At 37.5% G+C, this 55058-nt stretch overlaps 1 protein-coding gene across 5 annotated transcripts; it reads left to right on the top strand.

The window, feature by feature from the left end:
* The first annotated feature begins 4357 nt into the window (after positions 1–4357).
* Positions 4358–49560, top strand: SREK1 (splicing regulatory glutamic acid and lysine rich protein 1). 5 transcript variants are annotated; one of them, XM_055331175.1, is made up of 13 exons: positions 4358–4695; positions 10370–10432; positions 13547–13680; positions 19375–19490; positions 25060–25224; positions 25366–25544; positions 26739–26869; positions 27748–27862; positions 32554–32673; positions 33043–33411; positions 37019–37114; positions 43723–43867; positions 44973–49560. In XM_055331175.1, exons 1-13 carry the CDS (start codon positions 4535–4537, stop codon positions 45120–45122), a joined length of 1944 nt encoding a protein of 647 aa, XP_055187150.1. In that variant the 5' UTR covers positions 4358–4534; the 3' UTR covers positions 45123–49560. The 5 variants fall into 5 exon arrangements, with proteins under 5 accessions (XP_055187150.1, XP_055187151.1, XP_055187153.1 ...); XM_055331176.1 differs by lacking the exon at positions 10370–10432 and having other exon boundaries at positions 4359–4695; XM_055331178.1 differs by lacking the exons at positions 4358–4695; positions 10370–10432 and adding an exon at positions 16189–19088.
* The last annotated feature ends 5498 nt before the right edge of the window (positions 49561–55058 follow it).

Here is a 55058-nt window from a genome sequence, read left to right as displayed (position 1 = left end):
AGAAGGTAGACATTCACGATTATGAATATTACGTAACTACATTTATATATAATTTCCCCAAAACCCAATTGTACAGAAACAGAAAGCAGATTGGCGATTGCCAAGAACTGGGGAATCACTGGCGTTGACTTACCTTTTTGGCAACACTCTCTCTCTCTCTCTTTTTTTTTTTGGCAACACTCTTTCTAAAAAAATATTTATCTAAGAGAGAGAGAGTGTGTGTGTGCAGCGGGAAGGGCAGACAAGTGACTTCCTGGTTCAGTGGGGAGCCAGACTCAGGGCTGGAGATCCCAGGACCCTGAGATCAGGACCTGAGCCAAAACCAAGAGTCAGACACTTAACCGATGGAGCCACCCAGGTGCCCTTTGGCAACACTTTTGAGAAGGTCTATGAAAGTCTCCTGCTGATGTTCCCAGAACTACCCTGGTCAATTCCCTTCCTAAGATTTCCCTGTGCAATTCTTCCCCAAATTCCATTAAATATCTCAGTGGTCTTCTTACATATTTTCGGATTTATTTAAAGGAGCCAGAGTCTGTAAACATGTCCTGGTCGTACTTCTTCCAAAGATTTGGTTGTGCAATGATTTCTTCCACTTCGTGAACTAAGCTTGCCATCATTGCCTGTACTTTCCCTTCTGTGTAAGTGATCTAGTGATTTCTTTAGTAATCACAAATATGTATGCCAACTGACAGTTTTCAGAATCAGCCCACTAGAGACATCATGAGCTCATGGAGAGCTCTGGATTCTGAAAGAAGAGGGTGATGTGGGTAAGCACAGGCAGGAGAAAGAGTTTCTGCTTCCTTTCTGGAAGAGTCCTACCTCAAAACAGTGTACACACGAACACATGTACACACACAGAGGGCGTGCACACATGGAAAGCTCTCACTCCACTTCTGATCCCTTCCAGTTTTTCACTTTCCTTCCAGTGCTTCCTTGCTGTGCTCAATCCACCGCCGGCACTCCTCCTTCAAAGATGGGGTACCTACAGATCTTTCCTTCCTTGAAATTACTTCTGAATTATTCTCTGTCAAAATTTCCTTGAAAATTCCACAGAGTAGACTCATTGAAGATTTCATTCGTTCAAATCCTAAAAGCCCTCTCTCCAGAGCCCAACTCCAGGTTCTTTTTTTTTTTTTTTAATATTTTTTTTCTTTATTTATTTATGATAGTCACAGAGAGAGAGAGAGAGAGAGAGAGAGAGAGGCAGAGACACAGGCAGAGGGAGAAGCAGGCTCCATGCAGGGAGCCTGACGTGGGATTCGATCCCGGGTCTCCAGGATCGCGCCCTGGGCCAAAGGCAGGCGCCAAACCGCTGCGCCACCCAGGGATCCCCCAACTCCAGGTTCTAAATCCAAGAAATGCATCCAATTTTAATGTGTATCTTCTTCTCTTGTTGTTAATTATTTACTGGAGTTTATCTTTCTTACTTTTGGCTTCAGGTTTATTGCTCCGGTCCTGAATCTAAGTGCGAGGAGCCCTCTCTGCACCGAAACCTTGTCACTGCTTGCCTTACTGATTTAGAAGGTGTCGGCAGGCAGAGGAAACCAAGAGGCCTAAGTGACCAAGAAATATCTGCAATTGGGAGCCCAGACAATGATTACAGAGGTTGGAGACAGAACGTGGTATAAAGGTTAAAATTCCAAAGCATATGTCCCCAAATGCTTCCAGGGTGGAGCAGATTGGCATTGGCCAAAGTGGCAGGGCTAGGAGAGGCCCCGGGTTGGGAAGTTTTGCTGGAAGATTCACAGAGGAATCAAGAGAAGTGATGCTGTGGACTTTGCTTCTCTAAACTGGCTCCTAAAGCTTTGGTCTCAGCGGTTACATTCTATCTACCAACGAACTGGGCACATGATACTTTTCAGCATTCTTTCCTCCTCATTCCTCACTTTTTCCTTATTAGGCTTTTTTTTTTTCCTCCCTTAACTTTGGTGACTAACATGGCCCACCGCCCCAACCCACCTCCCATTCCGCCTGGTTTTTCTCCTCCCTTGATTTCGTTCTTTTTTGGCTGTTTGTTGTTTTATCCCTTTAATGCTACCCACTGGGCTTCCTCTAAATCACATTCTAGATATTTTCTCTAAGTTTCACTTCAGAAACTTGTCCATAATGGACCTCAACATTTTTTGCTTATTCCTCACAACCCTGCCTTTCCTTCCTATTTTTGGTACTAAATTATGGCACTATTACACAATCCCCAGGTCAGAAACAGATTCTTCCCTCTGCTTTACTATCAACTGTCGATTAGTAAATGTACTAAGTACTGCTTTTATGACCTTCTAAACCAAGGGTTGTGAAAGTGGTGTTTTCAGATCACCAGCAGCAGCACCACCACCACCACTTGGGAACTTGTCAGAAATTTAAATTTTCAGACTCAAAAAACTTATTATTCTAAAACTTATTTGTGTTTGTGTAAATGATGTATCTTTATGATAAAATGATACTCTCCAAAGAGGAATTTGAGAAGTGTGGCATTGTTTTACATTTTTCAAACCTCTTTAATGTCTGGCTTAATACAAGACAGCTGGATTCTTCTATCTGTTGTGATATATTTTGGTTGAAACATATGAAGAAAATCTGGTCTCACACGGATAAGGAGTGGGAAAAGGGAAAACTATTTTCATAGCCTTTCTAGATAATTCTGGATATTCTTTGATACCACACCAAACCTGACATATGGTAGTTTCTTAGAGTACAGTTGCAATGTGGACTGAATCTGAAACTGTATCAATTACCTTTTTCATTCCGCTACATTAAAATCCATGAGTCTACCTACCACTCTGATGACTCATTTTGGTTTTGTAATAGGGCGAGCGCACTGGCTATTTTGAAAACAGTCGTTGGTTGAGTTAATAGGGATCTTCCAAATGTTCACATCTTTCATCATATCATGTCAAAATACGTGTTAATATTACTGGTATTTTTGTAGCAAAAAAGTCTTTAAATACTGTAAAGCTGCAGCTTAAAGGGGGGGGGGGGAGAGTAGGTGTTTACAAGTTTTACAAGATTTGCATTTTTTGCATGTGAACACTCAACCCCACAAGTGCTTTTTCTGGAGACAACCAACCGTCTTATACTTCAGCATGCCTGTTAACTTCTTGCCATTTCTTCAAACATATCTAAAAGACGTGTATGCATGCCAGGGCGAACATCAAATGACATCAATAATTTTTGCCCCTTGGTCATGGGCACCCTCAAATTAGCTTATTGAAACGACCTTTTAAGTTTTGCATGCCATGATAGCAAGCAGGTGAGCAACACACAACACCACGATTTAGCGCAGTTTGGCACCACGGCCTTGGTTTCCTTCCGAGGCGCAGCAGGTTAACCTGGGGTCGCTTTTACACCGTGGGTGCAAATGTCAGCGAGGTGGAAAAGGTCAGCAGAGTCCTGGCATCATATCGAAAATCGTTCTGGGACGTCTGGGTGGGTGGCTCAGCAGTTGAGCATCTGCCTCCGGCCCAGGGCGTGACCCCGGGGTCCTGGGATCGAGTCCCGCGTGGGGCTCCCTGCGTGGAGCCTCCTTCTCCCTCTGCCTGGGTCTCTGCCTCTCTCTCGCTCTCTCTCTCATTAATGAATAAATATAAATAAATAAATAAATAAATAAATCTTTAGGAAAGGAAGGAAGGAAGGAAGGAAGGAAGGAAGGAAGGAAGAAAGAAAGAAAGAAAGAAAGAAAGAAAGAAAGAAAGAAAAAGAAAGAAAGAAAGAAAGAAAGAAAGAAAGAAAGAAAGAAAGAAAGAAAGAAAGAAAAGAAGAGAATCGTTCCGGCCCTACGGACCCATTGAGAGCACCTGCAGCATCCTCGGGGGCCGGGGGTGAGGGCATCCTGGGCCGCCTGCCGCGCAAGGAGCGACTGCCTAAGTCGTGGCGGCCGCCTGGCCTTCGTCTTCCTACCTCCTTAACTCAGCCTCAGCCGAGCATCCCGCATCCCGAACGTTTTTGCAACCTGTGTGCGTGTGTTTCACGTGGGGCCGCGGGCGGGGCGGCCTGCGCGGGAGCACGGCGCGCTCGCCCGGGCCAAGTGCACGCGGGGGAGGCCGCCGGGACCCCCCCCCAGGTCTCCCCTCGCCGGGACCCCCCCCCCAGGTCCCGGCCCCGCCCAGCAGGCCAGGCCTCGCGCTTCCCCGGGTCTACGGGGGCGCGACGCGGAGGCAGCGGCGTGCCCTGCGCTTCCAGGGCCGAAACCCGGTCCCTCTGCAGCGGGAGCAAGCCTGGTGTGAGCCCTGGCGGGGCGAGCCCCCCTCTGGCCGCCCTCCTTCCCCCGCTCCGGTCCCCCGCCCCCTCCCCCCGAGGGCCGCAGCCGCCGCGACCCACCCGTTGCCGGGGCGACGCTTCCGGCCGGCGCGCGCAGCCCGGGGAGCAGGGGAGTCGCGGGCCGGGCGGCTAGACCTGCCCGCCGCCGAGCCTTCGCCCGCGGGAGCGCGCTCGCGGCCCTCCCGGTTCCGCCGCTGACGCGTCGCGGACGTTGGGCAGCGGGAGGCGGCGGCGGCGGCGGCGGCGGTGGTGGCGGCGGCAGCAGCAGCAGCGGGCCGGGATGAACAGCGGCGGCGGCTTCGGGCTGGCGCTGGGCTTCGGCCTCACCCCTACGGCGGTGATCCAGGTGACCAACCTGTCGTCGGCGGTGACCAGCGAGCAGATGCGGACGCTTTTTTCCTTCCTAGGAGAAATCGAGGAGCTGCGGCTTTACCCCCCGGAGTAAGTGCTGGAGCTCGGTGGGGGAGGGGCGCGGGCGCCATAGAGACCTCGGGCGCCCAGCCCAGGCCGGTCGGGGTGGGGGGGGGCAGAGCGCGGGCGGGGGCGCGTCACGTGACCGCCGCGCTCACCTCGGCGTCCATGTTTGATGCGGGCAGCCGGGCGCGGGGCCCCGAGGCCCTTTCTCCGGGTCAGTGTGTGTGCTCGGGGCGCGGGGGTGGGAGGTGAATCTCTGCACTGAGCCACTACAGAGAATTTAGAGAAGCTGCTTTTTTTTTTTTTTTGATTTCCGTGCATCCCCGGTTTGTTGTCTCTGTCCCGGCCTCGTAGTCCCTGCTTCCCCTTCCTCCCGCGCCTTCCCGTCTTTCTTCCCAAAGTTAAGATGGCCGCAGGTGGGCCCGGAACGGTCCTCACGGCAAACGCCTGTTGGCGTCCTTGCGGCGGCGGAGTCCCGGAGCCCGCGGCGCCGCCCGCCTGCTGCGGCCTCGGGGTGCTGGCCGTGCCGCGGGTGCTCGGCTCCGCCCCCGGGGCCGTCCTGGCGGATTTAGCGTCCTGTTGGCTAAGCCGACCGAGCCCGTCCATCCGTGTTGGTGAAGATCGCGTCCCTTCGTCTCCCCCCCCCACCTTTTTTTTTTTTTTTTTTTTTTGGCAGCGGATTAAAATTTCCGCCCTGAAGGTCACGCTGTCCTAAGCGTTCGCTAAAAAGTATTAGGGGCGGCGGGGCGGCGGGTTATCCCTGCGGCGCGGCCTCCGCCCTGCCGGGGCCCCCGTGGCCGCGTCCCGGCTCGTGTTAGGGCAGCGGGGTGGACCCGGGCGAGCCGCGGCCGCTCCCAGCGCCGACCCCGCAGGGCCTGCGGGTGGGCCCTGCAGCCCTCGCACCGAATTTCCTTTTTTTTTTTTTTTTTTTAGATCTGTGTTCTTAAGGTAGAGCTTAGCACCTCAGAGGCCTCCGTGTTTTGCTCATTGTTTCAAATCCCTCTGGAGGAACGGCTTAGGAGTCGCCCAGGATTTCTTTCTTTCCAAAACAACAACAACAACAACAAAAAACAACAACAAAAAAACCCACAACTTTTTTTTTTTTTTTTTGGTCTTTGACCTTTTTTTTGGTGTGTTTGATGATGATGCCCGTAGACCTATTTTTCTTTCGGGTTCCGCCCGTTAGGGACCCCGCGCTGCCGCGGCGTGGAGACGGGGGAGAGTTGGCATCGGGGTTTTGCAGAGGTCGCTTTTCGGAGTGTTTTCCTCCCTTTTTTTTTTTTTTTTGTCGCGAAGTCCTCAGCGCGGGTGAAGTTGGGGAGAGGAGCAGCCACGTTTCTCTCGCCGGTTTTTTCCCTCCTCCGCCTCCGCCTCCCGCTGCCTACGCCCCCTGCGCCCAACCGCCCCGTTTTGCTGCCCGTCCTTTCCGAGCAGACGCCGTGCCTGGCCAGCCCTCGGCGCCGAAGTGTGTCTTTTTGGGGCAGGTGCATCCTCCTCCGTTACCACGATTCCAGAGCCCGTTTAACGAATTGAACATTGATACTGCATACGAAGTAGTTTACGTTTTCCCAGTTACAGTCACGTGTCCGTCCGTCCGTCCGTCCTTCTCTCACTCCCTTTTCCTTTTCCTTTTTTTTTTTTTGTCTAGAATATAATCAGGAACCACCCGTTGCATTTGATTGTTACCTCTTTTAATCCAGAACAGACCCCTGTCACCTTCTTAAAAATCTTTCATGGCGTTGTCATTTTGTCTTGTACTTTGTTTTGCAAAATGATTTTTTTTTTTTTAAGATTTTTATTTATTTATTCATGAGAGACAGAGAGAGGCAGAGACCCAGGCAGAGGGAGAAGCAGGCTCCAGGGAGCCCGATGCGGGACTCGATCCCGGGACCCCAGGGTCACGCCCTGGGCCCAAGGCAGGCGCTAAACTGCTGAGCCCCTGCAGAGTGATCTCCTGCAGAGTGATTCTTAATCTGGGTTTGTGTACATTGTTTTTGCATGATTAGATTCAGATAATACATTTTTGTCAAGAATACTTCATAAGTGCATGAGTATACTATTTATTGGCTAGCCACGGCTATATAGCTTGACGATCTTATTTAACTTTTGAAAATGTTTTCTGCTGTCTCTTGGTTTAAGCATTCAGAACTTTTTTTTTTTTTTTTTTTAATGATGGAGAAGTGTTTGGAGGAGTGCTGTATGCTTAACTGGAAACAAGCAGTAAAATATTTTGTACAAGAGCTTTTGTAAACTAACCTTCCTTTCAAGGTTGTGGTAATAAGGTGTCTTATAGGTAGAAGAAACATATCACAGAATATTATTCAGTGCCAACGTAATAGCCACTTTCGTTGTTAAAACCAGGTATGGGTGGCAGTATGCTGCCGGTTACTATCTGATACTTAGTAATGAGCTGTTTTTTTGAAATTAGATGTTAATTTCTTTGAAAGTCAGAATAAACACTGTTTACTTAAACTTGGTAGAGTTACTGTGTCACAAACTAATACGTTTTGCAAAATTGTAACACAAACAGCACATGTATTCCTAATCAGTTTTTCCTTCAGTGTAATTCCTCATTCCTGTCTTTCAGAAATATCCTTGCTTTACTAATAGGGTGTTTTCTGCTCTATAATGAAGTGGTCATAACCTGGTCTTTATATTAAAGATGTTATTTGCAAATTTGAGCTGAAATGGATAACAGTACAATAGTAGTAGTTGTATTGAAGACAGATGAATGTTTTGCAGTGTCTCAGAAACAGTACCTTCTGGAAGCTGAGTAGAATTTCATTTGTTTAAAATTTGGAAATATATTCTTTTTTTTTTTCAGGTGGAAATATATTTCTTTAATAGAATGCGGAAACAGTTTCTCATTAACATTTTAAGCATTCACCTGTTAATATGAAAATTCATGTTTTAAATTGAATTCTTTTGGAATGAGGCTGTGATTCAGTTTTTTAGCTTTTAAACATTGGTAATTAAACATTATTTATATATATATGTTAATTCTTAATTGTGCTCTTTTTTATGCTGCTGGATGATAAATACCCAGAATTTTTTTTTTAAGATTTTATTTATTCATGAGAGACACACACACACACAGAGGCAGAGACACAGGCAGAGGGAGAAGCAGGCTCCATGCAGGGAGCCCGACGTGGGACTGGATCCGGGGTCTCCAGGATCAGGCCCTGGATTGAAGGTGGCGCTCAACCACTGAGCCACCCGGGCTGCCCAATACCCAGAATTTTTTGTTTTCACTTGTTGCACAACAGAGGAGTACCATGTCATGGAAACTTTTTACTGCAGTAAGAAACTTTTGTAGTTTTTTAGTCCCCCTCCCCCCCCCTTTTTTAGGTGTCCTGTATATGCAGAAAAATGCATGGATAAAAGTACAGCTTGATGGATTTCCACAAAGTGAGCACACCTATGTAATCACCACCTACATCAGGCTTGTCTGCGCCCTAGCAGTTTCCCAGTGTCTCCCTTCAAATGACTAACCTTGGAGGGTAATCCTATCCTGATTTCTAACACCGTTTTTCATATTAACACTTGTGTTGATTTCTTTTTGCTTACTGGTTTTCTTCACCTCTCTGGTCTACAGAAGTATTAATAAGTAAGGAAAAAATGTGTCACCTTTTACTTATTTAGTTAAAAATATTAATAGAACCAGTATAGTCATTTTATGAGAGAGAAAAAGAAAACTCTGCTTACGATCCTATTGAAACCTCTATTTCCATATATTTGCCTGCAGTCCTTATGATATGTGCTTATTTTAATGTAGCAGAGTCAAAGGATTTATACATTGATGGTAAACTTTTTTCATTCAACATATAATCATTTTTTCATATTTTTGTGTCTTATTTATAGTAATAACATTTCAATTCTGTCATTGGCTATATTGAGTCCTTTGGTTTGGTGTTTTAAGTAAGTGGATTTTAGCTGGAAACATTTGAAAATGTGTCCTTTTGATTGTCAGGCATTGATGGGAATGCCTTCTGGCATTTGGTTGGCAAGTGTCAGTAATTTGTAAGAAGATCTTAACAAAAGGAAAAATTGTGCCCTCCAAAGTACCACTGGAGTCCTCCTCAGAAACCCTATTAAAAGTTATGTGTCAGTTAATATTTTACACATACTTTTGTGTAATTTGTCCTTGCTTTGAATTATATCCTTTTTGATAGATCTTCCAATAAATTACTGGAAAAATTAGTACCACATTCACTTTTTCAAAAATGTTGTACAATGCCATCACCATGTTTAATGAAAAACAAAATAACCAGTTAGGGCCTAGGAAATATAACTGATGCTCAAAAAGTTGGCTCTGTAATTTCTACATTAAACTGTTAGAAATTTTTTGAAAAAAAAAAAAAAAGACTGTATAAAGTTTTATATTTGAAAAAAGAGGCAAAATTTGATTCAACAAATCAGGCAGACGTAAAATTTGCTGTATTTGGCTGCTGCTACTTTCTTCTGAAGCATACATTTAGACCAAGTGGAACATGTAACAAACACCCTTTAAAAAGTTAAAACTCTAGGTCAAAAATAGACTTAAAAATGATAATTCTATTTAATTAAAAAAAAAAGTAAGTTTGTTTAAAAGTTTAGGTTTATGAGAACAAAAGCTGTAAATATAAAATTTGGAAACAATGATTTATAAATAAATACACACTTGTTGAGCATCTTCTGTATTTAGGCTTGCCACTGTATTGTAATTTAGATTATAATGTTCAAAATAAGATAGTGTTAAATATATGTTGATCTCTTTTCTGTATTTTAAGAAAGGAGATGAAAATGACGGTGGTGTAGCTATGTCTAGTGTCTGCATTCTTATGATCATGCTTGATGCGCGCAGATCAGCCTTTCTTAACCAGTTCTGGGCTTCTCAAATCTTGGTAGCCTATCATAACATGAAATTGCTTTCCCACCCAGTCTCATATTTCCTTTCCCCTGGATGTTTTAAATTTGAAATGATATGGGTTTTAAGTAGGGGTATTGGGAATTGTGTTTTTAGTTTTCAATAGTGATTATTTAGGTTTCCATTCTTTCACAAAAGGATCTGACCGTTTAGGGAAAGTAGTTTCAATGGCGATTTGTTAGGCTCTTGAAGAATGCTAAAAGAGAGTGTACTTGTAATTGCTAGAGCTTTAGTAGCTCATTGTAATTACAGTTTTTTTTTTAGGGGGAAGGGTTGTTGAAAAAGAAACAGTGCCACTTGGTCTAGTTTGAGAAGAAATAAAATTGTTTCTCTAAATTGAAATAAAGACTGTAGTACAAGTAGGCCTCATGGAAACTGGGACTGGGAACCAGAAAGATTTCAGCATCCAAGGTGACTATCTGCCTCTTCTCAGAAGCTTTATTGTCCACTCAGTTTCATTCCATGTATCTGCTCTATTTTCTTTGCAGACTTATTTTGTACTCAGTATTTTGGCATCTGGCCCAAGCCCTGATTCTCAGTGACTTTTCAGACCAAGAGAGAGAATCTGATTGTTTAAGTTCATTTGATCAAGCCACCCAAATTATAGGTGGTTGGTTAGCCGGTGAAATGGGCCCTTGGGTCATGTGGCAAATCAGTTGTGGCTAGCAGCTTCTAAAATCTGTTGGGGAATTCACCTATGAAAACTCTTAAATAAGTCTGTGCTGAAAGTGTATATAGAATGTCTTGGAAGCACATAGAGGAGGGGTACCTAACCACTTTGATATCTTAAAATAGCTTTCCAGAAGACTTGGAAACTCAAGCCTTGAAGAAAAGTGGAATTACCCCTCAAAAAGGAAGGTAGGATATCATAGGCAAATGGAACAGTATATGCAAAGATGGCCCAGATATTCAGAATGTGTTGTGGAAACCACAAGTACTTCTAATGCCTAGATTTTTTGGGTGCAATGTAGAGGATGAAGCACGAACAGAAGGGTGTCTGTAAAATTTAAGTAAATTTAAGCAGTGGAATGACATAAAATATAGGGTTTAGAGGGATTACTCTGGCAGCTGTTGTGAAAGACCATTATTAAGGAGTTGGGATTGGAATCACTGTGATGGGTTAGGAGCCATAGTAATAATCCTTGTGAGATGATGGGGGCTTGAGTTAAGGCCCTGATCATGAGAATGATGAAAGAACTCCTGTGACAAATATTTGGGATGCAGTCTTCACAGGATTTAACGATCAACTGGATGAAGAAGGAGGAAGGAAGGGTCAAGGATGGAAACAACCCCTGAATCTCAATAGTTTGTAGAAATGAATTACTTCTTATGCTAAGTTTGTGGGGTAGGGAACTCTACTCATTGTGATCACTCACTCTGGGATGAAGCTGATGTAGCAGTCAGCCACCCATTTCTCAAATGAGGCTGGTCATTGTGGCGGAGCAAAAGAGCCAAGTAATGTCCCTTAAAGCTCCTGAATGTCGGTCCTGCTCACATTGGCCAAAACAAGTTAACATGGGCACACCTAACTTTAAGGAACAAAGAAGTGGAATTTAACCATGTAGCCAGAAGAGATTTAGAAGCATTTAGTGAAAGGTACTAATGACAGTTACATTTAGTGACTCCTAGATTTATGATTTGAGTAATATGGTGGTATTTTTAACTGAGAGATGATGTATAGGACAAACAACAGGATTGTTGAGGAAGAAGGGTGATGAACTTATTTCAGACTCAGTAACTTTTGGGGGATGGGCCTTGTGACCATCAAGGTGTGATATCCCAGCAGGCACTTGGATCTGGGAGTCTAAAGCTCAAAGAGAGGTCCAAATTGGAGATGTGGGTAATGTAAAGGTGAGTTAAGTGTGGACACCATTGTTTTTACCTCAGTGACAAATTCATGAAGTACTTAGATGCTTGTATAGAGTGAGTGGGGAGTAGGCATTGTTGTAGTGAGCCTGTTGAAGCCTGAATTGGATAGCCTTAGGCAGGAGTGAATTGAGTTGGGTTGGGTGAGAAAGAGATAGTTTCTTTTTGCCAACTTTTATTAGCCTATTTACATTAATAATATAAGTTCAAGTTCTACATGCTAATATGTTTCATTATCAGAGTGTTTTGGTAATAGCATGAATATGTATAATCATTATCAAGATGGATTTGTTACTTTATGTGAAAATTTCTAATTTTAAAAATGTCTAATATTTGGAATTGATAGTACATTAAAATGCTTCTAAATTTTTTTTTATTTTAATAGAGAGTGTGAAGGATAGAAGGATAGGGAGAGAGAGAATCTCAAGCAGGCATAGCCTGATGTGGGGCTCCATCTCACAACCCAGAGATCATGACCTGAGCACAAATCAAGAATCAGACACTTAACTACCTGAGCCACCCAGGCACCCCTAAAATGTTTTTAAAATTCTTGATTAGTTGAATGATTAAGGTTGCATTAGATTTGGCTTTAGATCGTTAGACTTCAAGTCCCACCTTTGCCATTTACTAGAGCTAGGATTATGGTCAACTTTCTTGACCTGTTTTGTAACATAAATTACTGCACAAGGCAAAGATATTTTTCAATGATCTCACTTATTTCATAGTGTAAGAAATGTTAATGCTTTAAAGGAGTGTATATGTTCTATATTAGGTATGTATTTGGGTTTTTTTTTCTTGCTAAAGAAAATTTTAGACTTTAATTAAAAATAGTCTTGGACAGATAGACAAAATGATAATCATTGAATATAGTATATTTTGCAGTCTGACAAGATGAATTATATTATGGGAAAACTGCTTTCATCTGTGCTCTGCTCTGTGGTTTTTTACTGTAGACCTACCTAGATTAAACTGAATCTGGTAGGATTTAGAAGAATATGTCTTTTGCATATAAAATAATTAAAATTTTGTTTGTAAAATCTTTGGTCTGGAAATCAAAATGCTGCCTAGCTAGCCTAAAGCAGTCTAGTACATGCAAAAGATCTTAATATTAATTCTTTGTTGTCTATTTGCAAGACCCTGGTGAAGTTTTTAGTGATCTAATTAGGAAAGGTTGGAAGTGGTTACAAAATTTGAAGGATTGGGACTTTTTATAAAGTGATTTTGCCCATTGATATAATATGCTGGTTGAACATTTTTGGGTTAAATCTGCTGTTTTCATGTTTTGCTTGGGTTAACTCATAAATTTCAAGTTTTTAGAGTAAGACAATAGGACTTCCTAGATTTCTGTCAACTTTTGTAGACAAATCACGGTGAAAGACCTAAGATTTGCCTTAAGTACAGCCACTTTGGAAAACATGGAGGTTTCTCAAAAAGTTAAAAATAGAACTACCCTTTGACCTAGCAATTGCATTACTAGGTATTTACCCAAGAATACAAAAGCACTAATTCAAAGGGATACATGCACCCCAATGTTTATAGCCAAAATGTAGAAACAGAAGGTGTGTATATACACAATGGAATATTATTCAGCTGTAAAAAAATGTCATCCTGCCGTTTGCAATGGCATGGATGGAGTTAGTATTCTACTCAGAGTAAATCGGAGAAAGACAAATACCATATGATTTCGCTCATGTGTAGATTTAACACAACAAATGAGCAAAGGCGGGGGGAATGGGAGGCAAACCAAGAAACAGACTCTTAACTATAGAGAACAAACTAATGGTTACCATAAGGCAGAGGGGTGGGGGGATAGGTAAAATAGGTGATAGGGATTAAGGAGTGCGCTTGCTGTGGTGAGCATCGGAATGTTGTATGGAAGTGTTGAATCACTATATTGTATGCCTGAAACTAATATTATACTGTATATTAACTACCTGGAATTTAGATAAAAATTTAAAAATACAAAACTTTTTTTGTCTTAATAATCTTTAGCAGTAAAAATTCTTGATTAAGATTATGCAGAGATCTAAGAAAGATGTTTCAAGTGAAAATGACAAAACAAACCAAATGTTTATTAGTCCAATTGTTTTTCTTTTTATCTTGCAGCAACGCACCTCTTGCTTTTTCTTCCAAAGTATGTTATGTTAAGTTTCGTGACCCATCAAGTGTTGGCGTGGCCCAGCATCTAACTAACACGGTTTTTATTGACAGAGCTCTGATAGTTGTACCTTGTGCAGAAGGTTGGTATCTGACATGTTTTTCCATTATTTTAATCTCTGTCCTGTGTGTTACTACCTTTGGCTTTCCTAGAAATTGGTAGGTAGATAGTATATTGCTGTGTGTTTGTGTGTGTGTTTGTGTGTGTGTGTCTGTGTGTGTGTGTGTAGGAATGAAATTTGGAGAAGGAAAGAATTTTTACCTAATAAATACATTAAATGGCTATTTATTACATACTTGTGCTTGAGATTTTGTAGCCAAACATTTAAAAAAATTCATGAATTACTTCTCTGGTTTCTTTTGTTTGGCTTTCTGTAGTCAATTTGCAAGTTGTAAACAAAGGTTTCTGAAATTAAAATACTACATTGGTAAGGGAAATTATTTTAAATGTATGTATAAGGGAGCATTTGCCCCTGTGTATACAGTATTAATGACATCATAAATAAAAATTGTTCATTTTCCCAAATTGAGGTTAAGTAGTATTTATAAGAAAGATATTTATAATTTAATCTCTAAAGTATCCTCTTAAGGTAATTCACCTTGTCATTGAGCCATTATTGCATATTCAGTGTGATTGCTATGCAACTGGAATTTACTTTTTTCTTTTAATGGCTGGCTTCTCTTGGGGGGTAGGATGGGCAATTCAAGAAAAATCATGGAAAGCCCAAAGCCTCCATCAAGGAAATAGTTGTTGAACATGGGAACAAGGCCAAAAGCCTCGTTAAATTTAAGACTTAACCTGCTTTAAGAGCTAATGATTACTAATACTTATTTTGTAGTAATTTCTGTTTACAGAGCCATTCACATATAATAGGCTGTGCTGAATTTGACAGTTCTGGTGTGTAATCAATTTTTATTTCGAGTACACATTATGGCATGTGTACTCTTTGGGTTTCGAATAGTTCATTATAAATGTCTTTAAAGTATGTTTTCCCTGTGGATGGTGGTAACTGTTTTACAACATAAAAAATTTACCTGGAACAATTTAAGGAGTTTTCATATGGAATGTTTTAAAACCTCTTTTAGAAACAAGGCTAATATTAAAATAACTTGACATATGGTACACAGTGTTGCACTTTTGAAATTTGATGCTTATTTCAGAATGTCTATTCTGGGATGTCAAAAACATTACAGTTAGATACAGTGAGTACCATTCTTTTGGTTTTGAAGTCTCAGAATAGGACATTCTGGATGTTTTTCCAGAGAAATTTGAAAGTATTTTCCCCCATGCCTGGAGATTAGAATAGACTAGTACAATAAAAATGGATTAAAGCTAATTATTTGCTGAATCTATCCTTATCTATTGATCTGTAAGGGGACAGTGAGCCCAGAATTGGAGAAAGCAAGGTGAGAACAGAGCTGGTAATGGTTTAGTTCTGCATACCAAGTTCATACCAGTTTCACATCAGGTAAACTGCATGGGAAAAAGTCAGATGGCAGGTTTATTAAATGGGAATCTTAATCCTATCAGAAAACTATGCTACCAACAGTGCAGGATCTTATGTTGGCTCATTACTGAATTGGAAGGAAGAATTTTTATCAGTGTTGCTTTGTTGGAACCTTGCTATATTCCCTTAGAATTTTTCATGTATTTGAGAAGCCCAAACCATGATTTGTCATAAATGTTCAAGGTTATGGGCATATAGAGGTTTTCTTCTTTGTTGTACTTAATAGAGCTTAATAAATACACACTACAATAGGTCTTGAATATTTTTAATACTACCATTTTGAGACAGTTTCTCTGGTTTTGAACATGAAAGTTTAAGCACATTTTTATTGCAATTTAGGTGTATTTTAGAACACTGATAAAATAATTGGTATTAGAGAAACCTTGAGATACACATTTTTCATTTAGTATAACTAAATATCACCAATTTAACCTTACAGAATCTGAAGAATGTTACAGTGAGCCATGAAAGATCTGATTATGCACTGCAAGCAGAGTAATAATGTGTTATGTACTGAAAAAGATAGCAAAGTGAGTTTGAAATAAATCAAAGGAAAGAGTTCCAGTGGAGTAAGTTCTGTTAGAGGAGATAGGGTGCTGTGAGCATTCTTCTATTGACTTCACTGATTGCATTCTTTCTTTGATGTTATAGAAACAGCATTATGAAAGAAATGAGACAGCCATAGCAAGCAACAGTTTTAAGAAAAGTTTTTTCAGTTTCTTTCAATTTGCTGTTTTTCTAATGCAGACAGATTTGTAACAAGGTCCTAAGCTGTATAAGTAATGTTTGATGTGTAATAGTTTCATACATATTAAGCATTAGCTATTGTTAATAAAACCTGCCATTTCAAAATAAAATATGCTTTCATTATACTTGTCCAGATATGACCTCTTTTTGTTGTTGCGTGCATCTCAGATTTCTTTTTTATAAATGTTAACACTTAGAAAAAGATAAGGTCAAACATAACAAGGGTGTCAGCCTAATCATCAGTCGTAACTTTATGTCCACATTTTCTGGTAGATGGATTTTGACTATTAATTTGGTTTTGTATGTTTTCTCTATGTGATATTTGTGCATTATTAGATGACTAGACTGGCCAAGGCAGACCTGTTACACTTGCCTGAGTTAGGCATTGTTTGCCATGCCACTAAACCTGCCGTCAAGTGAAACCTTCATTGGGGAAATGAGATCGGAGTCTGAACCGCAGAAGATGGACGCCCTGTCTCTGTTTTTTATTGTTTTACTTTAATTTCATTTCTTTTTATTTTGTCCCTTTTTTTGTTTTTGTTTTTGTTTTTGTTTTTGTTTTGTTAAATCTCTTTCACTTTAACTTGTGAGCTGGGTTTCCAGTTCTTTGTAAATGGTATTCCATTAAGGGTTCATAACATTGCTTTGCAGATTATATTGGGAGATGAATAGCAGAGCTCAATCTTACAGTGAAATAAATTTTCATAGTAAACTAGGGTACAGTGTTGTGAAGCTCAGTGTGAGTCTTAATTGGTGTTTATAGACTGCACAGTACATTTTGTTCTCAAAACACTAAAACACTGATAGAATTCTTAGGAACATTTTCTGACCTCATTACAACATTTTTGCAATTTTTCTCCCAAATCTACATCTTTCATAAAAACCAACTGATAGCTAATAATTTTCATCCTATCCCCTAGAAATTTAAGCATACAAAATCCTCAAGGAAAGTAAGTAAATTTCTTAGTCTAATTTAGGGGTAGAGGACAAGCAGAGACATTCGCTTTTTTGAGTTATTTTATTATAGAAAAGAACTTACTTCCTTGACTTACAAAGACTTTTTACTTGCCTATATGGGGAATGGGTATTTGAGAAAGTTTGTTGAAAACTTGGTGTGTGTTTCTCTGCTTGAATTTTTTGCAAAATTTTCAGATGTCACTAGCTTCTAAATGGATTCCAAGATTAGGACTAGCACTTTAATTTTCTCTGAGAGATGTTTTTCCTCTCAGCTGAGTTTGAGGAGTATAGTTTGGGGAAAATGCTGAATGCTTGTTTGTTTTATACTTTTATATACTCTGATAGTATTTGGAGGGTAAATTTGATAGAATTCTATCTTGGGAGTTAAGCAATGGGACTTTTTTCTTAAAGTATCTTTAATGGTAATTAGAATAAGGAAAAAATGTGATTACAGTTAGACTTACCATTTATAATATTTTTTTATTACTGTGAAAGGCAGTGAGAAGCAGATAACCTACTGAAAATTTTTTTAAGCCAAAAGTGGAAGTCTTCATAATATCAAGTGTTCATCTTTTGGCCTGTGTTGAATACTTTTTGTTTGTGTAATCTTCCTACACTGTCTTTTATGGATACTTTTGCTTATTTAATTACAAGTAATCTTAAATTGGGGACATTAATAATCGAAATTCTTAGCTTATATTTTGGGTATGTAAATTAGGGTGGCAAAGCATAAGATTTACACAGACACAGGACCTCAGTTGATTTATCAAGATGTGTTCAGGTTTTAAAGCATTTAAAAAATAATACCTATTTATAACATAAAACGGGCCTGGTAGCAATATAAATAGCTTAGTATATATAGGTGGGTATACAGATAATGTGTATTAATACCAGTAACTAATAAATATAAAATAAATTACTGTTATTTGATGTCTTCAGTAAGGCCTACCTACCTTTTATTTATGCATGTTAAAAAATCTGTGCTTGTGCAGAATTTACACTGAAATAATAAAATAACTGTTTTTGAAATTAGTAAATTAATGTAGACTTAGATGTAAAATTTAGGAAAAAGTAGGATTTGTTAAAGCTAATTGAATGTAATTTTTCTGTTCCTATAAATAAGGTGTAACCATTATTTAAATCAAATTTTAAAAGCTGTCTTGAATTCCATCCATGTTTACAGGTATATTCAGATAATATTGTTTAGAGATTATCCCTCCACGTCTGGTTGTCTTAAGTAGAAATTTCAGTTCTAAATTCAGCACGGTGCTTTTGAAAACTTAATCCATATGCTATTTTCAATTTAGTGTGATTTTGTACACTGTTTTATTTTTTGAGGACTCCATAATGGAAATGTGTAGACAACTACCACGTAATTATAAGTAGCTTTTCTAAAATAAATATATGCAGTCAACTTTTTAAGTAATACTTTAGCAGGAGCAGTAGAGAAAGAGGACAGAAAGGGAAAATGTGCGGAAGTTGCAGTTCATATCAAAATTAATTGATTAAAGTTTAGTGTTTAAATACAGCAATTGATGAACTTATTTTAGAGTAAGTTTTTCATTTTTTAGTTCTAGGGATTTTTTTCTTTTTAGTGTCTAAGATTGTTTTAGTGTTACACTACTTTTATTAGGCAGTCAAGGTGTTTATAAGCAAGACATTAGGCATTTAACCACTCCTCTTCAGATAAGTATACATAAATTGGTTCTAAAAGTCAGGACGTTAAGAAGTTTCCTGAGACAAAGGAACTTTTTTTGTTAGTGATTCTCAAAAATTTTAGTAATTCCCAAGGCATGTTCTTTGAATTGGATTCTTTTAGGCATCTCTGACCTAGTTGGTGAGAGGTCTTTTTTAACTTGATGGGTGTAGGCTTCCTTTTAAATTGAAGGTGATTACATGGAGTAGGCTTTTGTTTTTTTCTGTCTGCTTGAAAAATTGAATAGAATATATTGGAAGGTTATCAAAATTGTTTGCATCACCAGTAGGTAGTTTTAGTAACTAGGATAGGGGCACTCATTAAGGAACAAATTTCAATTCGCACATATTTGTTTTTTCTTTTTCTTTTTTTTGACTAATTTGGTTATTTGCCATTTCTGGGGATTAAACTTTAAAAAATGTTCTTCTTTTCTGTATCTGATGTTCTGTGTGCTATTAGTGATGCAGCCAACACGAACGGTTGTCATGTGTAACACAACTTTCGATCACCGCGAAAACACCGTCCTGGGAAAGCGTCCATGCTTGATATCGTTTGGTTCATGAACATTAAGTTTCCAGTACAGGTGACCCATAGCTCAAAGTGTTAAATAATTGTCTACATTATTCAATTTTTAAAATAATATTCCATTAATGAGATTGTTAGTCTTTGAAGTTTTGCTCACTTTTATTTTTCCTAGTAGAGCAGGATAAAAGGAAAGACTTAAGTTCTTATTTATTTCTTTGTACAGATCTGATAGATAGATTCATTTATTATTATTATTTTTTAAGTGCAAGGGTAATTGTAAAATCATAGTGTAAAGTTTGTGTGGTGTTTCTGCTTCCCGTAATGTTTGGAACTTGCCTCTGCAGGTAAAATTCCAGAGGAATCCAAAGCCCTCTCTTTATTGGCTCCTGCTCCAACCATGACAAGTTTAATGCCTGGTGCAGGCTTGCTTCCCATACCGACCCCAAATCCCCTGACTACAGTAAGTATTACACACCCTCTTCTGAAAGGGATTTATGTTCAGTTTTGTAATGATTTGAAAAGAACTTAGAAAATTATTTCTGTTTGGAACCTTTTTTTTTTTTAAATGGAAAGGATTGAAAATGTCTGCTCAATTTTTCTACCTAATGTCTATTTAATTTTTCCTCCCATGTTATCGTTGACTTAAACTGACTTTTGGAATTACGTCTGAAGTAATTGGGCATTTGTTTAAATTTGAGAACTAAAGTAGATTATTCATTGGAGAATCATTTATTGAAACTGAGCGTTTTAGATTGCCTAGGGAATTGGAAAATCTAGGTAACTATATTTCCGCGTTCATGAGGACTAAATCTTTTAAAGTAAAATGATCCACAGCTTTACAATGGGAAAAAATATCAGAAACATTTGATACTGAGAAAATGTGAGATGATAGAAACACGGTAAAAATATTTTCTCATTAACTACATACATTTAGCAACTTAATACCTTTTTTTGTGATTTCTAAGAGGGGTTAAATAAGATTTTGCTGTTGGGCAGCCCGGGTGGCTCAGCGGTTTATTGCCGCCTTCAGCCCAGGGTGTGATCCTGGAGACCCGGGATCAAGTCCCATGTCAGGCACCCTGCATGGAGCCTGCTTCTCCCTCTGCCTGTGTCTCTGCCTGTCTGTCTCTCTGTGTCTCTCATGAATAAATAAATAAAATCCTTAAAAAAAAATATTTTTGCTGTTAATAGGCTATTTATTTATTTATTTAAAGATTTTATTTATTCATCAGAGATACACACACAGAGACAGAGGCAGAGACACAGGCAGAGGGAGAAGCAGGCTCCACGCAGGGAGCCCAATGTGGGACTCGATCCTGGGACTCCAGGATCATGCCTGGGCTGAAGGCAGGCACTAAACCGCTGAGCCACCCAGGGATCCCCCTCTTTTTATATTTATTTTAAAGAAGGGTCATTGTTTTTCAAAAAATAATGCAAGACAAAATACAAAATTCACCGTAATTATAAGTTGTATCTTAGATTTGTGGTATTGGATTATTAGGGAGTGAATGAATACTAGCTTTATGATAGTAGTTAATTTTTTAAAATACTTTTTTCCCTTTTTTTTTTTTTAAGATTTTATTTTTAAGTAATCTCTGTACCCAATGTGGGCTTTAAACTCACAACCCTGAGATCAAGAGTTGCATGCTCTACCAACTGACTCAGCCGGGTGCCCTCTTCCCTCCTCCTTTAGGTAAACTCTACTCCCATTGTGAAACATGAACACACCTGGAGATCAAGGGTCTCAGGCTCTACTGACTAAGCCAGCCAGGTGCCCCTTTGATAGTAGTTAATTTACCAAAGTTATGAAAGTGGTCTCTGAAACTTTGAAGTGCAAAATTTTAGGTCTTTTTTTACATGTCATTGTATTGCTGGAGACCTGCACTGTGATCCCTGGTGGGAAAATGCTTTTTATTTTTTTGGGGTGAGGGGGATGCATTTTGTATTTATTTACTTACTTGAAGGGGCAGGAGAGAGAGAAAGGGGGAGAAGGGACAGAGGGAGAGGAAGAGAGAATCTTAAGTAGGCTCCACACCCAGCACAGCACCTGACATGGGGCTCAGTCTCACAACCCCCAAGATCATGACCTGAGCCCAAATCAAGAGTCTGGCACTAAACTGACTGAGCCACACAATTGCCCCTTTTATTTTTGAGATTTACTTATTTTAGAAAGAGTGTGAGTGGTGGAAAGAATAGAGGGAAAGAGAAAGAGAGAATCTCAAGCACACACCCCCTAAGTGAGGAGCCCCAGCACAAGGCTGGATGATCCTGAGGTCGTGACCGGAGCCAGTTGAGCCACCTAGGCACCCTTGGAAAATACTTTTTAATTCAACATCTGATTGTTTGAGTTTGACATTTTAGATATTTTAGATACTTTTTAGATATTTTCTAGAAAATTTTATTTTGGTTATATTCTGGCATATTTTAATATGTTAATTTCTGGATCACTATTTTTTTTTTCATAGTATTGTCTTGCACTCTTGATAATTCTTAGAGGGATTGGTAAGCAACAGCGTAAGTTTTTATTTAATTTGTTGCCTTGAGGGGAAATGGTTTTCTTTTAATTTAGCTGTGGATAGCTATTATTTTGAAATTTAATTTATGAAGAACAATTTGAGCTAGAAAATAGAGGACAGGTAACCCATTGTGACTTGGTTCCTGCTTACCTCTCTGACCTTTTTCCTACCTGTTTTCCTAGCTTACTCTCTACTTCAGCCATACTGGCTTTGTTGTTTCTTAGACATTCCAAGCATATTTTTTGCGGTAGGGCTTTTGTATTTATTCATCCTATGCCTGGAACATTTTGGTTTCAGGGAAGCCATAGTTTCTATGTCAGAAGGCAAAAAGTGTTATGTCAGGAGTTTAGGTCATCTTTAACCCAATGAAGACCACAAGGGTAACTAAATACTTAGGTTTCTTAGATCAGGGCTAGAAAGTAGACTAATCATCAAAAGAAGGGTAATCATATTGTTACAGAGCATCCACATTCAATAGAACTTTCTGCTATGCTGAAAATGTCCGTATCTGTACTATTGAGTGTGGTAACCACTAGCAGCATGTGCCTGTTGAGCACTTGAAATGTGTTCCTGAGTTTTAATTAAAATTCAAGTAGCTGTATGTCATAATTGACTATCCTATTGAATAGCATAGGGATAGCAAGATGATATGAAAGGAAGACACAGGAAAAGTTTCTAAAAAACTGAACTTTAAATTTGAGAAACAAAGGGGTTGGATGAGATGATTTGGAAAAGCCCATTCCAAGTGTATGAGTATGTGTGTGTGTATGTATGTAAATAAATATAATGTCCCAATGGAGAAAATTTGCAGGTCAAAGGGATTGACAACTGAGAGTTACCTGGAAAGGCCTGTTTAAAGCTTTAAATCCATGCAAAACTAATAAATAATAGTCATATTTGTGATTTAACACTAGTATATAACAATTCTTTTGCACAGTTAAAAAAAAACTTAAATATAGTAATCCTCAAACATCTGTGTACCTTATACCGTAGAAGACAAAGCTGGGGGGAAAAAAAGGAGTGTCGATATACAAGCAAAACATGGAAAAAAACTAGGCTTGGGGTGGTGGCCTTGATTCAGAGATCACTCTCCCATTTCGAATTGAGCTATTTTATACGACCTTATGATAACTTGAAATGGTGATGCTGAGCAACAAATCTAAGATCTTTTAGTAGCAAGATACCACACATTATAATAAATACTATGAAGAAAAACAGTGATGTGGTTGAGAGGAAATGAAGCTTTATATGAAGTGAGGGAAATCTGTTAGAGGATATGAATGACCTGATTTCTAAAGGATGTGACTGGCAGCAGGAACACTAAGTGAAAGCCCTAAGGTGGGAAAAACTTGTGTCTTCAAGGTATAGAAGGGCAGGCAGTATAGTTGAAGCTTATTAGGAAATGGGCGTGGTGGTAGTATGTGTTTTGAGATAGTGGAGGGTTAGATAGGGTACTGATAATAGCGCTTTTGGGCCTTGGAAAATAATTTGAATTTTATTGTAAAGTTAACCAGAAGCCAATGAGTAGTTTTAAGCAAGGTGTAAGACATAATTTGACATTTTATAAAGATCTTACACAGGCTTTTGTGATGAGTATAAGTGATATTTTTGTTTTATCAATTTCATCTCTACCTTGAGGAAGTGTTTTCACTTTGTATTTGTTTAATCTTATGTCCAAAATTTTCTTTCCTTTTTTTTTTTTTTTTTTTTTTTTTGGAGAGGGGGAGAGCGAGAGGAAGAAAATAGGAAGGGACAGAGAGAATGTTAAGCAGTCTGGAGCCTGACTCGGGGCTTTATCTCATAACCTTAAGATCTTGACCTGAGATGAAATAGAGTTGGATGCTTAACTGACTGAGCCACCCAGGCGAACCCCACTGCTCGAAATTTTATATCTCATAAATGGAAATAAAAGTTGTAGCGTAAGTTCACATTAAAAACATGTTCCTTAACACGACCTAAAACTGAATTTAGTAATGTAAAGATCATTCAAAGGTTTTGTCCTGTTCCCACCAAAGTATAAGTCAGTTCAGTATTTTAGGTTTCTTAGGTAAACTTTGTCCCTGTTTCACTTTTAGTTTGTGCATAGTGGTACCTTGATTCTACAAACACTTAGTAGCTAAGTAGCTTTGGGAAAATTATTTCACATCTGTAAGTCTTTATCTGTGAAATTGGCATAATATTCATACTTACCTTTTACAGTTGATATGAGGATTATGTTAATAACACAGCAAAGGGGCACCTGCATGGCTCAATTGGTTTATTAGCATCTGCCTTCAGCTCGGGGCATGATCCTAGGGTCCTGGGATTGAGTCCCACTTCAGGCTCCCTGCTCAGCAGGGAGTCTGCTTCCCCCTCTCCCTTTCTCCCGTCCCCTGCTTGCATGCACATGTGTGTGCAGAGGGAGAAGCAGGCTCCCGATGGGTAGTCTGATGTGGGACTTGATCCTGGAACCCTGGGATCAGGACCTGAGTCAAAAGCAAATGCTCAACCGCTGAGCCACCCAGGTGTCCCTCTTTCTCTCAAATTAAAAAAAAAAAAATGCAGCAAAAGTTAGGTGCACTGATTATTAACCATAAGGAACTCAGTCAATGTTCTTGACATCCCAAGGTACAGGTGATTCTCATTATTTGTGAATTCTGTACTTGTAAATTCACTGACTTAGCTACAATTTATTTGAAGCCTCAAAAATCAATACATGGTGGAGCTTTTACAGTCATTTATTGACACTTAGAATGATGAAAATTCTGAGTTAGGTGCTCTGTATATTCTCGGATGAGTTCAAACAGCAACACTGCCTTCTTGTTTTAGCTCTAAGTCTGTAAAAATGGTCCTTTTTGTGGTCTGGTACCATGTGTTAAACATTTTTTTGTATTTTGTTGCTGACTTTGCTTTTTAAATGAGCCCCCAAGTATATACTATTGTGTTCCTAAGGGCTGGAGGGCTATGATGGGCCTTATAGAGAAAATATGTGGGTTTGGTAAGGTTCATTCAGGCACTGGTTGATAGTACTGCTGGCTGTGAGTTCAATGTTAATGAATCAACAATATATATTAAATAAGGAGTCTTTAAATAGAAACATGTAACACAAGATAATGCATTTATTGGGTGAAATAGATGAAAATGTGACCAGAAGCTTGCAGGAACCTAGCCCCGTATTTTCCTTAGGAACGCTGATGTAGTATTCAGTAATCCAGTTCTCGGCAACTTTATGATGTGACTACTGTGAAGGATAATTGTTCATTTTTAATTTCAAGTTTGAAAGTAGTTACCTAGGTAGTTAAGAATTATGTTGTTTTTCTAATGATACACAGAACTGTGGCCTCCTTCTCAATAATTCAGATGTATACTTGGCTTAAAGTTAGGACTCCCTAGTCTCCTTCCATTCTTGTTGAATTGATAGTTTCTTTTTAAGGTTAAAGAATAGTAATCTTTGATACTAATAGAAAATATGTATTTTTTCTTTCTTTTCTTTCTTTCTTTCTTTATTTTTCTTTTTTTTTTTTTAATTTATAGTTGGGTGTTTCCCTTAGCAGTTTGGGAGCTATACCAGCAGCAGCACTAGACCCCAACATTGCGACACTTGGAGAGATACCACAACCACCACTTATGGGAAATGTGGATCCTTCCAAAATTGATGAAATTAGGAGAACAGTCTATGTTGGCAATTTAAATTCTCAGGTAACTAATTTAAGAAGCAGCTGAGTGGTAGGACCTCTTAACTCTTTCCTGCTTCTTCAGAGTCATATCGATTATAAAGTAACATTTACCTAATTTTTTAAGAAGGATATACTTCATTAAAGTGTGACTTTGTTTCTTCAGACAACGACAGCTGATCAACTACTTGAATTTTTTAAACAAGTTGGAGAAGTGAAGTTTGTGCGGATGGCAGGTGATGAGACTCAGCCAACTCGGTTTGCTTTTGTGGAATTTGCAGACCAAAATTCTGTACCAAGGGCCCTTGCTTTTAATGGAGTTATGTTTGGAGACAGGCCACTGAAGTAAGAAACCCTAAAAAAGAAATTTTAATGATTTTGGAAAAGCTTAAACTATTTCTGATGTAATTAAGGCTTTTTTTTTTCTTTTTAATAGTAATTGGCAATTTGTGGAAAGGAAGACTTTGTGTTAAGTATAAATGAAATATATGAGTTATTTACCATTTTAGCTTTTAAAATTATATTTGAAAACATACTATTTTCTATTTTATAAGATCTAATTTGATGTTAACATTATATACCCTATATAATGATTACAGGTCTTTTCCCATAAGCTCTGATCAATCGGATTGGGTTTGCATTATGACTAGACTAATGGACGGTTGAATCTACGTTGATGAACTTAGAGTAATATAGTAATAAGAATTTCTGTAAATCCAAAATCCTAGGAGGAAAATAATATTAAGTGCCCAGAAATATTTTAAGTCATGCATTTTGAGTGTTAATATTTTCTCATATCCTTGTTTGCAAAAAGAAAAATTGGCATAGACTTTACATTTTCAAGACCAGAAAATCTGTTTCTTACAGATTATTGAGGCAAGAGTTTTATCTGAATTTCATAGGTAATTGCCTTAGTTATACAGCTTTCAGCTATGAAAAAATTAATATCTTTTTTTAGTGAATGCTTGTCTTCTCAGTGTGAAGGGGGGTAAAGTGAGACTCATCAGATTCATTTATGTGCATCAGAGAAACCACTTCTAACCTAGTAGGGAAGAGTTTTATGAGGTATCTCCCACATTCGAAGCTGTATCTGACTCACCTATGGTCCAGGGTTGATTAAAATTGTGCACATATAGAGGTTTTCCTGCATTCTCCCAGCTTGCAGAGATGCCGACAAAATCTTATAATCCAAGATGAGAAATGATTCATTTTAATATTGGTGTCAGCATTTTAATTTATTCTAACGTAAGTTGTATGGAAAAGCACTTGTCTTGGTATATTTAAGTATTAAAGAAGTCAGCTAGTGTTGTTTTTCTTTTTTCTTTGCTTTTGGCTTTGTTAGCAAGAGATAAAGATGGATGGTAATGAGATTAATCATGGTTTTGATGTTGGTTTTGATTATTCTGTATTTAGTTGTATCATTCTTAATGTGCTTTCGAGATGTCCTCAGATTTATAAATATGTCTGTCTTTTAAACATTTGTTTCATGTTTTGTAAAATATGGTGTGTATTTGTGATATGCTAATATTTTTAATTTAGAATTAATCACTCCAACAATGCAATAGTAAAACCCCCTGAGATGACACCTCAGGCTGCAGCTAAGGAGTTAGAAGAAGTAATGAAGCGAGTACGAGAGGCTCAGTCCTTTATCTCAGCAGCCATTGAACCAGGTAAGGCCACAGTGTTGTTACATAGGTCACAGTTTAAGATCATAGAACCTTAGAACTGGAAGGAGTTTTAGAGTTTATCTTGTTCAGTCCCATCATTTTACAAACAAGAAGACTGAAACTCAAGAAAGAGTAAGTGACTTTCTAGCGTCAAAGGTCAAAGAACTGCTTAGCACAAATGTATTTTACCATGATACTGAATTGAAGCACTGATATTGAATTAGTTTGAGTTTCATCAGTTCTTTATGTTTTCGTAGCAGAGTCAGTGCCCACAACTGATTTGCTTAACGCAAAGTATAAATGTTACTGTGAGGTTAAAATGAATAAATATACTTAAAATGTTAAAATCATGCAGGTTCACTTTCCTTCAAAGTTTTCATTTTAAAAATAGGAAAGAGAGCCCATGATTTAAACAAAATATGAAGACTTTTAGCAAGGTAAAGGAACACAGACTTTTGTGTTGCTAACTGAAAGTTAAAATCCAATCTAAAAATGTCTACGTGGTTTATAGTTGAGCAGATTTCCTAAATTATCACTCAGAATTTAAGCTTCACTACTAGCAGAATAGATGGAGAGGAGATTGAAAAATCACTGTCATAGGAATTACAGACATGTTATAATGGTACATTATGGCAGCAACAAAATATTACGAACAGCTGTTTATAATCATCTGGTTTATATGTACTGCTGCAGGGTGGCTGCACTCAACGAGTTTATGCAATGACTTTCTTGGATGTTTCTGAAGGATAATTGCACAGGAGGAGGATGTACAGAGAGTAGGCCCCTTGCACTATATGTGGTACATTCCACTTGTGCCTGATTATTAACTGGGATCTTTAATTGTTCTGAGCTTACACTGCAAAGTGGTTTTTTCCTCCCAGAGTCTGGAAAGAGCAATGAAAGAAAAGGCGGTCGATCTCGTTCCCACACTCGTTCAAAATCCAGGTCTAGCTCAAAATCCCATTCTAGACGAAAAAGATCACAATCAAAACACAGGTGAGAATTTCTGCTATCCTATTTTAAATTTTTTGGTCTTGTGTTTAAAATAGTTAAGATTTCTGAGGTTTTAGAAACTTTGCTGGAGCTCACCAGGACTTAGATTTATCATTAAATGTTGCTTTAATTATAATACTGTAGTTACAAATGAAATTTTATCTAATGTATAATTTTTATTATCTCTAATTTACAGTTTTGGAGTTTGGTTTTCTATCTTGAGGTGCTTTATTCCTGATTTTTCTAAGAATAAACTAGTCTTTATACAGAACTGGTAGAAAGTTTTCATTCTTCTTCTTGAGAAAAGGAAACACATGTGTGGTGATGCTGAAGTATTGTTGAAGTAGCAGCTCCCCTGCCCCTCAGTCCCTTCACGGCTTGGAGAGTAGCACCTTAGATCTTGGTTTCTAGTACTAACTTATCTCTAGTTCATGAGTCAAGTGAGGTGCTTTAGATCTTTGGTATTCTTGATGATAAGAGCCTCTTGCACCCCCTTTGGGACCTGAAGCACAGGAGTGACTTTGCACCTTTAGCTCCAGTATTGTTATTATACTTAAGCTCTGTTTCTGTTCTTTTTATCTTACTTTTGAACTTAGTTCTGTCATTGTGATTTTCTTCTTTTAATAAATCTGTTTTGTATTTAGTCCAAAATAGACCTCAAAATTTGAATTTGCAATATCATTTTGATTGGAAGTGCCCTAAGAATCAGGTTTAAAGTGTCAAGTGTTACTGTCTTCTCTAAGATACATAGGGAGATGTTACTGAAATGTGAAAATGTATATAGTGGATCCTAATTATGTATTAATATGTATATACATACTTAGATCTGAAGAGAAGAGAGAGAAAAGTATATATGCCTGTGTGTGTGCGAGCTGTGTGGTGGTATTAGAGGAGGAGGAAGGTTTGAGGGGAGGGAAAAGGAATCAGTATGCTCTATGTTCAGTGTCAGCAGCAAGCTCAATTTAGTCTTTTCTATGATATCAAGGAGATTGAAGCAATGAGATAGGAAAAATTATATTCTTTGACTCTAGTAAACTATACTTCTGACTGCTTATTGGTATATACGTTTCTATAATTCTTAGTTTGTAAGTCTCTTTTGGGATATAGTTTACTGTCGCCCTCCAGGGTCTTCCAGTAAGGCAAATTCAGATCCAAGTGAAGGAAGTCGTTGCGTGTACAAGGAATAAGGCAGTGCAACAGATGTCAGTTAGATTATGAATATTTTTACAGATTGACAGGATGTGGTGAAGGTAAAGGAGGTAAAGGAAATACAAAATTGAGCTGAAGAGTAATTGCCTCTTTTCTGAGGAAACAGGAGACCAATGACCTGAACCTCATTTTGTGTTGTTGTAAGAGCTGTGCTCCAAATCTAATACCTTAGTGGTTTTCTAAGGCTGGAAAAAAGCAAAATTTGATTAACATCATTGTTTCCTTGATAATCTCTGTGAAGATTTATCTGTTGGAGCAATTTAACTTTCTGCTTTAAGGTTGCTTGCTCTTATCATTTTAGGTATATTTGGATAATTTCCCCTATCAAGGGTTAAGAGAAGAATTTTTCAGTCCAAGATAAAATTTATTAATTACTTCCTAATTCATGAGAAAGCTTCCCTGTAGGTTTGTCTGTGTGGCATTAGAAATTACTTGTTTTTGGCACACACATATATGTAACACTCAGATAAGTTTATGTAGTGCGTAAATTTATACTGTTTTTTATACATGTATAGAAACACTTGTAGCCTTTACTGAGTTCATAAATACAAAAGAAGAAAGGTTCTTTTTAACAGGGGGAAAAAAAAACTCCTTAACCACAAACATTTGTCTTAAGGATCTTGGTATGGAAGGAACTTCCCTGGTATGGGAGTGGGATGGCAGGCATTTCTTGGCTTCCCCCTGCTAGTGGAATTTGATACCCTCAGCTCTGGCTCTGCCTCACTAGACTTATTAACAGGAATGTGAGTTTCAGGATCCTTTGCTCTTGAAGGCTCACCCTCTACTTTCTTTAGCATTCTCAGATGCTCCTAGAGCCTCCCTCCAGCCTCTATCCCCTTCCTGTTCCTTCTCCTTCTGTACTAGGAGGCAGGAAGGGATTTCTTGTCATTGTGATCTTGGCTAGGACTGGAGAAATGTTTCGACTATGCTCAAATTTTTATATGTGTTTTTTCCAAATGACAGTGTTATAAAAGGTAGGTAGTACTGTGATTATTATAAAGTTAAGTAACCTTGACAGACCAGCATGGGAACCATAAGACATTTCTTAGTATTTTAATGGGAAAGAGCGGACTTAGAGTTGAACTTTGATGAGACATAATGGTAAGTTGCTCTGTATTTACAGTTTAATTTATAAATGTGATTTTGCACATATGCTGAAATGATCTCCTAATGGTAACTCAAGTCTTTCTCTTTGGTTGGATTAGATTTGCTCTTGACTTGAAGCTTTTAGCGTTCCTGTTCACAACACTTGTTTGTAGGTGACTAGTGGGTGAGATAGGGACATGAAAGTATTTAATGTCAAAATTAAAATAGGATAATTACTCTTGGGACTTTCAAACTCTGCAGACCCATAAGGTAAGATGGGAAGCCAGTGATCAGTGTTTTTTTGCTTTTTTTTTTTAAGATCTTTATTTATTTATTCATGAGACTATGCAGAGAGGAGAGAGAAAGAGAGGCAGAGGCACAGGCAGAGGGAGAAGCAGGCTCCATGCAGGGAGCCTGACGTGGGACTCAATCCCAGGTCTCCAGGATCACGCCCTGGGCTGAATGCGGCGCTAAACCACTGAGCCACCTGGGCTGCCCTGATCAGTGTTTTTTAACTTTATTTATTAAGGCTATACATAATGTTTTAAAAGGTGTTTCTTTGCTTAAGGTTAAAAAGCAGCAGTGTTGGAGGAAAACAAAATTACTATATATTTTTAGCAAGGTTAACTAGGACAGAAAAGTAGAGTTTCTATTAAGTACATAGAAGCAAAGGCCTTAAAACACATTGCCCTTATGTGGATGTCTATAAATGGATTAAAAATGTTTTTAAGTTTTGCAGTTTTGCCTTAATACCTATCACTCAACTCTGTGTCTCTTGGGTTATTAGTAATAAAGATTTCAACAATCTGTGGCTTATCTTCTTATATTAAAAATGTGGTATGAAGATAAATGTATAATTTTTAAAGCTGTATAATAGGTGAGTGATTCAATTGAAAATTAGCTGTGGAAAACAGATTTTAACTAACTGAAAAATGTGTTTAGGATTAAGATTTTATTAATTGAAAATTGTGTGGAAATTTTTCTGACTTAGCATACCGCAAGTATTTAACTCTGTATTTCTTTTATAGATATTTGTTTTAACTTAATTCATGAAAACATGACTATGAAGATGAATTTTAATTATAAAAGCATACTTATGAAAGTTGATTTGATCTCCTTGGGAAAAATAAGCTATAATTTAAAGTTTTCATTTATATTGATTGTTAATGTTGAGGATCTTGAGAGTTAAGAATTTTGAGCATTTACTCCGTACCGGAGACTGCTAGGCAGTCTTTCATGCATCATCTGATTCAGTCCTCATGACAGCCTGAGGCTACGTAGGTATGCTTCTCCAACTTTGTAGATGAAGAAACTAGACTTAGAGTGGGTAAGGGTTCTCCCAGCTAGTGTGTGGCAGAGCCAAGTGTCACAGCCAGATTGTTTTACTCCAGAGCTGGTGAGTCTCATCACTTTGTTAAGTTCCATACATTCAATTTTGTTACATTTTAATAACTAGTTATTAGGGTACCTCTTTATTAAAGAAAATCACATTATATAAGCAATATTTCATTGAGAAGAAGGAGCCTAGAGAATTTCAGAATTGGAGTAACAGTTATTTCTCCTGCAAGAATTCTGGTAATAAAGGTTTCTTTTAATAGCTATGTTTATATGGTTATAAAATCAAGATCTTGCAAATCCAACATAGGATTATACATATCTTTAACTCATGAGTAACATTTATTTTCCTGTCATACTAGCAGCGTAATTAGTACTGGGTGCTTCCGTACACATTCTTAATATATATTATGACGAATATCACACAGCCAGTTAGAGAAACTCTTGAGCCATTAAAACCACTATTTCCTGTCAAAGTATAACCATAAGCGGTATAACCACAAGCCGTTCTATTATGTGCAGGTCAAGAGTTAAATTTATGATATAAATACTTGCTCTATGGGAGAAGTCCCATAGTAACAGTCATATAATAATGAGCAAAAGAAAACCACATGTGAAAATAACAGCTTCAAAAAAAGAAAAAACGGGGTGCCTGGGTGGCTCAGTTGATTGTCTTCCTTTGACTCAGGTCATGATCCCAGAGTTCTGGGATGGAGCCCTGCCTCCTCCCTGCTCTGTGGGGAGGCTGCTTCTTCTTCTCCCTCTACTCCTACCCCCTGCTCCTGCTTTCTCTCTCTTTCTCTCTCAATAAATTAAAAAGAAAAAAAAAGAATATTACAACTTCAGTCTGACATAGAAAGTAACTTAATTTCTTTCTCTGTCTTTGTGTTCTGGATAATTTATTTCAAATAGTCTAAATGAGGCATTACGTAATAGAGAATTTTAAAATACTGATAAATACTTGGGATAGGTCTTAAAATTTTCTTACTTGAAAGACATCTTAAATGTTTAAAAATTGAAATTAACAGTAAGTATTGACATTCTAACAACTTGTTTTTCTTTAGGAGTAGATCCCATAATAGATCACGTTCAAGACAAAAAGACAGACGCAGATCTAAGAGCCCACATAAAAAACGCTCTAAATCAAGAGAGAGGCGAAAGTCAAGGAGTCGTTCACGTTCACGGTGAGTTTTGGGGGAAATTAGCGGTAAGTTTTTTTGTGGCTTCATTTGTTAAAAAATTCTTACGGTTTAGGTTTTTAATGAGCAACATTAAATTTTTCTGATTGTTTTAGTAGTGATTAATATTGGTTGCCATTGATTTGAGTGTGATGATCAGAATGACGCATGAGGTTTCTAAAATACATAATTGAACCTGTTAATTGTTGGATTTAGAAGCTTCATGTACACCTTGGTTACATAGAAATTATTATGTAATGTGTTATAAGCTAGTATAAATTGTTTTGGGTTGATTGTCGAGGAAAGAGGTAGGTCCTTTTTGGGGAATAGAATAATTTTAGTTGTGAATTTATTTATTTATTTTTGTTTTTAAAGGGACAAGAGAAAAGACACCCGAGAAAAGATCAAGGAAAAGGAAAGAGTGAAAGAAAAAGATAGAGAAAAGGAAAGGGAAAAAGAGAGAGACAGGGAGAAGGAACGTGAAAAAGAAAAGGAACGGGGTAAAAACAAAGATAAAGAACGGGACAAGGACCGGGATAAAGACAAGGAAAAGGACAGAGAGAGAGAGCGGGACAAAGAACATGACAAGGAGCGAGACAAGGAAAAGGAAAAGGAACAGGACAAAGAAAAGGAACGAGACAAGGACAGATCCAAGGAGATAGATGAGAAAAGAAAGAAGGATAAAAAATCCAGAACACCACCCAGAAGTTACAACGCATCAAGAAGATCTCGTAGTTCCAGCAGGTTTGATAATGCTTAAAATTTTTGCCAAGGAATATACTGTCAACAAATGAAAATAAATTTTAACCAAGGGGGAAAAGATTATTCTGGGCAAATGGAAACAATACAATAATATTTCCCTCTAATTGCAGAATAAACATTTCTCTAGTAGAGCCCTTGCCACAGTAGTGAACCAGTGAGGTAGAAGGGATGATAATTGGGCAAAGTTATTTGAAAAGTTTTTGGTTTTTTTTTTAAGATTTTATTTACTTATTTGGCAGAGAGAGAGAGAGAAGGGGGAGCGGCAGGCAGAGGGAGAGAGAGAAGCAGGCTTCCTGCTGAGTGGGACCTGAGTGCAAGGTAGACACTTAACCTACTGAGCCACCCAGGTGTCCCTTTTGAAAAGTTTTTAACTATCTTTTGTAACCCACTGTTTGAATCTGGTGGTGGCAGCTGCAGCGGCTGCTGCTGCTGCTGCTGATTTTGTTGGAGGATGATATGGCAAGGGCAAGTTTTTCTCTTCTCTTCTCTTCTCTTCTCTTCTCTTCTCTTCTCTTCTCTTCTCTTCTCTTCTCTTCTCTTTTCTCTCAATATGGAAGAATTGACCTCTTAGTGAATTTTAATATGCAGAATGATTATTAAAATTTCTTATTTAAGTTTCTTATTAAAGTTCTTATTAAATAACTTATTTAAGTTATCTTTACTGGTCTATTTTTTTGGGTGTTTAAATTTTGGTTTTCCTTTATCTGTCACTGTTCAGATTCTACTGTTTTTCCTAGGGACTGTTCCCTCTATTAATAAGTACACTGCCACCAGATGGCAGCAGGTTGCCATAGTAACAGCTGCTAAAAGAACATAGGACCTTCCTTGATTCCAGATTATCTGAACCTGTATCCATTACTCCAGATGATATAATAACTGAGTAAATGGAGGTTCCTAACTTTTTAAAAAAATTCAGTTAGCCAACATATAATACCCAGTGTTCATCCCATCAAGTCCTAACTTGTTTTAAACTAGACTTAAAAACACTGAACAAAATCTCTATTTTAGCAAGCTTTATGGATATTTTAAGTTTGGTTTTCCATCGAAAATAACTGGAGATGAATGTATATTTTCTGTTTTTCTAACTTTGTGTTTCAGTAGCTTGTTTTTAATACCCGTCTTTGGTTAGGTAATACAAAATAATGGCAGGCATTTATTGCATGCTTTACTATATGCCAGATTTTGTGTCAGCACAGTTTTTCATGACTAACCTTATTTAATCCTCACAGTATGTAAGAAGATTATTATTGTCATGGTTTAGAAGTATGATAATACTGCAGCTCAGGGGAAATTTTCCATCTGCTCTGCACTTCCATTGGAAGTACGGTAGCTCTTTCTCTTCTTTTTAGGAGATTAAGTTTGAGAATTCTCTAATTAGTACCTGGTACTTGCTTTTAAAAACTGCCACAAAAGCATAAAGTTGAAAGCTACAGTGTATATTCAAATGAGGCTTAAAATAAACAGATCACTGCCATACTTCAGCACATTGAACCAGAAACTGAAGAATTAATTAATTAGCCTCATTGCTGTGGACATCAGTCAAGTCTGCAACTGTTCCTTTACTCCACAGTGATTTTATTGATTTGCCTGTCAACATTCCTTCACGTTTATGTGATCATTTAGTTGTTGTCCTTCATAACACAAAACAATGTTTTGATTCCTTTTAAATTCAGTTGAATTTACTTTTTTGATGACTTTGAAATGTTTTAATTTGAGGGGGAGCATTTTAAGTTGCTTGATGTTTAAGAAAGTTCAGATGTTTACATTCATTCCTAAGTATATTCTTAACTCCTGTCTGGGGCCTGGGGAATAAATGCTGACTAACATGAGTTTCCAAAGGTTCAGTGGGGCGCCTGCGTGGCTCAGTCAGTTAAGTGTCTGCCTTAGGCTCAGGTCATGATCTCAGGCTCCTGGGATGGAGCCCCGCAGCAGCAGACAGTCTGCTTATTGCATTCCTTCTACTCAGCACACGCGTGTGCATGTGTTTTCTCTCTTTCTCAAATAAGTAAATAAAATCTTAAAAAGGTTCAGAAGTTTGGAATGTTTCCTGTTTTCAAAGAGCTTGGTAAAGAGTTAAAATTTGTCTTCTTTTAGTATTTTTCTATTTTTCTTGTGCTTTGATTTGTTTAGTAAACGGGAAACATTTTAACGGCTCAAAAATAGTGTATTTTTATTTTCAACGTTGTCCTCTAATCTACATTTTTAAAGGAAATTTTGATATTTAAGCAACTGGTAATGTTTATATTCACTAGTAAAGCTAGTAAGGGGAAAGGAGAAAATACTGATACCAGATGTCCACCCATGCATCCTGCTTCCTGAACAAAGTTAAACTGGTTAGGGTGGAACCATTTTGTGTAAACAAAGCCTAAGACACACTGTTAATCTCATCTTATGAAATAAGCTTTGTGCTACTTGTGCTGCCCTGTTACAGAATGGCAGTGACTGAATGGAATATCCTTACCTGATTTTCACCTTAGTCAGGAAGAATAATTTTGAGGTGTCATGAAAATAAAATCAGGTAATGGAGGAAAGGGCCTTAGGTAGTATTGGAATTGATGTTGTTTTCAAAGTTCTTGGCTGTTTTAGGCGTAACATTTACTGTATCTACCACATCTGAGCATTATGTAATTTTAAATTTTATAATGAGAAATGTAGGCAAAATGTTTTATTAGCCTAGAATATTCTTGTTGAGGTGGTATGGAGAACTATGATTCTAGCGGATTTGGTTCTTTGACTTGTACGACCACTACTTATTAGAGCTCTTTGTGAGATCATTGGACACGTTAATCATAGTATGTCCTCCTTCCTACCTCATCCCTTGAAATATGGACATCTTGAAATTCATTGTTTCTCAGTTGACCAGGTTTATAAATGAAGTAATTTGAGTATGAATCATTTGCTCACATGGTAAACAAAATAGTTCTTAATAATACTAAACACTGTCAGTTCATTAGTTATTTTTTATTTCACATTCAAGCCATAGGTTTTAACTATTTTATTTCTGTCTAAGCAATTTGTGCACTTAGTTTTACATGAAGAGAGCACTAAAGTGGTAGGAAGTTGGGGGGTGAAACAGTTTCTCTATAAAATGAATTAATGTAAATACTTTTTTAGAGATATTCTAAATGCTTGGATTTGGAAAGTTCACATATTGCAAGCCAACTTAATCTTTTATAAAATAATCCACAGTGGGGCAGCAAGGAGCTAGATGCAGGACAAAGGGATCTGGACAAGCAAAACCTTTTAGTTGCGGAAGAAGAACATACTTGAGAGAATCTAAAGTAGCCATTAGGAAATTATTACTGTAATTAGGAAATTATTGTTCAGATAAACCAGATGATAAGAAGGTTTTCTTCCTTTTCTGTTATGAAATCTTAGAACATATTTTCATGTCTGTAAAATTTATGGTTCAAAATTTGACCTCCACTAATACTACATAATAGAACATGTTCTTAAAGGAAATGACTTTAAACTGGCCTTTGAAGAAGAATGTTTGCATGAGAGCATTAAGGACCCATTTGCTTTTGTGTATTTGAATTCCCTTTATTAAAATTCCTGTATTTTTAAATAATATATTTTTGACTTCCAGGGAAAGGCGTAGGAGGAGGAGCAGGAGTTCTTCGAGATCACCAAGAACATCAAAAACTATAAAAAGGAAATCTTCTAGATCTCCCTCCCCTAGGAGGTAGGTTGAACGCGTGTGCTAATAAACCCAAGGATGGAGTGGGGGGCGGGCGTAGAAATATTTTCTTTTTGATCTGTTTTTAAACTTTCTCTTTTGAATGAGTAATACATTATACATTTGCATGTTTGAGTAATCCCAACAGCATAAAAAGTTACAGATCAGTAGGTCTTAACTTCACCTATGCATTCATCTACTCTGTCTCCGTAAGTAGTGACTTCACTTTTTTTTGTATTGTATGTCCTTCCAGTTTTGTGTTTAGATATACAAGATGGAAATTTATAGTTTCTTTTCATATTTCTTTGCAAAAGGCAGCACAAAAACCACATGTTGTGCCCTGCTCTTTTTTCACCCAATTACCTGCAGATCTTTACATATTCATTAGTGAGTGCTGCTTCATTCTTTTATTTTTTATTTATTTATAGTTTTAAAGATTTTATTTATTCACAAGAGACACAGAGAAGAGAGAGGCAGAGACACAGGCAGAAGGAGAAGCAGGCTCCCTGCAGGGAGCCCGATGTGGGCCTCCATCCTGGGTCTCCAGGATCACGCCCTGAGCCGAAAGGCTGTCACTCAGCCACTGAGCCACCCAGGCGTCCCCTCATTCTTTTTTAGTAACTGCATGGACTTCCATTATGTGGCAGTACTTTGGTTTATTTAATCAGCCTGCAGTAGAATGGGTTTTCTTAATTTTCCTGTCATAGATTATACAGTACTGTAATGAATAGCTTCAGACTTTGTTGTGTGCAGGTATGTGGGAAAATTCCAACCAAAAGTGTCAGAGGCTAAATGTGTTTATAGTATTGAGAAGTATTTCTGTATCGCTCTCCCTCCTTATGAAGGCAGCAGTTTGCACTTTAACAGACTGTGTATGAGAGTGCCTGTTTTCCATCAGCTACAACATACTTTGTTACTACAGTTGTGGATTTTTGTCTGTCTGATAGATGAGAAATAGTATCAGGATATAGTAATTTTAGTTGCATTTCTCTTAAGAGTGAAGATGACCTTCTCTTCATATAGTTGAAGGTCATTTGTATTTCTTTCTCTGTGAGTTGTTAGATACTTGACCCATTATTTTTGTTTGTTTTGTGGGGTCTGGTTTTTGTTTGCTTGTTTGTTTTTAGAATTTTCTTATATCCAGGGGCTTTTTTTGAATTAGCAACATTATTCTTTTTTTTAAGTTTATTTTATTTTTTTAGTTAACTCTACCCCAAACATGGTGTTTGAACTCATGACCCTGAGATCAAGAGTTGCATGCTCTTCTGAGCCAGCCAGGTGTCCCTGTATTAGGGAGATTATTCTTTAGTGATTTGATACCAGCTATCATTCCTAGTTTGTCCTTCCTTTTCAGAAAATATTACGAGACTTGATTCTACAAGAGATTTAGATTTTTTAGTAGTTTCCTAAGTTTTTTCTTTTTCTTTTTTAAAGTAAACTGTATACCCAGTGTGGGCCTGTAACTTAAAACTCTAAGATTGAGTCACATGCTCTACTGACTGAGCTAGCCAGACATCTCTCAAATGTTTCCTTTTATGATTTCTGGATTTTGAGTCCTATAAAGTTAGAAAAATCTAGATTATAATAGAATGCCCCTCACTGTTTCTTCTTGTACTTTTATGATTTTACTTACTGCGTTCAGATCTTTGTTCCATTAGGAGTTCGTCTTTATGTATAGTATGGCATGTGGGTCCAATTTTATTTTTCCATATGCTATTTTCTTTCTATTTTTTTTTTTAAGATTTTATTTATTTATTCATGAGAGACACACACAGAGAGAGGCAGAGACATAGGAAGAGGGAGGAGAAGCAGACTCCATGCAGGGAGCCCAATGTGAGACTTGATCCTGGGACTCCAGGATCACACCCCGAGCCAAAGGGAGACTCTCAACCACTGAGCCACCTAGACATCCCTCCATATGCTTTTATGTTGATCAGTACAGTACCACTTATTAAAAGCTCATGTTTTTCTAACACTAATTTGTTATATTGACTTTTCAGGTACTAAATATTTCTGTTTGTGGTTGGGTCTATTTCTGGGCCTTCTCTGCTGCTGGATTGGTTTGATGATTCATGCATGTACCAATGCCCCATGCTTTTTTATTTTTTGTAACTCAGATTGTATAGTATTTTTTTTTTTTTTAACATTTTAGTAGGGCCAATTCTTCCCCACTCTTCCACTGCTGTTTTTTGAGCATTCCTGACCATTCTTGCCTATTTTTCCATTTGAACATAAGAGTTGTTTAGGTTTTAGAAATAAAATCTGGTGGTGATCTGTATTACAGTTGCATTAAATTTATTAATTAGGGAAATTGACAAACAGATTTTATCAATAAAGCCTTATGGTGGCGAGTCTTGCTTTCCAGTATCTTTTTTACTTATTTAAACCATTTGTAGTGTTTTTTAGGAATACTTCAGTGTTTGTTTCATAGAGATTTTATACATCTTTAAGTTGATTTCTAGATACTTTATTGTTGTTGTTTCTCCTGTCTTTTCTTTCATTATGTCCTCTAGCTGGAGGTTGGGTTCATGCAAAGGAAGATTACTGCATTTTGTGTATTTATTTTTTATTTCATCACCTTAATGATTTGTCATAGTTTTTCAGTTGGTTTTCTGTGGTTTTCTAGGTAAAGAAAAGAGAAATTTATAAAAACCTTTGCCAGAATGTAAAGAGGAGCATGTTTCTCAGTAGGGGTCTTACTGTTTATTTGCCAGTGGGTTACTGGCAAACAAACCCAAACAGTGGGTTACTGTTTTTAGGTGAGAATAATAGGAGGCATTATGATACTATAGTCATGGGCCATATGTGTATATTTTTAATACTTTGGTCTTGAAAGTTAAAACTTTTCTCAGATGTGAATTCAAATTAGGCAAAAAGGTTACTTTTTTTCCTAACTTTTCACAAGATTACTTCTGACCCATTCCTTCTGTGTTGCTCCCCACCCACCCTCTGTAAGTGATCAATTGCTTTTATCCTTCCTGTGTTTCTTTTTGCAAAATTAAGCAAATGCATTGATTAGAATATCTGTGTATGTATGTGAGTAACTGTACTTAGCCTCACTTACATGTTGGGTTTTTCTTTTTTAATTGAGAAATAATTCACGTATCATAAAATTCACTTTAAATGTGCAATTCAGTGGTTTTTAGTTAGGTTCACAGTATTGTCAACCGTCACTCCTACTTCATTCCAGAACATTTTTTTCACTTGAAAACCCGTACCCACAAGCAGTTACTCGCCCCCTGCCCAGCTCCTGGCAGCCACCAGTCTCACTATCTTTGTGAACTTGCCTGTTTCTGGATGTTCATATGTGGACTCAGCATGTGTTTTGCAACTGGCTTCTATGACTAAATGTAATGTTTTCAAGGTTTATGTTGTAGCATGGATCACTACCTGATTCCTTGTGAATAATATTCCATTGAATGCATAAAACCATGTTTTATTTATCCATTCATTAGTTCGTGAACTTTTAGTATTGTTTCCATTTTTTAGCTATAATGAGTAATGCTTCTATGACTATTCATGTACAAGTTTTTGTGAGGCCCTGTGTTTTCATTTCTCTGCAGCATGTGCCTAACGAGTGGTAATTACCCAGTCCTGTTTTACTCTCCTTTTTTTTTTAATCAGTATGCTAAGCAGTGAGTCAATTTATTTTTTTATTTTTAATTTTTTTTTAAGTAATCTCTACTCAGTGTGGGGCTGGAGTTCACAACCCTGAGACCAAGAATCACATGTTTTATCAACTGAACCAGCCGGGTGCCCCTCTCTTTATCTTTTTAGAAACTGCCAAACTGTTTTCCCAAGTGCTTGTGCCATTCTACCTTCCCACCAGCATTGTGTTAGGGTCCTGATTTCTCCGCATGCTCACCAACGTTTGTTATTGTCTGACTGATTATAGCCATTCTACTGAGTGCGTAGTGGTATCTCATTGTGGTTTTGATTTATGGTTTTCTAATGAATAGTGATGTTGAGCATCTGTGTGTGTGCTTAATTGATCTTTTGTGTTATCTTAGAGGACATGTCTTTTGCCCATTTCAAATTTAGTTATTTGTATTTTGTTAAGTTGTAGGAGTTCTTTAAAATCTGCGTATTGGGATCCCTGGGTGGCGCAGGGGTTTGGCCGCCTGCCTTTGGCTTAGGGCGCGATCCTGGAGACCTGGGATCGAGTCCCACGTCGGGCTCCCGGTGCATGGAGCCTGCTTCTCCCTCTGCCTGTGTGTCTCTGCCTCTCTCTCTCTCTCTCTCTGTGACTATCGTAAATAAATGATTAAAAAAAAATTTAAAAAATAAAAAAAAAATAAAATAAAATCTGCGTATTAATCTTGTGTACCAGATACATGATCTGTAAATATCTCTCCCTATTTTGTGGGTTTTCTTTTCTTGATAGTATTCTTTGATGCATTAAAGTTCTTAATTTTGGTTTGTTTTTATTTTTGTTTTTGTTTTTTAAATATTTTCTTTATTCACGGGAGACAGAAAGAGGCAGAGACATAGGCAGAGGGAGAAGCAGGCTTCCTATGGGGAGCCTGATGCAGGATTTGATCCCGGGATCATGACCTGAGCCAAAGGCAGATACTCAACCACTGAGTCACCCAGATGTCCCAAAGTTCTTAATTTTGTTGAAGGCAGATTTATCTATTTTTTTCCTTTTGATGCCTTTGCTTTTGGTGTCATATCCAAAAAATCATTCTAAATCCAGTGCCTGGATTTCTTCGAAGAATTTTATAGTTTTAACATATATGTTAGGTCTTTGACCCATTTGAATTAATTTTTTAGTATGATATAATGGTCCAACTTCATTCTTGTGCATGTGGCTATCCAGGTTTCCCAGTATCATTTGTTGAAAAGATTGTCCTTTCCCCCTTGAATGGGTCTTGGCCCCCTAGTCAGAAGTCATTTGAACTATATATGTGGGAGTTTATTTCTGGGTCTTTGGTCTATTCCACAGGTTTATTTTCTGTCTTTATGTAATACTGCACTGTTTTGATTACTGTACCTTTCTTTGTACAGTAAGTTTTGAAATTGGGAATGCTTTGCCATCAAACTTTGTTCTAAATTTTAAGATTGTTTTGGCTATTTGATGTTCTTCAAGATTCTATATGCATTTTAGGATGGGTTTTTGTATATCTGCTAATAACAAAGATAATGCGATTTTGATAGGGGTTGCATTCAATCTCTAGTTGGCTTTGGATGCTATTTGTCATCTTAACAATAGTTAAGTCTTCTGGTCCATAAACATGGATGTCTATTTATTTGTTTTCATCTTTCTAACAAATTTTTTGCCTTGGTTAAATTTACTCCTAAGAATTTTATTCAATTTAATGTGATTGTTCCTTTGACACTTAAGAATTAATGTAAAAAGATGCACACATATGTTGCAAATATGTAATTTTTCTTTTGAACATGCTAATTTTTTTTTTTACTTGCAAAGTTTTATGTAGGCAAATTTATCAGTCTTTTATTGTACCTGAATTTTTAGTTATGGTTGAAAAATCTTTTTTTTCACCCAGATAGTAAGGAAATTTACCCATATTTTCTTCTAATACTATTTTATTTTAAAAATTTAGGTTCTAATCCATTTGGACTTACTTAGATATTTTGGAATGAGATATGAGATAATGATCCAGATTAATTACTTCAAATAAGTTGTCTCCAAACCTTTTATTTATAAAAGACCATCTTAGGGCAGCCCAGGTGGCTCAGCGGTTTAGCGCCCCCTTCAGCCCAGGGCCTGATCCTGGAGACCCGGGATCGAGTCCCATGTCAGGCTCCCTGCATGGAGCCTGCTTCTCCCTTTACCTGTGTCTCTGCCTCTTTCTCTCTCTGTTTCTCTCATGAATAAATAAATAAAACCTTAAAAAAAGACAAGACCATCTTTTCCTCAGTGATTTGAGATCCTACCTTTGTTACACTAAATTTCGTATGTACTTATATGTTTGGTGAATGTCTTTGTTTTCTTAGTCTTTATTTTTGAATTACTTGTTATTACAAGAGAAAATTTAGAATTCCATGTTGAGGCTAACTTTTTTAAGTGGAAGGTATTATGCTTCTGACCGAAAATGCATTATTTTTTCCCTCTAATTCTAAAGATCTGTTGTTTTTATAAATGAAATTTGTTCATGAAGTCTTCTCTTAACTTTTGATCTTGAATTGGTGGGTCTTGTTTGTAATGGTGAGTGACAAGGGCAGTGGCACAAGTTACTTGAAATTCTAAGTTTTGCTGTAGTCATTCAGCCCTCCCTGGAGCTGCCCCTAATTTTTTATCCTTTACATTCCTTTCTGCTTTTTGCTTTGAAAAGGTGGCTATAAAAAAACCAGCACCCTATATTTGGCCTTATTTTAATCTTATTACAGTTGATAGATAAATCTTGAACAAATAAATTGAAAATGCCAAATCATGTTTTATGTGAACACACTGTGGCCTCTGCAAAAAAAAGATTAATTGGGTTGTGGGGTAGAACAGGTGGGGCTGTAGGACTGTTTATGTTACTTGGTCAAACCAGATTACTGACCTGCTTATTTCCAGTGCATTAGTGTTAGATGAGACTGTTTCATCGACAACATCGGAGTCTATAATGTCTTAGAAGTTAACTGGCATATTATCACTGTTATTACAGCAGAAATAAGAAGGATAAAAAGAGAGAAAAAGAAAGGGATCATATTAGTGAAAGAAGAGAGAGAGAACGTTCAAGCTCTACAAGAAAGAGTTCTAATGACCGAGATGGAAAGGAAAAGTTGGAGAAGAACAATACTGCACTTAAAGTAAGCAGCAATCACTCAGTGTTTCGGCTTTGAATAATTAAAATTGAGATTATTTTTTACATAGAACTAGATTTAGACCAAAAACTTCTTGAGGGCTTTTGATATCTTGTATGTTTTTGGTATCCTTTAATATTTGTTCGATTGATAACATTTTTAAGCTGGATTTTTGAAGGGATAAAGTAAGAGCTAACTGAAACTCAGACACATACATTCCTTACTATAGGGAATCCTAGAGTCCTGGTTGTCCTGTAGACAGTAGAACTGTCTACAGATAATGCATATTTGATTTTATACGAAGATTTCTGGTTGAGGCCATTTTCCTTAAAATATATGTATTTCCTGAAATAGATTTTTTTCAGCAAATTTGACACAAGTTCTGTTACTGGTATTGTATACTGAAATTAGTAGGTTTGTTGAATTAGAACAACAGAAAACCAAATTCTACCAAGTAAGGTTGTTTTTGGGGATAAATATTTAATTGCTAGTGAATTACGTTAATTGCTTTATTATTCCAGTAAGTGTATTTGTATTTGGAAATCATTTATAAGTTCTAGAGCTTTCACCTGATAATTTTATTTACTCTCATATTGGTAGGGTTTTATCACCATCATCAGTAACCTTGATAACATCTCTTGAGCATTACTGTGTGTCAGGCATTGATTGTTCCATATGTTCTCATTTAATTCTCCTTGAAGCTGAGGGCAGAATTGGACTGTTCTTGAGCAGTCTTTTCTAGAATGAAGAGTGATTTCTTTTCCTGCATCCTCTGAATTTTGCTTCTTTGGTATCCAGATTGCAAACCTATCCTGGCATCTTTGGGAGCTATTTAACTCTTTCGGCTAGTCTGTCCTACTTTTCAATTCAGTAATGTTTATTGAATATGTCCTAGACTTTCTTTTTGATTATTGTAATTTAATTTACAATTTCCATCTTTTATGAGAAATACAGAGGATATAGTGATACATTTATTTATGTGAAAACATAATGGGAGCAAATAATCACTTTTACTAAGTTCACAGAAGTACCTATTTTAGCTGTAACCAGATGTAATAGCAGGCAACTTTTGAGAAAAAATATTAAACTTATGGCTTAATATTCATTGTAGGAGAAAGAACACAGTAAAGAACCAGATTCAAGCGTGGGCAAAGAAGTAGATGAAAAGGACGCACCAAGGACTGAGGAAAACAAAGTGCAACAAAATGGGAATTGTCAGCCAAATGAAGAAAACCTCTCTACCAAAACAGAAGCAGTATAGAACTGACAGGTGCACCTCTGAACACAGGCTGGAAGAAAAATCCAAAGCTTTTAATTCTCTCAACAAGATGTTAAACCGTGAAGAAATCCAGTTGAGCATAAAGATACAAACTAACAGCTTTCCTAGTTGTTAGGTGACTTTGTGGCCATCTTGTTACTGAGTAAGAAAATAAAGCATGGACATCGTGAAAATCACAGGTGTTACCCAAACTCCTCATCTTCTAGAATCTGTGCATTTCCATGGTGGCTGCCACACTTGTCATGTGGTTTGTTAGTGTTTGCCAAGAACCATTACAAATAAATGGGACATCAAAGATCCAAATTTGTACTATCCATAAAGACTGGAGATAAGCATTGGAGGCTCTTTTAAAAAATGGTAGTTGCTGAATTTTGTATTGTTTTACTTTTTTTTTTTTTTAATTTCAATATATACAGATTTGATGATGTGCTTGAAATCGGTGCAAATATATACACACCCTTGTAAGTGCAGAGTATGTAGAAGTTTTAACATTTACTTCACAGGATTTACGGTGATTGTGTTAAATTCTCACTATTGTGTTTTCTTTTGCTCACTGTTTAGGACAACAGTTTTTTGTTAAAATAGTTTTACAGACTAAAATTGCTTAAATAAGTGGATTAATAGACAACTGACAATGCATGCTCCTGTTCTCTTTCAAAAGGAAGAGCACCCATGCTGAATACTAATAATAATGTATTAGTATTCAGTTTAGAATCATTGGGTCTCCCCCCAAAGTAAGCATTTCTTTTTGAACTTTCATGACATTTCCAAGCTTATTATGAATAATATTGCAGTGTGTGTTGTCAGCTGTAGGTGGCAAAGGTGCCATTATTAAAAGAAGACTGAGTTTTCAAAATGGGCTATGGGAGCACAAGCTGAAGCTTTAGTGCCTTCTACAATGTGGTATGCTGTTTTCTAGAATTTTATATGTGCTAGTCATTCTCAGTTCGTAGGGAACGTAGATGGATATCCCGTTCACTCCCATAGAGAAGTGTGCAAGTGGTATGTCAGAAGAGCTTCTCACATAGTTCACCTAACACGAGGCAAGTCCTGTTTTCAAGAATGGCTTCAAAGCTTAAAACAACAGTGTAGTTTTGGGACCATCAGTTTTATACTGTGATGATTGAAAATGAAGCATGTTCTTACTTTACTTAAATCAAAGCAAACACTTTCTCGTCTCCATTGGATGGCCTTAATTATTACCTCTTAATCATCTTCTCATAAATGATGTGCAGAAATTCTATGTAAAGGAGAACACATGAGGTTATTTGTTTTAAGGATACGTTTACTTGAGTTTAAAATATAGGTCGTCCGTTACTCTTAGGCTCACTTTCTGCAGGAAGTATACATGTAATAAAATGACAACATTGCTAATATTTTCCCCCAAAGCCATAAGTCATAATTTCAGAAATATTTTCATTATTGTTTTGTTTCCCCAAATGTTATACCTTTTGATTAGCATGTTATTAAGATAAATCAAGTATAATTATTTTAATGCAATCTAATACAATCAAATTACTCCGTTGCCTTACCTCATGGGAAGAGTTACTTATAGATTTAAAAAGCTGAGTAGCACATCAGTTACTTGGTTTCAACTTGAGTTTTCTTTTAATGTTAATACTATTGAAACTTAAGTATTTGGTAGAGAATGGAAAGAATTGCCCCTATTGCAATGAAGCCTCGTTTTATTATGAAGCTGCTTAATTACTCTTCATGTGTTCAGAATTACTGTGTTTTTTTTCCTTTTTTGTCACTGTGTACATTAAAATTTTTGAAAATGCTTTACTATGTAAAGTATAGATGGTCATTTTAATCATTCAACCACATACGGTTGGCTGGTAAACAGCTTATTCTGATACAAGAATGCTTGGGTGCATATGGAAAGATTGTGGAGGAGTGTGTGTCTTGCATCAACAGCTGTCTTATTTATAATATGTAAGTAGAATAGAGCAAATGTTGTTTGAATCTTTGTTATTTTTAGTACCATTTCTCTAATAAAGCCAAGTATTTTAGAGGAAAGTATTTGTTTATGCATTTCAAAACAGCATCTTAGTTTATCATGTTTATCTTGTTTTAGTTGGCATAGAGATTGTTTCGACATGGAGAGTACATGTTTGTTTGGTGTCTATAAAACAATCATTTAAAGTTTGAGTTATTTCTTGTACTCTGGACTCCTAATGTTTTCTTTGTTGGCAGTTAATTTGGTGCTTGCTGCTAATTATTTTTCCTGCTGGTGACATTCAGCTTTAAAATAATGACACTTCTTTTGAAAGACACTGATTTGTAAAAGTCGGACATGAATTGAGTAGGGATGCAAGAGATACAAAGAAAGAAAAAATGTCTTCAAGTGGGCTTACAGAAGCAGTGTTTAGGGCCTGGAGGTGAGTGCTTGCTTGCGTGCGTGCGGGCGCATGCGTGAGAGAGATTGAGAGATCGAGAAAGAATGAGAGAAAGACGTATTTTTTTTCTTTGTTCACTTATAGGAGCCTGGTAGGTTTCCATTTATTTGTTATTTCCTTTCAAGGCATTTTGTTTTTTCTTTAAGGCTATTCTCTTTCAACCCAGGTAGATGTTGTCAGGAAAACTTGAGGTAAGGCCGAGAAGACAGCCGTTTTATACTTGATCCCTTCTGTAATTATCTTTTTTAGCTTGATTATACAGAGAGTACATTCTTTTCCCTAATTGTGTTGCTATTCATCATTTTAGACAAATTCTGTTGATCTTCTTGTTCTTTTCTTTTCAGCAGTGCGTAATGAATTATTTATATTAAGATGGCCTTCATAATAAGCTGGCTAGTTTCATATGTGAAAACAAGTATGAATCCTTAACTTCTGCAATTATCTCCTTATTATTCTCCATCTAATCTAATTTATAATTGCAAACACTAATTGGGATTTTGTTCAGAATTCTTATATTCAAGAGTTCTATATATGCTGTGTTGATCTTCAGAAATGTCAGAGGCTTAAATTTTGACATGCTTAATAATAAAAACTCATGTTTAGAATCCCTTCTTTTTTGTGAAGAAAATAACTTCATTTGTGATGTTATTTCCAGGACCTCATTCATTCCTATATATATGTTTCTGTCTTTATCTTAAAACTTAAAAAGCCCTGAATACAAATCACCTCTGAAGATTCTAATTTTAAGAATTACGGTATGTAGTAATAGGCTTTTAAACATTTAAAAAATCTATTAGAAATAATATGGTTTGAATTAAATTTTTTTTTTTTTTAAGTAGTGGAATTAGCTGTTAAAATGAGACTTTGGAGGGATGCATCGCATAGCTTAAAATTTCAGGGAATTGTATCTTCACTCAAACATAGTATCTGATTCTAACTGGGTGGGTTATAAAGTAGAGCCATTTCCACAAAGTATGTTCCTTACATGTTTAGATTTTTAAAAAAATTTTTACTACCTACATACTTAGTAATCTCACATTTATTTAACTAGTCTAATATTCATTTAAAATTGTTTCTTTTCAGATTTCAAAAGTTAGTGCTCTTAAAAGGGCTAAATTATATTTCTGGAAGCAGTAGCCAAGTATAATGTAATAGTCTTTTAAAATGAAATTGACTTCCCTATTTAATTTTGGGATTGTGGATGAATTTGTTTTTCTTAAATCTTCTCTTGGTGATTCTGTCTGAAGATTGATACATTATTTTAAAAATAATAGCTAGAGCTGTTAATGGGTTTTGGTCCCTATTCAGGTTGGTAGTATGTAATCACTAGATTTCTTTCCATTCTAAAGATATTTTTATAGTTCCTAGCAACTAATTTGTTAAAATTATTAGTTTATATTTAATATAGCTTTTCTTAATACATTGTTTTTAAAAGCAAGGTTTTAGTTTGTTGCCTGATTTTTAAATTTACTTTGTATCTAACATTTTCATTTCAAAAATTGCCAACTTTTGTGAAATTTGACATATTTTACTGCTGAGATTTATTTTCCTGGGATTGGAATGGAATTAATATAGTTTTCTCCACTCTTGATTAACTTTTATTTGCTAGATAGTTAATTTCTTGACTATATGTGCAAGTTCAAATATATGAAAATCATAATGAAGAAGTTAGAGTTGAGGAGACGGAGTTTTACCAACTTGAGGCTGTGTGTGGTAGGCAACAACCTCTTGGGGAATGATCTCTGGTTTCCACAGAAGATGACTTTTGGGTGTATTGTGTAGTTGTATAGGTAGTTCGGTTTAATAGTTAAATATTACTCTCCTGAATCTTACAATAGTGTTCTTCACATAATGCGATGGATTATTAAGGGAAGAGTTTAAAATGTAAACATAAAGATGCTGCATAGGTGGTGTATATTTATGTGAGTAGGACTACTTCTAAGTGGACTAGTAAAGATTTATCAAATGATGCTGCTATTGTGTTGCTATATTTTTAATAAAAACGAAAATCTTAAAATGTTGCCACTGTTGAGTAGTATTTTCACCTACTTCTGAGACATTTACACATTTATGGCTTTTGAAAAATAACTGAAAGGTGGTAACAAGCCCTTCCAGGGTTTTGCAATGTCTTTCTGGTTTTGGTTTTACAAAGATCTTGCTGGCCTAACAGGATGAATTGGAAAGTTGTGTGTGTTCCCTCCTCTTCAGTTTTCTGAAGGACTTTGATTCATATTGTTATTACTTCTTCCATAAATGTTAGGTGGAATTTCATAGTAAAGCCAATCCGAGTCTGGAATTTCCTTCTTAACATTACAAATCAACATTAATAGTAGATTTAGGATTATTCAGGTTATTTATTCCTGAGTAAGCTTTGGTGGTGTACATCTTCAAAGGAATTTGTTGTCAAAGCTATCGGGATATAAAGTTGGAAATTCCCTTTTTTTAATAAAGTAAGATATGTAGTGATACTTTCTTGTTCCTAGTGTTAACATGTCTTTAAAAGGAATCTAATCAGATTTTGCTTTCATCATCATTTCTTCGTTTTTTTTTTTTTCTTTTTATTTCACCAATTTCTGCCCTTTATTTCTTTTGCTTATTTCAGGTTTAGTTTGCTCTTTTTCTCATTTAATGTGTAAGCTGGAGTCACTGATGTGAGGCCTTCTTTTCAAAATAGGTATTGTAATGCTATGAATTTCCTTCTAAACACTGCATTAGCTTCATTCCAGCCAATCTTCGTATGTTGTGTCTTTGTTTTTGTTCAGTTCAAAACACTTCATAGTTTTCCATTTGGCATGTCTTTGATCCTTGGGTTACTTTCAGTGTATGTTATTTTACTGTCCAAATATTTGGGCAGATATTTACTGTCCAAAGAGCATTGTTGCTCTCTTATAACTTAATTCCATTTTGATTAGTAAACAGTTTGTATGATTTGATTTCCTTTTAAAATTTTTCTAAGAGTTGCTTTATGGCTCACAATACATCTTCATAAGTGCCCCACACTCACCTGAAAAGAAGGTATCTTCTGGCTCTTGTTGAGTGAAATAATCTATAATGCCACGTCATGCTCTCTGATGGTGGTGTTCAAGTTTGTATATCCTTAATGATTTTCTGTCTGTTGTTGCTATCATTTAATGTTGGGGTCTTGAAATCCCCAGGTGGATTGTGGATTTTGTCTGTTTTTCCTTTTAGTTCTTCCTGGTTTTGCTTTATGTATTTTGAATTCATAAGTATTTAGGATTGTTGTTATATTCTACTGTTGAATTGACATTTATATCTTTATTTAGTTACCCTTTTTGTTCCCGGTAATATTCTTTGCTTTAAAATCTTATGTTAATACTAGCAGTCTGATTAAAAACTTTAAAAAACCCACATATTAGCATAGTATTATCTTTTCCTATCCTTTTACTTCAGACTTGTTGGTGTGTTTATATTTAAGTGTGCATCTTATGGGCAGCATACAGTTTAGCCTTTTTTTTTTAATACAGTATGTCAACCTATGCCTTAGTTGGTAATCTTAAGACCAGTTACATTGAATGTGAGTATTGATGTATTCAAATCTATCATCTTGAAGTTTTTTTTTTTTTTTTTAAGATTTTATTTATGCATGAGAGGCACACAGAGAGAAAGGCAGAGAGACACAGGCAGAGGGAGAAGCAGGCTCCATGTAGGGAGCCCGAAGTGGGACTCAATCTTGGGTCTCCAGGATCATGCCCTGGGCCGAAGGCAGGTGCCCAACCGCTGAGCCACCCAAGTGTTCCTATCATCCTGAGTTTTATCCCACTTTTTATCTGCCTTCTTTTGAATACCTGTTTATTATCCTAGTTATGCTCTTTGTTGGCTTCTTAGGTCTAATACTTTGTTTCAGATTTTAAGTGTTTTTAGGGTTTATTGTGTGTAAGCTTTTCTTTTTTTAATTTGAGAGAGTGAGCAAGAGCGAGCATGAGCAGAGTGAGGGTGGGGATGGACAGAGGGAGAGGGAGAAGCAGACTTCACGCTGAGCAGGGACCCTGATGCAGGGCTCCATCCCAGGAGCCCAGGATCATGACCTCAGCTGAAGGCAGATGCTTAACTGACTGAGCCTCCTCCCAGGTGCCCCTATTGTGTGTGAATTTTCATTTATCACAGTCTAAATGAAGTCTAGTACACCACTTCATTTATAGTGTGAGAACCTTCCTGTAATACTCATTATTCCTAGTCCCAGTTCGTGTTATTTTTGTCCTACATTTATATTTGTTGAAGTCACCACAATACAGTGGTAACTATTTTTGCTTGAATAGTTTTAAAGAGACTTTGAAGAAGAAGAAAAAACAAGTCTCTTATATTTACCCACATATTTACATTTTATGGTGTTCTTTATGTCTTTGTGTAGATCCAGATTTCTGCTTGATTTCTTGTGACCACTTTTTCCCCCCTAAGTTTATTTATTTATTTTTTATTTTTTTTATTTATTTATTTTTTATTTTTTTATTTATTCATGATAGTCACACAGAGAGAGAGAGAGAGAGGCACAGGCAGAGAGAGAAGGAGATGCAGGCTCCATGCACCGGGAGCCCGACGTGGGACCCGATCCTGGGTCTCCAGGATCGCGCCCTGGGCCAAAGGCAGGTGCTAAACCTCTGCGCCACCCAGGGATTCCCCCCCCCCAAGTTTATTTTTAGGTAATCTCTCCGCCCAATATGGGAATCAAACTCATATGACCTCAAGATCAAGAGTCACATTACTCGAGGAGTGCCTGGGTGGCTCAGTCAGTTAAGCATCTGACTTGATGTTGTCTTAGGTCATGAACTCGGGGTTGTGAGATCAAGCCCTGCACAAGCACAGCTCCGTGCTGTGTGTAGAGCCTACTTAAGATTCTCCTCATATCCCTCGGCCCATCCCCCCTACTATCTCTCTAAAGAAAAAAAAAGTCATGCTCTTCCAACTGAGCCAGCCAGGGACCCTTATTTGTGACCACTTTTAAGATTTTCTCCTTTAATTGGTTTTAATCAGTTGACTGATAGTCCTTGGTATTGTTTTATTTGTTTCAGTGTTTGTGATTCCCTGAGTTTCTTGGGTCAGTATGTTTTGAATTTTTATTAAATTTGGAAAATTTCCAACCATTATTTCTTCATGTATGTTTTCTTTTTCCTCCCCACTTCTGGTCTCCTATTTATGTATACGTCACTTGAAGTTGTCCCACAGCTCACTCAATCTCTTTTTTTTTTCAGCTTTGTGTGTGTGTGTGTGTGTGTGTCACTTTGGGTAGTTCTCTTGCTCTTCTCTGAGGTTAATATGTCCTTCTGTAGAGTTGAATCTGTTAGTTTTCCCCAATATCTTCTTTTTTTAAAGATTTATTTCAGAGAGAGGGTGGGCACGGGGAGAGGGAGAATGAAACTAAAACAGACTCCATGCTGAGCGTGGAGCCCAACACAGGGCTTGATTCCATGACTCTGAGGTCATGACCTGAGTCAAGAGCAGGAGTTGTACACTTAATCAACTGTGCCATCCAGGTGCCCCAAGGCATATCTTTTTAAGATTTTAAAAAAATTTTATTTGAGAGAAAGTTCAAACAAGGGGAGTGCCAGAGGAAGAAGAAGAAGCCCCAGTGTGGGACTCAATCCCAGGACCCTGGGATCATGAACTAAGCCGAAGCTACCTGGGCGCCCCCTAAATGTATCTTTTTTTTTTTTTAATAGTTTATTTATTCATGAGAGAGGCAGAGACACAGGCAGAGGGAGAAGCAGACTCCCTGCAGGGGAGCCTGATGTGGGACTTGATCCCAGGACCCCAGGGTCACGCCCTGAGCCAGAGGCAGACGCTCAACCACTGAGCCACCCAGGCGTCCCTAAATGTATCTTTTAAAAAATAATCTCAGATACTGAATTTTACAACTCTAGAAGTTCAACTTAAGACATTTTTAAAAATCTTCCATGTCTATCTTATGTCTTAAAATGTAAATGTAATTTAAGCATGTAAAAGCGGGAAATCTTGCCCTTAGCCTTTCTAACTTACTTATTTGGCTGCATACTTTGTGCTGATTCTGTTTTCCCTACACACAAATGCGATTAGGAGTCTTGGCAAAGATCCATGCAAGCAATGAGTCTTGAAGCTTAAACTTTATTATTTTCACAGTAAATCCATCTTAGGGCCTATTTAAGAAAAGAAGGACCAGATTGGCAGGATGGAGGCTTCAGTCCAGGCTCATTAGATTGTTGCCAAGTGCAAGGTGGACAGTGACAGCCAATGAAGGAGGTAATATTTACAAAGACTGATTTCTTGATGGGTTATAAAAGCTCATTTGCATAAAGATTTTATGAAGCCACTAAGCTGGTTGCTTGGACCTAGTGGATCTCCTGATCTGGATCTTCAGGGTCAGGCAGCCTGGAGCCCCAAGTGGCCCAGGAACAGACAGGGGGTGGGGCGGGGGGCATGGGAGAGGTCTCCCGTTATCACAAGAGCTGAATCTGGGGTGCATGCTTTTATCTTTGTCATCCTAACGTCAAGCTCCTCCTAATTGCGTGGTGTGAGAGCAAGCTAATAATCAGAAACTTGAATAGGGGTTAAACTGAGATAGACCCCTAGTTGAGATCATGTGGTTATAAAACAAGTCATGAAACTCACTGTGACTCAACAACTAGCAACCTAGATGGTTGTCATGTGTATAGTATAGTGTGATACAAGGATGACTAGAATTTTGAAATTCTGTAGCCAGTCTGTTTGGTTTCAGAGTTCTCTAGTTCATGTGCATGTAGGCTCTTTACCATTCTTAAGAATAAATGCTAATAAACAGTAATAAATTAAGAGCAATAAGGATTATATTCTGCAACTGCTTCCTCTGAAACGAGAAGGGAGTCTGGCAGCTTCTCACAGAAACTGTGAAATCCAGGGAGGTGGCCCAGGGCTTCTGCGAGCCTTGTGGGTGCCTTTGTGTGGCTGAGGACAGGGTGCTGCCCCGACAGATGCAAACTCCCGGGCGCTTGGCTTGGCAAATGGAGCTTGGACTGTTCGGTCTCCCTTGTCGCCCAGGCTGGGCCTTCTTGTGCGATCATCAGACTGCACAATTGCCTGTGAGCTACCAGTGACCGGAGGTGGCTTCAACAAATCTCCATCCAGCCACAACATCTGGCTGGCTTGGTCAGCAGGTACAGCCACCGAGGTCAGTGAGACAGTGATTGGCTCAAAAAAGGATGAGAGCTTAACTATGAAATCCTGAGCCTAAAAATGTACTGCGGAGGAATGAGAAAAGGTCCACATACAACAGTATTTTAGAGCTTGAAAGTATCTGGCAAATGATCTAGTTCTTCCCTTCTTGCACTTTAGCAGATGTGGCTCCCAAAACTCAGAAGACCTGAGTAGCCTCGGGTTCACCAGGGGTAAGCAGGGAGTCCGGACCTGAGTGACGCAGTCCTTGGCCATCAGCAATTTCCTATCCAACACTTGCCTGCCTTGTTTAATTAAAATTTGGATAGTTTTTTTCCCCTCACAGTGCTGCTTACATTAAAACCCATCTCAAAAATGCGGATGAAAAGGTATGATTCAG

Source organism: Nyctereutes procyonoides, unplaced genomic scaffold (assembly GCF_905146905.1).
Source record: "Nyctereutes procyonoides isolate TBG_1078 unplaced genomic scaffold, NYPRO_anot_genome, whole genome shotgun sequence".
NCBI lineage: Eukaryota > Metazoa > Chordata > Mammalia > Carnivora > Canidae > Nyctereutes > Nyctereutes procyonoides.
This window is presented reverse-complemented; position numbering and strand designations above follow the sequence as displayed.

Bases quoted from the DNA above. Each gene is read 5' to 3' on its own strand.
- SREK1 (XM_055331175.1), top strand. From the start codon at position 4,535: ATGAACAGCGGCGGCGGCTTCGGGCTGGCGCTGGGCTTCGGCCTCACC. The intron at 13,681-19,374 runs GTTGGTATCTGA...TTGCCTCTGCAG, and splicing joins AGTTGTACCTTGTGCAGAAG to GTAAAATTCCAGAGGAATCC. The intron at 19,491-25,059 runs GTAAGTATTACA...TTTAATTTATAG, and splicing joins CCCCAAATCCCCTGACTACA to TTGGGTGTTTCCCTTAGCAG.